The 57500-nt window shown below is 40.4% G+C and overlaps 1 protein-coding gene across 5 annotated transcripts; it reads left to right on the top strand.

Annotated features, from left to right (window-relative positions):
* Positions 1–25117: 25117 nt before the first annotated feature.
* leng8.S (leukocyte receptor cluster (LRC) member 8 S homeolog) lies at positions 25118–50899 on the top strand. Of its 5 annotated transcripts, XM_018228173.2 has the most exons (16): positions 25118–25830; positions 27659–27746; positions 28006–28168; positions 29674–29775; positions 31041–31151; positions 34779–35019; positions 35967–36144; positions 37483–37668; positions 38297–38566; positions 39970–40080; positions 41435–41729; positions 42353–42454; positions 42543–42611; positions 44553–44682; positions 44783–44990; positions 49414–50899. In XM_018228173.2, the coding sequence occupies exons 2-16, from the start codon at positions 27709–27711 to the stop codon at positions 49574–49576; spliced, it is 2367 nt and encodes a 788-aa protein (XP_018083662.1). In that variant the 5' UTR covers positions 25118–25830; positions 27659–27708; the 3' UTR covers positions 49577–50899. The 5 variants fall into 5 exon arrangements, with proteins under 5 accessions (XP_018083662.1, XP_041427536.1, XP_041427535.1 ...); XM_041571602.1 differs by lacking the exon at positions 49414–50899 and having other exon boundaries at positions 25118–25738; positions 44783–45814; XM_041571601.1 differs by lacking the exon at positions 49414–50899 and having other exon boundaries at positions 44783–45814.
* The last annotated feature ends 6601 nt before the right edge of the window (positions 50900–57500 follow it).

The raw sequence follows: 57500 nt of genomic DNA, 5'->3' as shown, positions 1-57500 counted from the left end.
GCCAGTACTCAATATATCATCTTTATTTCCAATGGAAACACCAATGGGAAGTATACCTTTTTGCAGGGATCATTTTTAATACAATAAGTAAGGATATGTATTATCCCTGGCATAAATAAGAAATAGTTCTTCTGTGGCTTGCAGTTTAACATGCCACCATCCATAGGCTGCTATAGCATGGCACCTCCAGTGGTCAATAAAATATAGCAAAGCATTAGTGATCTGTTGGTTGAAAATTTGACCCTATTCCATCAATTTGTCCACCTTTATATATAGACCCGCATACAATCTACTCCATCTCTGATGTAACAAAGGGGGGCAGAGCAGAGTGGGCACAGTCCTATAAATAAATGCTACCAAACTTGGTAGAAGGTCATTGTACAGTGGTGGGCACTGAGGGCTGAAGGAAGAGTTTGTCTCATGTATGTGGCTTAACTACGAGTTTCGGTTGACCCGCACGTTAATTTGCCTCATACTGAACTACTGGTCTACACATTGGAGTGGACACTACTCACTGCAGAGAATTCTGTCCTGTGGGTACAAACGTACACTTTTTCATCAGTTAACACACGCATTGCAGTACTCCTATTATCGGGAATAAACAGAGAGGAAGTTGATGGAAACCATTTTTAAACAAGGCATTTTCCCCTTATATAGGGACTATAGTATAATGCTTGATCATTTATTGCCAGGTACAAAACACACTCCATGTATTACGCCCATGTTTTATACATGTAGATATATTTACATACATATATATATATGCAGTCCATGGAGGAGTTGGCACTCACGTCATAAACTTCGAATATGCCTGGGTGCAGTGTCCAAAAATTAGATACAATATCATACAGAATAAGATCCGCACTCTCAGGACTTAAGGAACTAAAAAATTTTATTCACAAAGGAGACTGACGTTTCGACCTCTACAGAGGCCTTTCTCAAAGTGAGAAAGGCCTCTGTAGAGGTCGAAACGTCAGTCTCCTTTGTGAATAAAATTTTTTAGTTCCTTAAGTCCTGAGAGTGCGGACCTTATTCTGTATGATATTATATATATATATATATATATATATATATATATATATATATATATATATATATATATATATATATATATATATATATATATATATATATATTGCACCTTAAAGGAACAGTAACATCAAAAAATTGAAGTGTTTTAAAGTAATACAAATATGATGCAGTGTTGCCCTACACTGGTAAAACTGGTGTGTTTGCTTCAGAAACACTACTATTGTTTATATAAATAAGCTGATGTTTAACAATGGGGGCAGCCATTCTAAGGAGAAAAGGCTCAGGTTACACAGCAGATAAGCTTTGTAGAACATAATGGTGTTATCTGTTATCCACTATTAAACCTGTGCCATATAGCCTTGTTTCAATTTCCATCATTGCTACACAGCAGCTTGTTTATATGAACTATAGTAGTGTTTCTGAAGCAAACAAATCAATTTTACCAGTGCAGGGCAACACTACATGATATTTTCATTACTTTCATTTTTTGGTGTTACTGTTCCTTTAAAGCAGAAGTAAACCAACTGTTTAAAGGGCAAGGAAAACCACTTTCACTAGAGGGTGCTGATATTTTAGGGACTGGATTCACCAAGTGGTGCCTGTTTTTATCTTTGCCAGTGCTCCTTTTAGGAAGAAAATCGACTGACCTGGGAAAAAAACTAATAGCACCTCACTGCTAATAAAAAGACTAATAGCACTTTAGTGTTATTTTGCATAGCTTTCCCAGGCTTCTGAAGCACTGACTTAGAATTAACTATGTAGAGTAAAATCAAAAGGTTTTATTGTACAGTGTATGCATACCTCCCAACATTTTGGAAACAGAAAGAGGGACAAAAAGATTTGCTGTGCGGCAAAAATCTTTTGATCACACCCATCTCTGTGGCCACACCCCCTAATCGTCATGTTAATTTTACAAAATGTTGCAGGGTAATGAAAGTTTGAATACATTTCTGTGGTTTTTAGTGATGGGCGAATCTATTCACCAAGCGCAAAATTGCCCGTTTTGCCGCAGGCGAAAATATTTGTAAATTTGCCGTGCTGGAAAAATTTTGACGCCGGCGACGGTTCCGACGCCCGCGCCGATATTAACGCCGGCAACAATAAACGGCTGCCCATTGACTTTAATGGGTGCCGGTGAATTGTCGCAGGTGTCAAAATCGATGTTTTGAAAGTTCGTGGCAAAGCGAAACGGGACAAATCCGCCCATCACTGGTGGTTTTACGTGTTATTACAGTTTTGCTAATGAATGGGAATTGCCCTTTAAGTGGCAAGTCACAGTTTCCCCAAGAGACCTGCTTATCTAAAATAGTCACAATTGTTTCTTTGCTTATCTTAAATTGTAACAAATGTATCAAAGTGCACCTGCCACGTAGTCTAGGCTCTCTGCCAAAAGCCAATTACGTTTTAGAAACTTTGTATATTTTTTTTGGCTGTTCAGTGCAGGAGATCAAAGAGAAAGTTGGGGCATTTCAGTAACAATCAGAGACTGCGGGTTGAGCTGTCAAAATCGGGACTGTCCGAGGTATGCGTATGTGGAAGCCCAAGCGATGGAATAGAGTAAGGTGTCTGCGCAACAGTCTGTTCATTTCTTCTCATGGGCCGGTTAATTTTTCTGGAGAGGTGCACTGGCTGGAAGAAAAAATCGAACCATTTGGCACCACCCCCATTAATTCGATTTACTTATCATTAAAATACAGTACAAATACTCCATGGCTCCCAACCACATTAACTATTTCCTGTCCAGCCCAGGCCTCCAGAACTGCAGAGCTGCTCAGTGATGGTGTCAGTGGCCATGTATGGTTGCATCACTGCTTGTTCTGATCAGATAGCTGGCTCCTGAGCACTGGAAACTGACCTGGGATCTTGACTCCTGATTACTGCCCTACGAGACCAAAACTGGGAGTTCGGGTTGCAACCAAAAATGGAGGCAGTTCTGGCAGCTAAGCTGAATTTTCTGTATCTGTCATTGATGTAGTTGGGTAGGGGCCAGTGGGCATGGACACATGGAGGCAGTCTCCCTGTCAACTGCTGGTACCAGATAAATTAATCCCACAGTCCATTGTGCAGTGGAAAATCCATTCAGCTCACTCCAGCATGCTGCAATAGATACACCGCACCTAGAACAAACTAGCAAACATGAAAAACATTCTGTTCAGAAGAGCACTATTTGAGGCAATTGTGGTCCATGGCACAAAAATCCTGCACAACATGTTTCGGCTACACCAGGCTTCATCAGGTGCATGATTGTCTGCAAAATAAAAATGAAAACCTTTTAAAACATAAAGCTGTGCTCTCCGGCTATTTTTCGATTTACTTGGAATTCTTGCATTCTGGCACGGGGACTGCGGCTCGTTGAGAAGCACTTAACACACGGATGATTACTATAAGGACAATCTCATATTTAATCTGTCCAGGGCACAAAAAGCAGTATTGGACTTGTTGCCTCTTGTTTTCCCACAATGAAAACATGGTTTGAAAATACCCCCCTGTTGCTTATAAGATGAGATTTGGTAAGAACCCCCATGATAGGGACTATTCATTTGGGATGGCGGGAGGCAATTTTGGGGGTAAAAAATCCATGGCAGAAAAAACTGCAGGTGCCATAGGATTTAGGGTGTTGAAGCATGGAGCACTATCAAATACTTTTGGGGGAATGTAATAAAAGTCGGTAACGGAAAAAAATATTCGCAATGAGAAAAGTTACGCCTCTTTGTGAACAAATTTTCCTTCGTGCGAATTTAACTGTTTAACAACCACTTCCGACAGTAGAAGAAGGTTTGCGAATTTTATAGTTTGTGCCAGTGCGCAGTGAATGTAATAAAACTTCTTACTGAAAAAGTTGTTACGTTTGCTCCAAAATATCACAACACCTTCAAGCACTTCACAAAAGTGGGCAATGTGCAATGAAAATTCCCAATATAATAACAGTTTAAAGAAGAGCATTACATTGTGAAATGCAAATTTGAATTCTTATTTGTGCAAATTGTTTTGCTCTTTGCGGCTTTTATTACTTTTCCCCATTTGTGTGTAAGTATCGGGAATATTGCTCTGGAATTTATAGACCCTGTCAGTTTGGATTTCACAAATTCTTGCTTTATGGCAGAATGGGCATTCCGTTGGTTTGGAAGGTTCCTGGGCCAGAGTCAGGTTTCTTTACTGCTTGCCCATAAAAATGAAGCGGCTAAAACCGGCCACTCTGGGCTTTAAAGTCTGCTCAGAGCTTCCCATCATGCCTCAAGGTTATGTGATAATTTATAGCAAAGTGAAACATTAAACCATGGGTTCTATATCTACCCTGACAATGTAAAGCATTGGAAGCCTAGAATTATTCACTGAAATGATATCAATAAAAGACTGCAACTGTTTCACATTCTTGGAATCATCTGGGCCTCCCATAGGGTCAAATTCACTAAACTACGAAGCGCCTAACACTAGCATGAATGCGCCAGCGTAGCGCATTTTCGTTAATTCGCCCATTCACTAACGAACGCTGGCGTAAATTCGCTAGTGTTACTTCGCACCCTTACACCTGGCGCATTTGCGCAGTGGATGTAACTACGCAAATTCACTGACGCGCGCATTTTTCTGAACGCTACCTTTTACGCCAGACTTCCTTCGCCACCTCAGACCAGGTGAAGTGCAATAGAGTAGATAGGGATTGCTTCAACGCTGGCGTTTTTTCATTTTTTATGGATGATAGGCTGAAAAAGATCGAAAATGTTTTTGGGGCTACCCTCCTTCCCCCCTACATTTCCTAACTCATGGCAACTTAACTATACAGTGGCCACATGTGTAGGGCAAAATAAAAATATTATTTGCTGTTTTGAAGGTTTCCCAGGCTTGTGTAGTCATTCTACATAAACCTCCATTGTAGCTTGAATTTGGCGCCGTATGCAAATTAACAATCGCTAGCGTAACTTTGCTTTGCTTGGCTAATTAACACTAGCGCAACTTCGCAACCTTACGCTTCCCCTGAGCGCAACTTCGGATTTTAGTGAATTTGCGTAGCACTGGCGAAAATACTGTATGCCTGGCGAAGAGCGGTGAAGCGGACGCTGGCGCAACAATGAATCTTAGTGAATGTCCCACGTAGTCTTTTTCCTTCTCTACTTCTTTTATTCCATAGGGTGTATCATGAACGGGAAACTATAGCTGGGGTGCATGGATATCCTGGAGTAGCATATACTGTATTTTCTAAAAACCCTACAGAACATTAGACATTTCATACTCTTCTTCTAGTTAAGACTGGCAGTGTGAGATGGTACAGGTAGAGGTGGCCCTTCAAAACATTTTTAGTGTACTCCATAGACATCAACGTATGCTATGCAATGTAGGCTTCTAGTTTTGCATATAGGGTTGCCACCTGGCCGGTATTTTACCGGCCTGGCCAGTAAAATTGATGACTGATCCCAATGTTATTAATAGGGAAAAAAGACAAATATATAGGAAGGTCAGTATTTTTTTTTCCAGAAAAGGTGGCAACCCTATTTGCATAAAGAAAATAGAAGAGTAAAAGGAACAGTGTATGGGTCTCATTTACCAAGAGCAGGCGAGGAGCAAACGGCAAACTCCACCACAATTTTTCCCAGAATCCCAGCTTCCCTGCTGCAACTGCAAAATGTTGCATCCTTTGCTAGATGCAAGAAGTGTGCTCAGGGCAGCCATCGGGGGGGACAGGGGGATAGTTGTACGGGGCCCGAGGGTAAGGGGGGCCCAGCCATGCCGCACTTTCTTGATTAGCCGGGCCCCCCTGCTTTCTGAGAACTGCCGACTTCGGTAAGGCAGGGTGGGAGCAAAAGGGGAGGTATCTTCTGACCATTACTTCCCCTTATTGGTCACTGAGTTTAAGTCCCGGTTGAGCTGCTCAGGGATTGAATAGCTGAGGTTTGAACTTCTCCTCCAGCTCATCCAATCACCTTGCAGCTTTACCAGGACTTGAAATTCTGTGACCAATAAGGGAAGAAAATGCTGTAACTGGAAGAAGATGCAGCCACCTGTGCTCCCCTCCTCCCTTCTGTAGTTGGCAGCTCACTGACAGCAGGTGGGCCACACTAATGAAGTAAGTGTAACATTGCAGGGCCCCCCTATAGGTAACCCTTTGTGGTCCCTGTTGTGTGGTGGGGCCCTGGGCACCAATTTTTTTTTTAAACTTCTGGGGGGGGGCAAGTTTTTTTTACATGGACGTTTAAGGGGGGCCCTGGCCACCCATTTTTTTCCCCATGTGGGGTCCTAGCCACCAATATTTTATAATGGGTGGCCCGGACCACAAATGATTTTTTTAATTGGGGGGCCTTGACCACAAATGTTTTTTTCAATGGGGGGGCCCTGACAACCAATATTTTTTTATTAACATGTGGGAACCATAGCCACCAAGGTTTTTTTTTTTTTAGTGTGTGGTGGGGGGTGGACCTGTAGGTGGGGCTTGTGGTGGGCGCAGCCCAGGGGGCCCAGGAAATTTTTTCGTATGGGGCCCTGCGATTTCTGATGGCAGCTCTGAGTGTGCTCATATTGGGCACTTGTTGAACCTTGATAACGCCTGCAAAACCAGCACCTGTGTACTTATAGGCATCGCGTGGGTAGGCAAGTGACCATATTCTGGCTGTACAGTATCCAACCAATGAGTTGACCAAGGTGTGTGGGGTTGGGTGTTTGGTATAGTAGAAGTATGGCAGATCATGGGTGTGACTGTCTATGCAAGGGCATTTTTTCATTGAGGCTTTGTTTTAATTGTTGGCAGGGTTCAGGAGGATAGAATGGTGCCCCATAATTACTGATGGTGACCCTGATTGCACTCGTCTTGTGCCTATTAGTAACCACAAGTGCAAGTGTGTAAATGAATCAAGGACCAGATAAATCATAGGATGCACATTTATCACTGGTTGAATGTTACATGCACAAAGGGACCCAGGGAAGGCTGGATGAAGCGACACTTTCTTTGCTCAGTGGCCTCTTAGGGTAACGCCAGAGAAGCAGCGATTTATCGTTAGCGATTAATCTCCTGGTGTGTCACTGCCCTTATGGTGGATAGAGATTGTATCTATGAAGAAGAGCCGAGCAGTTGCATCTAAACTGGAGAATGGGGAGGAAACAGGAGGTGGAGATAAAGTGAATGATAAACCAAATGGCTTCAAAGGCCCATGACAATGTGTTTGGGGTGCTGGGTCCGTGCCAGATAAGAGTTAAAAGAGAATGTAATGGTTGCGTGCCTGAAGTGTCTGCTAAGGACGTCTGTCAGCACCTTATCATCCACACGTTTTATCATCTCTTCAGTTACTTAGGGAAATGACACAGGGGCGTTTACACACTGATAGGAATGTTTTACATATGGAAATTTGAATAGTCGATGAATTTTGAGCCATTTAAAAAGTATTTTGGTCAATTACCTCTAGTAATTTTTATTTTTTGGAGAAAAAGACTCATTGGTTTAGAATTGTGGAGGGGGTGATGTATTGCCATTTCCTTGTGAGGCAACATCAGAGAGATTTGTCGCTGGGCGAATAATCAATAAACAATATATAATAATATAATAATAAAAAGACTCATTGGTTAGGAATTGTGGAGGGGGGGGTACGACATTGCCATTTCTTTCCCTGCACAGAACAAACATTGTAAGACAGGGCACCACCCAAAGAAAAAGTGTTTCTGGAAGTAGTACCTACCCATAACTTGCCTAATTCAGTTTAATGAAGCTTCCACACAGGTGGGGCTTCTGAATTAATGAAGCAATTACCGCCTTATCATGTTTAGCATCATGCATGGAAATGCTGTGCTGGCCATTTACCCAAACTGTCATTTGTTCAACAAGCCAATGAAAAACAGACTTAACTGGAAATGTATACGTCTGGATATTATAAGTAGATTGCCACACATAAGGGTCTGGCCACACGGGCAGATTTGGGGAGATTAGTCGCCAGGCGACAAACTCCTCCTCTTCACGGCGACTAATCTCCCCTGGGTGGATAGATACATATTGATAGATTACTGATAAGTATTGGATTTTGCAATAGATTATTCCAGTGCTTACGAATACGACGTTGTATAAAATGGGCATCCTTAGCATATACAGTGCTAAAACGAGGTTGGGATTCTTGTTCACACATAAAACGCGTCTGGGTGAACTTTTTTATGTGGTTATATTTAGCGATAGGCGAATAAAGTTGCCTGGCGTTCCAGTGAAAATTCGCCGGCGTCAATTTCCGAATTTCAAGATCGTTCGAATTGCTTGATTTTTTGTGAAAACGTTCGAATTGCATGATTTTTCATGAAAACTTTCAAATTTCAAGATTTTTACGTAAAAACTGTCGAATTTCACGTTTTTTTCCGTGAAATTTCCGGTTTCGAGAATTTTTAGCCGTTTCACAAATTTTGCGGAAATTCATGAATTTTTCGACGAAATTCCCCCATCACTAGTTATATTTCAATAAATCTGATCTGTTCCTAGAAAATGTTCGAATTGCTTGATTTTTAGTGAAAACCTTCGTCAAAAACGGGCGCCGGCGTCAAAAACGAGACGCCGGCGCCGTTTTGCGAATTTTTCGCCATTTCACAAATTTCGCGCGAAACTCGCGAATTTTTCGGCGAAACTATGTAACTATCATGAGATTTTGCACTGAAAATCCTGTGAGATTTCAGATGGAAAAGCGTATGAGCTGATCTGAGTGCCAAGTATTAAATGCTCAGGGCCGGGGATTTTACAGATAACAGATCTTTTTGTAACTTGGATCTTCATACCTTACGTCATTTATCCCTCTACATGTGGACAAAGCAAACAGATATCAAGCTGATTTGGATATTTAGAGAAGCCAATAAGACACCTGATGTAGATCTCTGGCCCATAAATAAGCTTTTCATGTCTCAGTTCCCCCTTTTCTTTTGTTAGACACAGATATATTGTTACAGCTGTAAATGAGAGGTAATTAAAGCCAATTGCCTTCAGCTGTATTTATTCTAAATGCAACCTCAATGTAATAAAATGATATGATTCAACTATATTAAACTGAGCACCGTTCTTATGGGTTGCAACAGATGTTTTCCCCGCTGTTGCCCATTCACAGCATTTCATTTGGATTTATAGAATGCTGAAGGATCTCTAGAATGATGTGTCTCTCCAGCTGATCCTGTACTACAATTCTCAAAGTACTTTCTCCGGTAGATGGAAAAGTTCACCAGTATCTAGAGACAGGCTGGAGATAGCACCCAAAGGCAATGTGGATATTCTTGAATCTTATTTGTCTGTGGTTTCTTTGTCAGTTGCACCTATGTTCCTCTGCAGTGGTAATTGAGCTAACTTGCAATTTGCACACCTCTGTAATCAGGATTCATTGATGACAACAAATCTCTCGGTTCAGGCACCTCTTGTGCACTTTGCAGTGTCAGTGACTAGCCTCTAATTACATCCTTAGCAAAACAAAAAACAAAGTTGTTGTGGATAGGGCTGGCAGTTGCTGGGTTTTCCATTAACTCTAAAAGATGAATGTTGCGAGGCTGCTGCACACCAACACTCTCTTTAAAAGGTCAGCAGCCGGGGCTGTGTGTGGATAAGTAAACACATCTGCATTCTCTCATCCACAGATCAAAGCAGCCCCTTGATGTCAAACCTACAGCACCTGATGAGCCGGAGCTTTTTAAGCCTAAAGCTGGCCACAGACGCAAAGATCCGATCGTATGAATCAACGTACGATCGGACTTCCACATCTCCCGACTTGCCACTAACCATTCAGATCAAATAAAGTACAAAAGAACAGATCAGCCGATGTTCTACCCCTGACAGCAATCGTACGAAAGTTATGTCCGACCAAAGCTAGTGACAGTCTCCCACTGAAAATCGTATGATCGGCAATACATGCAGAGATATTACCCACAGCCTACAGAAATTTTCTAACCTGTCCGATCGACCAAACGACCGATCTCCGCCGGACGAAAAATGTCGGGACTCTCCACACACAAATCCTCGATTTGTATAATCAGATATTTGCAGCTATGGCCAGCTTAAGGAGAACTAAACCCTAAAAATTAATGTGGCTAAAAATGTCATATTTTATATACTGAGCTTATTGCACGAGGCTAAAGTTTCAGCTTGTCAATAGCAGCAATGATCCAGGACTTCAAACTTGTCACAGGGGGTCACCATCTTGGAAAGTGTCTGTGACACTCACATGCTCAGTGGGCTCTGATTGGCTGTTGAGAAGCTAAGCTTAGGGCTCGTCACTAATTATCCAGCAGAAAATGAGGTTCCCCTGTAATATAAGCTGATGCTACAGGGCTGATTATTAAATTCTGATGCTAATTGCACTGGTTTCTGTGCTGCCATGTAGTAATTATCTGTATTAATTACTAATCAGCCTTATATTGTGACATTTCTATTCTATGTGTACTGTATATTGTGAGTGGGTCCCTAAGCTCAGTAAGTGACAGCAGCACAGAGCATGTGCAGTGAATCAGCAGAAAAGAAGATGGGGAGCTACTGGGGCATCTTTGGAGACACAGATCTTTACTGCTGTGGTTGCCTTGGGCTGGTACAGAAGCCCAAAATATAACTATATTCTTTAGTTAAGCTTTGGTTCTCCAAAATAAAGCTTAATAGAGAATGACCATGAAATACAGGAGTTTTCCTGGTATCCCGGTGAGTCAGTCTGACACTGGAGTGGGAATTAGTACAGGGGGTTTTGGCCTAATAATTAGCACTAATGTTTTTGTTAAAAACTGCCAATAGCAGATCCTTATCCAGAATGGGATTTAAAATAGGCCCTGTAATTTTTTTCTGACATGTTGGGCTCAAGTTCAACCATTTGTGATTCCAGATTTGGTAAGACCTTGTGTTACTTTATAAAAAGGTTACAGATTTATGAAAACATTGCTACAAATCCTTGATGTGGCCAGCTATACTCATACTATTGGTTGGACAGACCTGTCAGTGGGCCCATACAAGGCAAATTAGCTACTGACTCGGTTTAGAAGGTCCAAGCCTCACCTTAAGCGTACTGCTTCGGCACATGGGTGAACAAAATTCATTTATGTTTACAGCACATGTATCCCTTAATATCTTGGAATCAAAAAAAAAAAATAAAAAATAATGAATGTACATTGCAAAAGTGCTTAGAATAGCACCCTATCAATCTTACAATCACTTATTTCTAAGGTTTACTTATCCTTTAAATGGTCACAGCAGCTAAAATGCCATTAGCAACTGATGTAAAACACAGATGGTTTGACGTTTAAAGATGATGATCAAAACAACCACAGCTGGAAGTTTGCAGTTCGCCCACTGACTCCCTTATCCAACCCATTGCTTTGGTCTCTACAGAACATCGGCTTCTCATGCCGAAGGAATGTCTGGAACTGCGACTTTGTCTGAGCAACAGAGTATGTTAGAGACAAATGAGAGCTTGAAGTCAGTCTGTGCAGAGTCAGGCCAGGTATTTACACAGCAGGCACAAATTCTCAAATAGGTTTCCAGCCATGAAAAAATAACAAGCAGATCCCAAGTTAACCACAGAAGACTGATATGAATAGCTTGCACATGGAAAAATAGAAGAACCCACCCATTTTGTTGAAAAGTCTATAAAGGAACCCGTTATAGCGATATCCTGCATTCTCTGCTCGGTACAGAGGCCAGGGCAGTTATGGTTGGCTGTAAATGGAAGCCACAAAGCAGCGGGTGGGCATATTTCCTAAATTCCAGCCTCCTAAATATATTAAATGACATAAAGTATAGTTAGAAATAAAGAGATAATATGATTTCATGCAGAAAGCTTACCCGCCAACAGGAAAAGGTTTGCACAGACAAATGCAAACTCTCCACAAATCCAGTATTCCAATACGGCTCACCCGTCTGTTATTCAGATTGACGCTCCTGTGCTCCTGTTGCAGTACTACACTTTATATGCAAGCTTGCAAAATGGGGGGCACCTTAGCAGTGGCGTAACTGAAGAGGAAGCAGGCTCCGGACAAAGGGGTCAGCTTCCTCTATAGTATTAAAATCCCCCAGCCGCTCTTCTCATTTAAATTGACGTGCACTTGTCTTCGCAATCATACGGTGGGGAAGGGGACCAACAGAGTGGTGCAAAGTAATGCGCCAAATTTTTTTATGGCCTTTCTCTTTGATCTCCTGCACTGACGCCAGAAAAAGATACAAAGTTTCTGAAATGTAATTAAAAGAAGTGGCTTTTTGGCAGAGAGCCCAGAACACTGAGCAGCTGCACTTAGATACACTTGTAACAATTTAAGATAAGCAAAGAAACAATTGTAATTATTTAAGATAAGCAGGTCTCTTGGCAGAACCGAGACTCAGCTTAAAGGGCAATTCACTTTCATTAGCAAAGCTGTTATAACTAGGGATGCACCCAGTGGCGTAACTAGATATTACTGGGCCCCACAGCAAATTATTTTTCAGGCCCCCAAAATTTTTAGCAGTTGACTTGTTTTACCAATATTTATTGAAACTGTATATGAATTAGGGCCTCGTGGGGCCCCTATACCTCCTGGGCCCCCCTGCAGCCACAGGGTCTACTTCCTCTAGAGTTACGCCCCTGGATGCACCGAATCCACTATTTTGGATTCGGCCGAACCCCTGAATCCTTCAGCTGATAACCGAATTGAATCCAAATTTGCACATGCAAATTAGGGATGGTAAAACATGTTTTACTTCCTTGTTTTGTGACAAAAAGTCACGCAATTTCCCCCGTCCCTAATTTGCATATGCAAATTAGGATTCGGATTCGGTTCAACAGGCAGAAGGATTCGGTCGAATTTGAATCCTGCTGAAAAAGGCAGAATCCCGGCCGAATCCCAGATTCGGTGCATCGTTAGTTATAACACATAAAACTTGTCCCTAAAACTCCCAGAAATGTGTTCAAACTTTCCAGAACCTGCCAAATTTTGTAAAATGGACATGATAGAGGGTGTAGTCACAAATGGTCGTAGTCAAAATGGTCACTGATGTTTTCACGAGGCTGATGTTTTTGTCCCTCTTTTCATACATTTTTCATATGGGAATTGTCCCATAAGACAAAATACAAAGTAAGGAGAGCACACCTATAAAAAGTAATTTTTTCACACTCTATATTAGAGACATAGAAGTATATTATTGTAGGTGCAGAGAAACATGCTGCTTTTCTTAGGTCAATAACGACCAAAACTGAACAAACTACACATTCGAAAATAGCCCAATGCAAAGCTTAGTAAATGTAGCACACCATGGTGTATGCAAAAGCAAAAAAAAAAACTTTAATATGCTTAAAACATACATACATGTTATATGTTAAAGCAGGCGTGTTGTGCAAAAGGTGAGAATCTGCACAGAGGGGTGATTAAATGTTAGGGCCATTTGTCCAGGGTAACACTTAGGCAGGGGGGAGGAGGGAGGGGGGTCTATGTAGTGTAGTTTTTTTTTTAATAATAGGGTTGCATTCTCTTTTAACTAAAATTACATATTAGTGACGCCGTAAGTCAATTCCCAGCACTGATACATAACTTCAATGTACATTTTTAGAAAATATCTAAAAGTCTCAATGTTTGGACAGGTCCTCACATGGTTTTCTGCCGGGCCCAGTAACTTATACCATTGACAGGATGGTGGAAAGCCACATCAATGGTTTTACCCGACATGTCAGCTCAGATTTCTCAGAAGTCATTCTGATTTAACCCCCCCATAACAGCCCCAGGCAGTCACCTCTTGTCACTTGCACCTGCATAAAAGTTAAAAGGCAAAAATCATGAGCTGACAATTTTTCTCTATGTACAAATATTGGCTTTTTATCGTTTATAGCAGCTGGTCAACTCCAGATTGTGTGTTAGACCGAGCGCTGGCACGGGGTGCTTCTAGTTGCTGGTCAGCGTCACAGCATGGGTTAGACTGAGCACTGGCGATTTCTTTCTGTGTTTCAAGTAACCAAACCAAATTAGCATTTCTGCTCAGGTTGGAGAATAACTTCCTGACTGAAGCAAACAAAACATTTTTGTGCCACCCTACCCACCCCAACATGTGATAACTTTTCCCTTAAAATGCCCTTGCCTTCACTGTTCCACCCTTGCTGGCCCAATACCCACCCCCTTTACATCACCGTCACACCCCCTTACATCACACCCCAATTTTGTTTTTCCAAACATGGTAACCATATAAGGCTGATGGCAGGAGGAGGTGTTTGTCACCTGTGCGAAATTGCACTTTTCCACATAATTAGCCGTCTTTCGCATTTTCATGTGATTACACTGGTTCACTGCATGCAAAATGTTTTACATGTAGTGATTTCAATTCATGGGATGGAAACGTATTTTCAAGCACTTTGTCCTTTGTGACAAAGTACAATTATAATTGTTACAACTAATCAGGGTCGGACTGGGCTGCAGATCTGCAATTTCCAGGCTCTGTCCTGCTGTAGCCGCTAGGAAAAATGCTGATAGGAGCATCAGCCCGGGGTATGAGGAAAGTACAGGTATGGGACCTGTTATTGAGAATGCTCGGGACCTGGGGTTTTCCTTAATACTTTAAATCTACTAGAAAATGATGTAAACATTAAATAAATCCAATAAGCTGGTGTTGGTTCCCATAAGGATTAATTATATCTTATTTTGGATAAGGTACTGGTACAAGGTACTGTTTTATTATTACAAAGAAAAGGGAAGTAATTTTAAACATTTATTATTATTATTTGGATAAAATGGAGTCAATGGGAGATGGCCCTTCCATAATTCAGAGCATTCTGGATAATGGGTTTCTGGATAACAGATCCCATACCTGTTTATACAATCACCTAACTTTAGTAGAGAGTAGAGTGGAAAGCGCCTTTCCTTCTCCTTTAATAATAAAATGAATATAAATGAGGCAATTCCAAAAACCCTTTAGGACACCGGAAATCCGCATGAATGTGCTGCTGCATTCCAGTGACATGGGGCAATTTGTATCCCAAGAATGCAATAAACGGCCGCATATGTTCAGCCATAGAAAGGAAGGTTTCAGAAAAGGAAATTCTTTGGCTGAAAGAGAAAAAAACACAGAGAGAAATATTCACTTTTTTTTCAATTTCCAACCAGCTGTGCACATATTAGGGAACATAATGATATGTATAATAATGTATAAGTAGCACTGAGCCTCGTGATTTTCCATTTGCATGCCAAGAGCATAAATACTATCATTTTCCTTCTTATATTGGGCTATTAAAGGTATGGCATTTTTCCAGCTATTCCCTACTGCCAAGTTTTGTGCCAAAGGAAGATTTAATACAAAGGGCCGCGTGGCAGTTAGATAACCTCTGCAATCCAAACAACCACGGTGGGTCATTTCCAGAAGACACAGAAGGCAATGGAGCAGGTCACTCTGAATTTGAGATTACTTGCCATTGGTTGCCAGGATTTGATGTCTGCCACATGTAGTGGTGAATATAGCCCCTGGGTGCTATACCCATAGCATGACAATAGCCTTTACATCGATCCAGGAGGTTAAAGGAAACAATAGGACATAGAGCATTCTCTGTGCAGCTTGTGTAGACAAGTGGTCCCCAACCAGTGGCTCACAAGCAACATGTTGTTCATCAACCCAATGGATGTTGCTCCCAGTGGCCTGAAGGCAAGTGTGAATTCCAGGCTTAAAGGCAAGCTTTAGTGGCAAAACTCCAAGAGGTTGCCAGTCCACATAGGGCCTTCAAACAGCCAATCATGGCCATTACTTGGCACCCCAGGAACTTTTTTCCTACTTCAGTTGCTCAACAACTCTATTTATATTTGAATGTGGCTCACAGGTAAAAAAAAAGGTTGGTCACCCTTTTGGGGTGGCCTTAACCCTTTTACTATGGATCCCTTAGACTGGTTCATGACTATGGAACCCTGTACCCACCCACCTGCCTTGATCATGTGGTAGAGGTGGCCATACAGAAGCTATGAAAAAGTGCTGATTTGTTCCTTACGGAATGAGTTGGTAGATTATTTGACCATGTATGAGCCCACCAGAAAATGGCCAGATATCAATCAGGTAGGTTTGATCTTCCCAATTGACAAGGGCCACACTGGAGTTTTCATGAGGTCCTCACCCTCTATATGACCCCTCGGGCCAATGATCAGATCAGGCTCAGATGTTTACCAAACAAACAGTGTAGGGCCAGTTTATTATTCTGGAGATTGGCAAATTTGGCGAGGGTCCTGCTAATCTGAACAATTGTCCTATAAAATTGTATATTTTTAAATACAAAAGAAAACCTTCCCCTTTCTGCCCCACAATACATTATATGATAAATATTGAACAATTAAAGTGCTGTGAATAGTGATGAGCAAATCTGTCCCATTTCGCTTCACCAAAAAATTTGCAAAACTGCAAAAAAAAATTCACGAAACATCGTAAATTTCACGAAACACATTGAAGTCAATGGGCGTTTTTTTGCGCGACAATATTTACGAGTGCAACAATTTTTCTCACTCCAAATGCATTTAAGTCATTGGGTGTTTTTCCTTATGGCGGACTTTTGTCAATACATTAAAGTCAATGGGCGTTTTTTCTTATGGGCATTTTTTTCCTCTGCGAATTTTCGCTGCAGTTTCATGAAATTTGGAATTTTGCCACAAATCCATGGCTGCTGTTAATTGTTAATCACTAGCTGTGAATATATAAAAAGCTGTAGTGTAGCAGGGCTCCTAGGTGCAGAAGCGTAACTAGAGGGGGGCGGGCCCTGGCGCAGGACGCGCAGCCGGGCCCCCGCCCCCCTCCGTACACCCGGAAACTGTCCGGGATATGTGCAGCGAAGCGCGGACTGCCGGGGGGGGCCCTGGCCCGCTCGCACCCCCTGCTCCCCCGGTAGTTCGGCCACTGCCTAGGTGGGGCCAGGCATATTGTACAGAATAACTTCCATGACTTAATCTGCCTGTGATTACAACATGCAGGTCATCTAAGAAAAGAACATCTCCCCATAATTATAGTGCTGCAACACAGTTGGCAATGATAAATGATATGTTTGGAAACATCTGTGTAAATGTTATGATTAAATCATGGTTTCTAATTTGAACAGGCAGTTCTAACATGATGATGAGGCACTTCTGTGGGTAGGACCGCTAATGGCAAGGATGCTTGTTTACGCCAGAAGAAAAGAGCAGCTGACTGCAGTCTCAGGAGTGCTTAGCTAGTGAAATCTCCCCAAACATTTAAGGGTGGTGACACACGCTAAGATTCCGGGGAGATCAATCTCTCATCGACAAATCTCCTCTTCTTCAGACGACTAATCTCTCAGAAAAGTCTTCCCGCCAGTAAGAATGTAAATCGCCGGTGGGATGGCACTCTAATCGCTTAGTTTTCCGAAGTCACCTGAAGTTTCCGCTTCGGGCAACTTCGGAAAATGAAGCGATTCGAGTGCCATCCCACCGACGATTTACATTCTAGCCAGCGGGAGGCAATTTGGGGAGATTAGTCGCCCGAAGAAGAGCCGATTTTTCCAAACCTGGTTACATTGTATTATTGCCACTGTATTGCTTAGCTTTAGCATTCCTTTAGATTTTGCAGGGGTGTAACTACAATGTAAGTTGACCCTGAATCTACTGAGTAGACCGAGAAGATACAGAGGCTCAAAGTTTACCAGAAGCTTCTAGTTGTGTCTCTGAGATAAATTGTAACATTATTTATAACCATGAGTGTGTATTACAAGTTTGGGATCAGTTACCAGGAAATCCTTTATCCAGAAAGCTCCAAATTATGGAGAGGTCCTCTCCCATAGACTCCATTTTATCCACATTTTTAAATATAGGTATGAGATCTGTTATCCAGAAACCCATTATCCAGAAAGCTCCATTATAATCAAATAAATCAGATTTTTTTAAATGATTTCCTTTTTCTCTGTAGTAAATAAACTGTACTTTGTACTTGATCCAAACTAAGATATAATTGATCCTTATTGGAAGCAAACCAAGCCTATTGGGTTTAATTAATGTTTAAATTATTTTTTAGTAGATTTAAGGTTTGTAGATCCAAACTACAGAAAGATCCATTATCCGGAAAACCCCAGGTCCCAAGCATTCTGGATAACAGGTACCAACGCTACACTGTTCAGGCGCAAATTCGCTCAGACTACGCTAATTCACTTAAATGCAGTGTTTCGTTGTGGGCACCGAATTCTGGCGACTTTTCCATAGCTTTACTTTGGCAATGCGAACATTTGATGGTGAAGATTCGCTAGCGTTCATTTCTGCCTATCGAAACACATGTCCAGGAAACTTTAATAAAGACAACAGAGTTATACTAATGCCCTACACATGAGCCCACTGTAAAATTAATGTTCCATATGTTTGCAAATGTATGAGGCAAACCGGTTACCCAAAAAAATTTTGTTAGGTCTTTTGCAGGCAATCAAGCTGAAAAAGACGCCAGCGTTTTTTGGACTTTGATGCATTTTTGGCTCACAGAATATAATGTGATCTAGCTACTTTATAGCACTTTTGCCTGGTCTGAGGTGGCGAAGGCAACTCTGGCGAAAGAGGTAAAAAAAAAAAAAAAATCTGCATTTTGGTGAATTTGTGGAGTAACGTCCGTTCGCCAGAGCAAAAAGTCGCCTGGTAATAGAGTGAGAATGACCGCTAGCGTCAGTCTCTTTCGCTAGTGAATTGGCGCCTGTGCCTGTTAGTAAATCGGCGATGTCCATGTGGGTGGCAACGCTGGCGAAAAGTCGCTAGCTTTGCCACTTCGCCCTTTAGTAAATCTGCACCCATGGATTTGGGAAGTCACAATCTTCTGTATGGAAGTCAGTGTCCCACTCAAAGACAAGTCACAAGCGTTACAGCATGCATTACAAGATAATAAATATTTGCAACAAAATTCATTTATGTTTACAGTACCTATATCCCTTAATATCTTAGAATCTAAAAAAAATAAAATAATGAATGTACATTGCAAAAGTGCTTAGAATAGTCCCCTCAACAATTGTACATTCACTTATTTTTAAGGTTTACTTATCCTTTAAAAATAAAAGTGATTCATAGTTCAAGGATGCAGATCCAAATTAAAACAAGGGCAGGGTATTACTAGGCACGTGTCCCTAAATATGAATAACCAAGACAACATTTATGTTCCGTTCTAACAGGTTATGGAAACATTTACTTATAGATCTGCGTGACAATCGCTACATTCCCCTTTCATTAAGTCAAGTTATTTACTTTGCTTAAATATAAATAGTAATGCAGCTAAAGAGATCACGCAGCAGTCCCATCAGGAGTAATGCAATACAGTGTGTCTGGACTGAGATTTCAGACATGCTTTCCGGGATATTTCCTCTGCAGGATTATTCCTTTTAACTGCTTGCAAATGAACTGCAAGAAATATATAACCATCCTTCATAACACAGCCTTAGCCCACTAGCCTGGATCTTTCATAATACAGGAGAGTGTTGCTAACAGGTTATTCTGGGGTCTCCAGTTCCACAGTGGCATTTGCAACCCCTACTTTGCACCTTAAGGAACACAACAATCCCCTAATAACCCTTCTGAAATACCATGTGACTTACCCTTCATGCTATATACGGCTGCAAAATATAACACAATAGGTTATATAAAATGCCAATTTTTCCCATTTCTCACCATGTTGCCACTGTACCAACTGTAAGCAACTTTTCAATTGGCCTTCATTTTTTCTTTGTCATATATTTTGAATTATTTGCTTTCTTCTTGCAACTCTTTCCAGCTTTCAAATGGGGTGGGGTCACTCAACCGATGTAAAAACAAATGCTCTGTAAAGGCAACAAATGTATTGATATTGTTACTCATCTTTCTGTTCAGGTCCTCTCCTATTCATATTTCAGTTTCTTAGTTGAATCAATGCATGGTTGCTAGGGGAATTTGGACCCTAGCAACCACATTGCCAAAACTGCAAACTGGAGAGATGCTATATAAAAAGCTAAATAACAAACCCACAAATAATAAAAAAATTGTCTCATAATATCACTCTCTATATTGTACTAAAAGTTTGTTTAAAGGTGAAACAAACCCATAATACCCCCTGACCCTATATAGACCCCCTCCCTCCCCCCCCCAGCCAAGCTGCCCCCCTCTTCAGGCAAATGCCCCTAACTCTTTACTTACCACTCTGTGCAGATTCTGTCCAGTGGAGTTCAAGGGCGCCATCTTCAGCCGATTCGGTAATCTTCGGAATGAGACCGGCGCTTCCGCAATTTTCGTGAGTTTTGGCGCATGCGCAGTTGTCGCGAAGAAAATAATTGCTCCAACTGCGCATGGTTCAAATACAAGGTTATGTTTAATTATTACAGAGAAAAGGGAAATAAAAAAAAAGTACGAATTTTTCCGATTTTTGGCCAAAAAAGTTGGATTTTAAGGCTAATTCCTGCGCAGACCACAAAAACTTACAAATAGGATAGGGACTTCTCCCATTGATTTATATACAACCTCGGCAAACCTGAGATTGAGTATTTTGGGATTCTGACTTTTTCCATTCTCGGGGTATAATAAGTCTCTAAATATTTGGGGGTTTTTTTCCACTAAAATTTTGGATTTTATAGTAAAAAAAACTTGAATTTTTCTTGTTTTCTGGATTAATAAATAACACCCATAAATTTGTTACTTTAATTGAGTTTAAGGGAGTTTCATAATTAAAATAGTCTGCTGGAAACCTCGTCAGTTAATGTATGCCTGTATTGTTTCATTTATTTTTATTTCTTGAAATGATATAGCATTGGCTGTCTGTGCAAATCATATTAATAGCTTTTGTATAATTTCAGGCTCCTGCTTTCCCGCTGGGCCAGACCATCATCTGACTCCTGCTCTCTAAAGCCATCTCACAGCTCCCTCTGCTGGTAAGATCACTTATCTGTAATTTCTATATCTTTTCTGTAGTATAACCATACCTCCCAAAATGTTGTAAATAAAAAGGGACAAATAAGTTGCTGCGCGCAAAGTGGTGACATTTTTTTGACCATGTCCCTTTTTGTGATCACACCCCCTAATTACCATGTTCAGTTTACAAAATTTGGCAGGTTATAAAAGTTTGAACATATTTCTGTGTTTTTTTCAGTTATTACAGTTTTGCTAATGAAGCTGAATTGCCTTTTAAGCTGTGAGTCTAATTTTTCCCAAGGGACCTGTTATCATATATTGTTACAATTACTTATTTGCTTATCTAGATTGCTTATCTAGATACATTTGAATTGTTACAAATGTAACTTATCTTCTAGTGTGGCTGTTCTGGGCTCTCTGCCGAAAGCCAATTAAGTCAGAAACTTTGTTTCTTTTTCTGGCTGTTAAGTGCAGAGAAAAATGGGACTTTCCAGTACTAATGAGGGACTGCAGGTTGAGCTGTCAAAAGAGGGACTGTCCCTCTAAAAGCAGGACAAGTAAAAGCAAAAACAGCACTGAAAAATTAAGACCTGGTCCATGCCATAGCCCTATTGCCTGACATCACCACGCACCAGACTTCCCTTACCCAAAAGGTGGTAACTGAAAGGTAAACAGAGGACCAATCAGCCCACATAGAGGCCCAAACAGCCCCCACCAGGCCACTAAATACTGACTTTCTATGGCACCTTATAGCAGCCCCTCTGGCATTTGCCAGAACCCACAGATTGCCAGTCCGGGCTTGTCTGCATTGCAGGAGTGTTGCTGAAACAGACTATTCAATAGCTTAACATTCCCAATTATATGTATATAGTTGTAAGCTTTACCACATGGGAAGCCATCTATTGATAGCCTCCATAACACAAGAGATACACTCCCCACTCCTGGCTGACCACTGACTAAAGCTGGCCACAAACACAAAGAACTGATCGTAAGAATCAACGTACGATCGGACTTCCCCATCTCCCCACCTGCCACGGACCATTCCGATCAAATAAAGTACAAAAGAACAGATCAGCCAATGTTCTGCCCCTGACAGCAATCGTACGAAAGTTATGTCCGACCAAAGCTAGTGACAGTCTCCCTCTGAAAATCGTATGATCGACAATACATGCAGAGATATTACCCGCAGCCGAGAGAAATCTTTCAACCTGTCCGATCGAACGGACGAAAAATGTCGGGATTCTACACACACGGTCCGAAAATCATACGAATCCTCGATTCGTACGATCAGATCTTTGCGTCTATGGCCAGCTTTAGGGCACAGACACACAGTCAGATTCGGGGAGATTAGTCGCCCAGCGACAAATCTCTCCAAATCTGAACGTATGACTCTGCCCAAAATGCTAATTCTCTATTCTCTTGATATCTGTAATCACCATTTATCCTGGTTTCCTTTTTACAGTTCTTTTATCTGTTTCACAAACTAAAGGTCCCCATAGACGCAAAGATTTTTCTTGATTTTTTTTTTACCATTAAATCCACATTTTTAGTGGAAAAAAAAAAACTGTATATAAGTTAATGGGAGAAGTCCCGAAGATAGCCTGATCTGCACTGGGTTTAGTGCAATAATCCATGTTTTTAATTCACATCTTTTTACAGTTTTTTCCTGCACAGGAAATTTTTCGGAAAATGTATTGATAAATAAGGGGAAAAAAAATCTGTGCAGATTTGGTTGGATATTTTTACCGAAAATGATCAGAAATGTTTGGATTTTGATAAATAAGGCCCCAAGTCAAAGATTTATGAACGTTCGTAGAACATTCTCTTCTCCGAATCATACATTTTAGCGCAAATGAAAGAGCTTTACGGTATAGCTACTTAATCCACGATTTTGTCTGCAATTAATCAAGTGTAAGGGCAGAGACACATGCTGCTATTTCAGGAGATTAGTCGCCCATCGACAAATCGCTTCTTCTTCGGGCGACTAATCCCCCCGAAAAGCATTCCCACCAGCTAGAATCTAAATTGCCAGCAGGAAGGCAATCTGGTCGCTTCGGCTTTCCAAGGTCACCCGAAGTTTCCTCGTGAGACTTCGGAAAACGAAGTGTCGCGAGTTCCATCCCACTGGCTATTTTCATTCTAGCCGGCAGGAAGGCAGTTCGGGGAAATTAGTCGCCAGATGAAGAAGCAATTTGCTGCTGGGCGACTAATCTTCTGAAATAGCAGCGTGTGTCTCTACCCTAAAGAGTAGACCAGTGGGGTCTGTAGGGGAGTTGTGACAGTCAGGGGAACCAGAGAGGGAAAGGGGGGCCCTGTGGCTGAAGCCCTAAGGGACTCCGACCCTCCATTCCAATGCTGAATGTGCACAATTTCAAAAATAAACGTGCATGATCTGTGCCTTTGTGAGAACTCACCCCAATTTCATATGCAAGCAGTCACATTGCCCATTATCACATATAAAACACACAATATTTTTGTGGCACTGCCCCCATACTCCCTTCAATGTGTGCCATTAAGCAAATGCAACGGCATTCTGAAATGCAGAATCTTAAAACAGCTGTCTGTTATTAAAATGCTCAGCTGTTAACATTTAATACAGAAGAATAATGCTATCAGTGTGATACAGTTGTATTTGTAGTTGCATTCCTCCAGTATTCATAGCTGTAGTTTAGGTTCAGAAATATTTTATATACAGTATATATTTCCTATAGTCAGTGCCAGGCCAAGTCTCGCGCATGCACAGCCCTGTATACAGTACACAAGCTTTCAGCTCCAGGTTATTTATAATACTGACTCCCTTTTGCCACTTTTGCTGGAGCAGTGACATGCCTCATGAGTAGTGGCATAACAGAGACAAAGCTAGTACAGCTGATACATAGTATAAAGAAAGAATAATTCCTTGTCAATATGAACTTTAGAGCACCTCTGCTTCATTAAAAATAGATTCAGGATTAGTAAGGTCAATCACAAACACATTCAATAGGGCACTTTACCATACCACCTACCTAGGGATGCACCGAATCCTTCTGCCTGGCCAAACCGAATCTGAAGCCTAATTTGCATATGCAAATTAGGGATGGGGAAGGAAATTGCATGAATTTTTTCCACAAAACAAGGAAGTCATTTTTTTCTCCTTCCCACCCCTAATTTGCATATGCAAATTAGTGTTCGGATTTGGTTCAGTATACTTCTATTGTGTACACATGGACTTCTGTATCAGACTTCCTGTTTTCAGTTTAAAGGAAAACTATACCCCCCAAACAATGAAGGTCTCTATTAAAAGATACTGATTAAAACAGCTCATGTGTAAAACCCTGCTTCATGTAAATGAACCATTATCATAATAATATACTTTTTTAGTAGTATGTGCCATTGGGTAATCATAAATAGAAAATTGCCATTTTAAAAAATAAGGGCCGCCCCCTGAGATCATAGGATTCACTATGGAATCATAGGAATCATAGGAATTCACTATGGAATCATAGGAATTCACTATGGAATCATAGGAATCGCCTAGCGAGGCAATTTCGAGCGACAGTAGAGAAAAGATCGCCGCGTGTGTTTTTACGCTGGCGATTTTTCGCGATTCCACATAGACGCCAGCGCAAAAGTTTCCCCAGCGATTGCGGCTTAAAAGTCGCGGCGAAAAGTCGCCGCGAGTCAAATCGCGGCGCTATCGCCTAGTGTGGCCTTAGCCTAAACCTTATTATGGGAGTTAGACACGGAGGCGTAATCTGTTTGCTTGCTGTAAAGCTCTTTGCTAACAAAGCAGACAATGAGCAAACAATGTGACACCTAAACTAACATAAGAACTCGACTAGTTTTATTAATCAAATGTCTCTGGATGTGGGGAGGCATTTCTTTGAGATTTACTTTTTTGGATTGTCTGGGTATAAGTCACAAACACTAATGAGTGAAGACAAGAATGAACATTCACAGGGAGATTCAGCTGGAGGCCCATGGATATAGGTTGGCCTTCTGAGACCTCTTTACTTCCTCCATTACACCACCTTGCCTTGTGATTGCACAATACCCTTGGGACCTGCGGGTTCGGGCCAATCACGCGTAAGATGACACCTTGTATACCGGAATAATGTTACATATTTTTTGGACAAATCAGCCTGGAGGAGTGATCTTTGGAAGTGCCTGCTCATTTAGTTTGCCATTGTCCCCTAAGCTGAGGGTTCAGGGCGCTGCACCTGGACCTAGGGTTGCCACCTTTTCTGGAAAAAAATACCGGCCTTCCTATATATTTATCTTTTTTCTCTATTAATAACATTGGGATCAACCATCATTTTTACCGGCCAGGTGGGTTGGTGAGTTGAACAGACACCAGAAAAGAAACCGTTTTTGTGTAACTACTGTTCATTATAGGATCCCTCAGCAAATGTACACGAATGAGGGACAGTTTTGTTTAGGGCCAATTGCTCTGTGTTTATGTTTACGTAATGTGGAACTGGCTCATACAGTTTACACAGCTTCCCGGCCCACTTTGCCTAACGCACCGGTCACAAACCGGAAGTTCCGGGTTTCATGACGTACGACGATTACTGTCGCCCCCTCTGCTCTTCCCGATCAAGCTTTTCGATCGGTTCCAACAAGCTTCTTCGTCTTGGGCAGAGTGTCTGTTTTTTATTATATCAACATTTCTCATACTAAAAAAGGAATCGCTGTTTACGACGACAAACCCCGCCCCTAGTGGAGATTCCAACGCACTTCCGTAGCTTTACACGGATTCGTTCTCCTCAAATAAAAGGCATCGGTTACCGCGGTGCTACAACAATCTCTGCAGATCCATAGGCCTCCCCAAGTTTTCCCCTTTTCAGTGAAACTCCGCACACACCGAGTCACGTGTCGCAGTGACGTCACGCCCTGACGCCCGCAGTTCCATTTTCAGGCCTAGGAAGAGCCGAGACTTCCGGGGTGGAAGGAAAGTAAAATGGATGCCGCGGTGGTAAGGCCAGACCTGTGAGACCGTAGAGCGATATACCGAGTTGTTAGTTCCAAAGGGCAACTTACTTTTTCTCTCCGAGCGACACATAAACGGTAGGTATGTCCGTGCGTCTTTCTGTTGTCTGTGGCCCTAGATTCGTCATATATCTGGTGCCCGTCCTCGTTCTTTCAGGCATAGGGCGGGGTTGTTTTTATACTTACCGTGCAGGCATTATATATAATATTTATACACCTCATAACCTTTGTCTTTTGTCAGTCATTTAGTTTTATAGGCAGCTCACTTTCCCCAAGGGATCCCCTTCATGTTTGGGATTTCAGGAAGATCTAATAGAACAAACTGGCTTTTCCCCCAAATTCCACCTCAGTAGTAATGTGTGAATAAAACGAATTTCACGATTTTTTTTTGTGAAACGTCCGAATTTCACGATTTTTCTGTGAAACGTCTGAATTTCACGATTTTTTTGTGAGACGTCCGAATTTCACGATTTTTTAAATGAAAACGTCCAAATTTCACGATTTTTTTAGTGAAAACGTCCAAATTTCACGTTTTTTTTAGTAAAGTCAGAATTTCACAATTTTTTGTGAAACGTCCGGATTTCATGATTTTTATGTGAAAACGTTGATTTCACGATTTTTTTTTAGTGAAAACGTCTGAATTTCATAATTTTTTTAGTGAAAATGTCCGAATTTCACGATTTTTTTAATGAAAACGATTTTTCAGCATTTGCAATTTTTTTGGGAAAATCAGGAATTTTTCAGCGACGCTAAACAGGAGATGCGCGCCCATCACTACAACTCAGCTTTTACACTTCTTGTGGGTTGCCCAGGTATAGGTCTCTATAAAAAGATAAAAACAGCTCATAAAACCCTGCTTCATGTAAATAAACCATTTCCATAATAATATACATTTTTAGCAGTATGTGCCATTGGGTGATCATAAATAGAAAATTGCCATTTTAAAAAATAAGGGCCGCCCCCTGGGATCGTAGGATTCACGGTGCACACAAACATACCAAACTAACTATATATGTTAGGTCACATGAGTTCTATCTTTTGCTTCCACATTTCTTCCTGTTAGGGTATGGCCACACGAGCAGATTCAGGGGAGATTAGTTGCCCCAGCAACAAATCTCTTATTCGGGGTGACAATCTCCCTAAACTGCCTGCCCTCGGCCGGCTAAAATGAAAATGTCAGATTTCAAAATTAAATAAAAACCTTTGAGAAATGGATATCAGTGTAGAATTCTGCTGGAGCAGCACTATTAAATGATGCATTTTGAAAAAAAAAAAAAAATTCCCATGACAGCATCCCTTTAACCTACAGTTTATATCATATTAAAGAAGCCAAACTGGAATATATATTTAAGTAAAGCATATTGGGGTGGACTTGTGTTTAACTTTTTGTTTCCAGTGCTCCATCTGGCGCAACAATCCTTTCAATAGTTTTTTATTGACCTTTAGGGTAAGGCCACACTAGGCGATAGCGCCGCGATTTGACTCGCGGTGACTTTTCGCCGCGACTTTTAATCCGCAATCGCTGGGGAAACTTTTGCGCTGGCGTCTATGGGGAATCGCGACAAATCGCCAGCGTAAAAACACACGCGGCGATCTTTTTTCTATTGTCGCTCGAAATCGCTGGCGATTTTTCGCAATTCCCCATAGACGCCAGCACAAAAGTTTCCCCAGCGATTGCGGCTTAAAAGTCGCGGCGAAAAGTCGCCGCGAGTCAAATCGCGGCGCTATCGCCTAGTGTGGCCTTAGCCTTAGACTCGTACAGTCGTCTCTATGTGACACGAGTGCTTGATTATAATCTGGAAAGTGAAACATAGATGTTAGACAATCTGCCCAACACTTGCTTTCTTTTAAATAACATTTCATTTCAAACGTGAACTAAATTACAGTATATATTGTATTTTAATAGGAAACTTTTTGTTGGCTTCTTGAATCCAGAGGAGTTTTAGAAGACTTGTCATGGCTACCAATCTTGGGGAGCCACTAAATAACGAGTGGTAAGTTTTAGATTTACATTTTGAGTTCTGCTTTAAATGTGTAATGGGGAAAGCGTTTGTAGATTAGGTTAATGTGTCTGGTTTAGTTGTTACAAGGGGTAATTTTCCCTTTTTATTTTCTATTCTTGACAACTTTTCTTAATTGGTTTTCATTTTTTTCTAAATGGAATATAGAGAAATGTCCTGTATTGTGTACGTTATGTCATACCAGCAGGTATTGTGTTTTCATGAATTAATTTTTTTTGTTGTTTTTTTAAAGGGTTCAGCAGTATAATTCAGGCGTTAACAGAGAAAGTGGGATGGAGGTACCAATGCAAGAGAATCCTGAGTGGGAAAAAGCAAGACAAGCATTAGCTAGCATCAGCAAAGCCAGTGCTACTTCAGCAAATAAAGGACCCGAGAGTGGCCAAGCAAACTCACAGGTAATACTGGAGCAATGCAAATAACATCTGTATAAACATTGCTTTATACTTGTGTTAATGGAGCACACAGGGAATAATGTATTTAAATATAAATAATATTTACATCAGATTGCCACTTGTTAAAGGGCAAGTCAACCCACAAAAATTTTTTGCCTAATATACAGAAAACACAATTCTAAGCAATTTTCCAATATACATTTGTTACACATTTTTAGTGCTTTTAAAGTTATTTGTAAAAACAATTGATGTTGAAAGCAGCATTGGCTTACTTTTTAAACAATTTTGCGAATGTCTTGGTTCCCCAGCAAAGACAGGAATGTTTATTAGCTGCCTTGTCTTACATTGTATCAATTGTCTTAGACGTCAGGGCAGAGAATAGAAAGGGACAGACAAACTCTGCATTCAATAGCAATACATATAATTTAAACACCGTAGGACATTTGTAATGCATGTATATTGCAAAGTTGCTTAGAATAAAGCTTTCTTTTATTAGGAATATTTAGTTATTTTAGGGTTGACTTGCCCTTTAAGGCTTACAGTAAGATGGCCTCTACCACATTGCTACTGTATGCATACAAAGAGGTATGGGACAAGCCTAATATTTGTATTTTTTATCTGTGATATAACCAATTATATCTGCACTTGTAGATTCAATATGAAAACAGTTCCTTCATTGCTTTTTTTTTTTACAGTTACTGTTTTTCTGTGTTCGTTCTGTCCTTCTGGGGGGGGGGTTGCCCCCCCACATACCCACAGGGCAAACAATTCAATTAGGGGCACATTTATCAAGGGTCGAATTTCCAATTCATGTGAGTTTTTTAAAAACTCCCATAAACTCGGAATTCAACCAATCTAAATTTATTTTAAAAATCGAATTTTTTAAACTCGGGTGAATAGGATCAACCCGAAAACTCAATCTAATTTAATTTGAATATTAAAATTTGAAATTCTCTGAAAAAAAACTTGAATGTCAGGAAGGCTGCAAACAACTTCAAATTGATCCCTGAACCTTTCCCATTAACTTAAAAAGCAATTTGGCAGGATTTAGGTGGTCGAATAGTCAAATTTGAGTTCTTTAAGGGCCATTTTATGTTAAATCTCGAAAGGCGAATTAGAAATTTTTTTCAATATTTGAATCGAATTTGAATAATTCCCTAGTCAAATTTGAAAGTTGTGACCAATAAAAAACATGAAAATTCTAATTAGAATTTTCAATTCGACCTTTGATAAATCTGCCCCTTAATGTTTGCGATGCTATGCGGTGTAAACCTAAAATAACTATGTATATAACGTGAGTTTTCATATACTCTTTATACTCTTGAAATGCAACTATTTGATTTAATTATCTTATATGATTGATGATCATGCACAATACATACATTTTATGTTGTGTACACCTGAATACAGATCCTATTTATACTCAGTAAAGCAAATACTGAAAAACAATAAAAAAAAAGGCAGACAGAATGTGCAGTGATTGACATATGTATTTTTTTTTTTGCTAGTTTGTTTCACAACAAGGAGAGGCGATTTTGCAACAGCAGCAATACTACCAGTGGTATTCACAGTACAATTACTCATATCCCTACAACTACTATTATCAAATGGTATGTACTTTTCTTTTTTTCCTTCGTATCTAATAGACACTTACATTAGTGTTAAAGGGATAATTTTTTTTCTTCAAAATGCATCAGTTAATAATGCTGCTCCAGTAGACACTCTCACTGAAATCAGTTTCTCAAAAGAGCAAACATATTTTTTTTATATTTAATTTTGAAATCTGACATGGGGCTAGCCATATTGTCAGTTTCCCAGCTGCCCCAGTCATGTGACTTGTGCTATGGTAAACTTCAGTCACTCTTTACTGCTGAACTGCAAGTTTGTGATATCACCCCCTCCCCCCCAGCAGCCTAACAACAGAACAATGGGAAGGTAACTGGATAGCAGTTCCCTAACACAATATAACAGCTGCCTGGTAGATCTAAGAACAGCACTCAGTAGTAAAATCCAGGTCCCATTGTGACACATTACATTCAGTAGGAGAAACAATAGGCTGTCAGAAAGCAATAGGCTGTCTTTCTGAAAGCACATGACCAGACAAAATGACCTGAGATGCACCTACACACCAATATTTCAACAACAACAAAAAAATACACTTGCTGGTTCAGGAATTAAATTTTACATGGTAGAGTGAATTATTTTGAAGTGTAAACAGTGTAATTTAGAAATAAAACTACACCATAAAAATCAAGACAGAATCCCTTTAATGTAAATAGTGTGTTACAGGGGCAGTATAGCTGTTTGTTCAGCATGAATTTAATGAATAGTGTTTGGACTGAATATAGTTTTTGCCTATTGTTGTAATCACAAAAAATCTGCTAAACAGGGAAATCGAAGCATTACCAGTACACACATCCCCTGCATAATGACCTTCAGCTTATCTGTAAGACTGTCACAAAAAGGGGTGAAGGGAGGGGATTGTTTATACAGAGCTTAAGTATCTACTGAAACAAATTCCTCTGATTAATGGTAATATTGTGTGTGTGTGTGTGTGGAAGTAAAAAAAAATTAAACTCTTGGTTTCTGCTTTATAATAAGCATCACATATAGTTTAGCTTATATGTTTTCTACATTAATATAATAGGCTGAATGTACCTGTTTATTTTGTTCATGTTAAATTTTTTAGGTGCATAGAATGCTAAGGTAAACAAGCATATCCCTTTCTACCCACTATTCATTTATGTGTAAATATTTGTGGAGCTGTATGTGCAGAGCTATGCATTCTTTTGCTTCTCATGTTTAGTAAGGAAAGATTATATTGTGTGACCTTGGGTACTGGCTTGTGCAGTTGAAACTGTCAAGTGTTTTACAGAATATGTTTGGCGGGTATAATACACCCGGTCAGTATGGTATGCCTGGAAATTATCAATCCATGTCATCTCCGCAGTCTCAGTCTGGACAGCATCAAGGAAATCTAACACAGGTACTGTCTCCTTAGAAGCTGTTTTTCCTGTGTGTGTGTTTTCCTGAAAAAAAACGAAATCATTAATGCAGTTAACCTTGTTGAAAAACGTAATGTTTATTTGTATACTGAAGAGAAAACGTAACACATTAAAGTGGACCTGTCACCCAGATACACAAAGCTGTATAATAAAAGTCCATTTCAAATTAAACATGAAATCCAATTTCTATTTTTTATTAAAGCATTCATAGCTGTTGTAAGCTCATTTAAAAATTTCAGCTGTCAATCAAATATTGTGTGCCCCTCCTCTATGCCTTAGGCAGACAATTACTTTCACTTTCCATTCAGCACTTCCTAGATGTCACTGCTCTCCCTACATTCCCCCAGTTCTCTTAACCATCTAATTGTGTAGCCAGGACATGGGAATGGACATCAGGTCCCCCATTCCGGTGCACAAACAAGATTCTGAGATGATACAAGGTTTGTCTTAATAAGTGTCCACAAAATGGCTCCTGCCTGCTTGTTATAATTATGAATTCCCAGACTAAAGGAAACAAGATTCAAATAATTTATACAGTGTAATTAAAGTTCATTTTGCTTGACTAATGTGATAAAATAGGATTTTGAATATTTTTTTTGAGTGACGGGTCCCCTTTAAAGGGTCAACCATTTTTCACAATTATTTGAACTACAGTAGAACCCCATTTTGCATTTTTCAGGGGACCAGAAAAATGGTGTTAAATCCAGGAAAATGTAAAATCAGGTAAATGTATTATGCATAATAAATAGGTGGGACCACAAAACAACAATGTAAAATGAGGGGAAACTTAAAATCAGGGGATGTAAAATGGGGGTTCTGCTGTATTTAAATAAAAATGAAATGGTAACAAATAAGATATAACTAATACCTGTCTTCTAATATTACTACTTAATTCAAAGTGAACTAACATTGTGATACAAGGTCCCTGTCTCCCTCTATATAATAATAATATGCTTTTGGAAATTTTTATTGTTGATGTTAGAAACATGTATTGGTTTAATCTGTAGTCAAAGTTAGCAAATATTAAAGGGCTGGTTCACCTTGTAAACACTTTTTTTTTTCTGTTCAGTTGTTTTCAGATTGTTTACCATAAACAGACGTATTGATTTCCGTCATTTTTTTTTACTGTTCTCCCAAAATGTATGCTAAAGGGGAACTCTGGCTTCCAAAACAAAATTTGATAAAGAGGCCACATAACACATAAACCTCCAATATACCCATCACAGTTACCGGTTTCTTCAAAAAGTATGAATAAATGCCATTTTCTATGCTGAAATACAGCTGTTTTAACAGTTCTTCTCTTTTTGCATCATTTGAAATCCTGGCAGGGAAGGAGGGACTAAACACTGATGGTACAAATTGTAACAACTTTTCCACAGGATGCAGGAACTAAACCCACAATGGATTGCACTGTGATGTTCTGTTCCTTATTGAAATCACGTGTGCATGGAATTGTGGGGTTTGGAGGATTCAGGCTGAGGACAGCTGGCTGTTGATACAAAGTAACAGTAGTCGGCCAGCTCCGCAAAGTAGTCAGACAGATCAGCAGGAGAGCAGGGGGCTAGGCTTAGGGAACTGTCAGAAATCATTAAAAATCATGAAAAGTCTGCATATTTCTTAATTGATGTATATTGGAAAGTTGCTTGAAATTGTGTTTACTTTCAAAAAGCTTATGTTTTTGTGGAGTTCCCCTTTCTGTTTCTAGTGTTTGTCTGGCAGCTCAGTGACCCAGGAGCATCTGAAATATACAATTTGCTACAGTTGGTTGCTACAGTTGTTAGTTAGTTGATACATTTGTCAGCAGCATCAGTGGAAGATTAGCAACTATTGTATCAATTCTAACAGCTGCCATTAAAGGGCATGTAAAGGCAAAAATATAAAATCCCATTTTTACTTTCTTTAATGAAAAAGAAATCTATCTCCAGTATACTTTAATTAAAAGATGTCTACAGTTTTTATCAAAAACCTGACTGTATGCAGTGCAATTCCCCCTTCTTTTACTGCTGTGGATAGGAATTGTCAGATGGTCCCCAACTGCTGTGCAGGTAAACGATCATACTTTCAAAAACGATCATACTTTCAAATGGCAGGGGGAGCCCCCCCACCTTACTTCCCAGAACTCGAGCAGCATTGTTGGATTCCCTGTAGAGATTTGTATCCAGAGACGCAGTGCAGTCTCTATATTATGATTATTAATCAGCCTTGCTGTATTGGCTTCTATGGCAGATATTATTTGACTTGTGCTGTTTTGATAATTTATTTATGATCCCTAAGCTTAACCTCCCAACTGAAGCCCAGACCACACTGAGCATGTGCGAGTCTTGATATTGCAGAAATGTCTAACAAAGTTACAAGATGACAGCCCCTTGCGCCAACTTTGAAAGCATAAATCATTTGTCTTATTAGGCTGCTGGTGCAGTAAGTTCATGTTTATATTTAGTATACATAATACAGCATTTATAACATTATTCTATTTTAGACTTTAGTTGCCCTTTAATGAAACTCAGAGTCTGCTCAGCAGGGACAAAGATAAGAAATGTATCAACTAAATGTATTAATTTAGAGCAGTTAACGAGTCATCGACCCCCCTCCCAGAACAACACTTGAAAAAGAGCCAAGTAGCTCGAAATATGTCGTGTGAATAAATCTTGCAGCACAGCTTCTGCAGTTTTTGAAGCCTGTTTATTTCCACAACTCTTTTCTATATTCATTGGCATGAGCTTCAGTTGGGACAGAAGCAAGTGGAACAGGCATCAGGGTCTTGCGACTGGTAAAAACCCCTTATTTGGTCCCCACCCAGAGCTGTTTTTAGGTGAAAAATGAAACTTCAAAATTAGAAAAATTTCACAAAAAGTCTTGGAAAAAGTATTTTTGGTGAACAATCTGTAACCAATTCAACTGGAAAAAAGTTTTGAAGGTGAACAACCCCTTTAATCTGCTGCATTTCTGACAAAATACCAGAAGACCTGGTAGATCAGTAGATCTCAAGACACTGTCCACAAACAGCCTGTCTAAATCGTCCTCCTATTTCCTGCTTTTCGCTCAAATATTTATTATGTTAAGGCTACAAAAGAAATAGTTGTTTGTTAAATATAGAATGTGAACAATGCTTTTATGGATGTAGATCATAATGGGACAACATTGCTAAAAGTATACCTCACATTAGTAAAGTAGGGCACTCCTGCCAGAGTTTCCTAGGTTTCCTATTGTTTGTGCACGATTGCAGTGGCTGCCTACTGAGAATTCCTCAGCTGATGCAAGGAATATGGCAACTTCTTCTATGTCAAAAGGGAGCCTAAAAAAAGGCTAATTTACTAACTGGAAGGCAGTGTGCAAATAAAAATGTCCTCAACAGTTACAGGCTTGTGTCTTGGTACATGCCCAACATCTGCGGGCTTTTCTCATTAAAATCATTCCTCTGTAAGCGATAATATGAATAAGAAACCATTTATTTAGTGCTCGGCTACTAGCACAATTGTTCATTCTTTAGCACACCTTTCTTTGCTTAGTTAAGTTAGTTGGTAGATTACAGGCTGCAAAATATTTTTGTTTCAATATATTTATATGGGGAGTTAAATATCATTTCTACTTTATCCCCCCCCCCCCAGCCTCCTGTTCCAGGACTTGAAGACAACAGCATGTCATACTCTAATGTTCATTCATCGAATTCCCAAACATCTCATCAGCATGTAAACCACAGTATGACAAAGGCATGTATTCAAGGTGGAAATCCAGTCAACCAATCTAATCAGCATCATTCATCCTCAAACCAACCCAGTTACAATCAGCAATCTTTTAATGAAGGACCAAAACCAAAAAAGGGCCAACAGTTGTGGAATCGCATGAAACGTGAGTTGTTTTTTCTTATTTTTTTGTATGATATCTTAGGAAATAGTTGAGGAATAAACCTTGGCTTAGATCGGTTTTATAAGGGAGGGAAGGGAAGGCTATTTAAAAGGAAAACTGTTGAATGCCGTCTGGAAAAAAAAAATCTGTACTTGCATACAATTTTCTCTGACTTTCATGGATTAAATGTGAATGTGGGGAAGATACCAAAGCCATACCTTGTTCCTAGTAAGGATTCCATTGATACTTTCTGTATCAGTCAATATTTGTTTCTGTGTGTTTGATCCTTACACTAAAAATGTTCTTAAGGGTAAGGGCACAGGGAGGCGACTTCAAAAAACCAAGCGCTATGACTGCCATACCGCTGGCGATTTTTCATTATAGCCGGCTGGAAGGTTGGGGAAGGCAGTTTAAAGAGATTGTCGCCCCAAAGAAGAGACGATATGTCGCTGCAGAAACTTCTCTTTTTAAAAATAAGCAGCTGATTAGTTACAAATGTTAATATATAGATGTTTTGTAATGGTACAAGAAACACCAGTTCTGTCACATCTGAATTGGATTACTTGCTTCAATCAGTAATCTTTTTAGATTATTCGTTTGTTTTGAATTTGTGCCATTCCAAAAATGTCTCTTGCATGGCTAAAATAATTAGTAAGTTAAAAGTCTACAGACTGCTTTTGCTGTTATAATATATCACAACTGTTCATTTATATTTCTGATCTGCACATTTAAGATGTTGGAAATAACTTGTGTTCTGGCAAACAGCCATTGTAACACACCGAAGTATGGTGGCCATGCATATTTGCCAATTTATCAGAGAAATAGTAGTTCATTGTTGAGATGCAAAATACAGCAAGTAGCAGAATTCAGTAAAATAAATGGAACATGTATTAGTTGTTAATGCAGGAAGTTATGCAATTTAATTATATATTTTCTTCCTCTAATTGCAGAGGCTCCTGGTTCTGCCGGATTTAAGTTTAACATTCAAAAACGACCACTGGTAATGAGTAACCAGAATTTTGCTTCATCTGAACATCATGGTAACAGTGCAGGACAGCAGCACGCAACTCACATGCATCATCCTTTACAGCAACAGCAACCAAAACTAGAGAAAATCACAGAACATGGGTATGTTACTTTAATCCTGACTTAAACTGGCTCATCTTTGGTAGATGTATGATAATTTCCGGTGCATATGATGATGTTTCCAGCCAATCATTGTATCTTTTAAATGAAAAGTGGAGATATTTAAGGATTGTGACCTTCAGGTAGCGAAAACCATAGCCACAGCACAGAAAATGAAGACTGACACCACCTTTCAGAGGTCAAATGCAGTTTGGCTGGCTTTTATTTGGAACAAAACAATGCTTCAGCACACTTGCTTCACATAAGCATTTGCAGTCCAACTTTTTCTAGCACTTGCAGGCGTGGACATACACAACTCCCAGAATCCTCTCTGGGGCTCACTCTAGACACTTGTCTCCTTGGAGGGGGTTCTCTTCCACTCTCCAGTCTTTTTGGAGCTCTTTAACTTAGTGGGAATCACATTCTATTTCCCAGCTGCAAACAACTCTCCTTCCTCCACTGAAGGAGCTCTCGCAGCCCCTCACTCTCCTCCACTCCAGGAGGTCTCAAGGGGGAAGCACTGAGGTGTAGTCTCACACACCTTAACTACAGCTCATCTGCAGCCAAATTACTTAGCTGCCTTTACCTGGGCAGCTGAACACACTTAATGGCACATTGAATGGAAGCCCACCCTGCTCTTTTCCGCTCACTCCAGGGACCCATTATCCAGCTTTTCCTAAGTCGTTACACAAATACAGCCACTCTTGCTGCAACAACACAAATATCCCTTGGAGTTTTATATTCACTAGTCTAACACTGGTGAAATACACACAAGATTGTGCCCTTTTTACACACATATCTTACAGGATGTATGGGTGACTCTTTCCCTAACGCCATTCTTGCGCAGGCCTCTCCAAAATGCATTTGGCTTTTCAATAAATTAATAATAATCTCTTTCAGTTGGACTTAATAAGAAAAGGTGCATAAACACTATCTGAAATAAATATAAACTATTTTCCACAAATCATTAGGGAATTATTAATCTGTCTCTTACTCCTATGATCTTTCTCAGCCCCCTTAGGCTTAGAGCCATGCTAACATTCTCTCACCTTATTCCATGTTGAAGTGGTAGATTTTGTTATTTGAAGTCATCTACTTTCAGAGAATTCATGCACCACCTACTATGGAAAGTGAGGGACTCCAAGTAGTCATCACTTGGTTCATAAAGTCAGAGAGAGACTATCTTGGTTTCCTCTCAATTGTTATGTCAAGTATGTAAATTCAGGTAATGTTTATGCCTCTTTTGATATAGGCCCAACTGATTAAACTCATACCAAAAAGAGATTTTCTCCCTTTAAAAAAGATTGCCTTTTTAGTAACAATTATTTTCTATTAATCTAGCAATAATTCGTCAAAGCCTGAAGACTGGCCACAAGCCATGAAAGAGTATGTGCAACGCTGCTTTACAGCATGTGAAACAGAAGAGGATAAGGACAGAACAGAGAAACTTCTTAAAGAAGTTTTACAAGACAGATTACAAGATGGATCTGCCTATACCATAGACTGGAGTAGAGAGCCGCTACCAGGGTAAAATTATTATTATCGCTGTTGTTTCTCTAATCCTTAAAACAAAATTCATTTTTTATTAGAGGAAGTAAATGATATTTTTGTAGCAGAAGGCTCACAATGAAAATTTCCCAGAATATGTTGGAGGACATATACCTTACCTTGTAATTCAATATAAAATTCCTAAGGATGCTTGTATGAGCCCTTGCAGTTTAATGTTTATCCTGTGTGTAAGGGCTGGGCAGAACCACAAAAAACATGTTTATTATTTTTTTATTAAATACATGTTTATTTATTAAATTCTCATGATGCTACCATGCTTTGTTCTATCACACAGTATGACAGAAGAGATCAGAAGAGTACTTTGAGCAATGTTTATGTTATGCATGGGCCGTATGTCCCTTTTAAATGATATGTAAAGCCTACATTTTCCTGCCATGTATATGAGTTGGGCATAACTTCCCTACCCAAGCCACATCATTTTTACTGCATATACCCCCTCCATTTGCCAGTGCCATCACATTTTCCTAAAACAAATAGCAGCTTTAATTATGAAATCTTAAATGAACTTTTAATAAAATCAGTTTTATAATTATGAAATGATTATTTGAAACAACTTCACTGGTAACAGATTTGTTTTCTTATATAGGAAAGATAGTGTGAAAGAGAGCCCCAAAAAGAAGCGATGGGAACAAACTACTCTTCAGTCTCCTCGTGGCAGCAGCATTACCATTACCCAGTCTCCAAGAGGGGGCGGGAACAGCACCAGTGCTGGAACCCTTAGAGGCTGTGGCAGCTTTATTACAAAGTTTGGAAACAGAAACATCTTCATGAAAGAATCCTGCTCCTCCTCAAGCACAGGCTCTAGATCCCGATCCAGATCCTCCTCCCATTCTCCCCACAGGCGATACAAACGCAGGTAAGGAGACCTAACATCAGTTTGAGCATAAGTCCTCCAACCAATGCTGAAGTCTCACCACTGGTATATGTTTATATATGCCCTCTTGGCTCCGTTATGTTTGTTAATGGGACTGTATTTTTGATACAGGACAACAGAAAAATAATGATGCAGCAAGCACTTATCCCACACCTAGGTGTACTTAAAGGACCAGTAACATCAAAAATTTTTACACAAAAATTCGTTAGAATACAACGAAATAAAACACCAAGACAAAATAAAATTTCAAATAGAAAAGCCTTTATTAAGAAATAACTTACAGAAACTCCACTTCCTGTCCTCTACAGAAAAGGCGACACAGCGACCATCCATCCTGCTGGGCTCGATTTCTCCTTCCTAGATATTCACTGACAGCGTGTAGATCTCCTCTTCTTCATCCCTCTCCCAGGATCAGCAGTAGGCGATGTTCGGCGAGCTCCCCCTCCCTCAGTGTGGGGAAGAAGCTTTCAGCAACTTCATATTCTAGTACCGTCACCAGCACTGCTGCCTTTCAATCATCAATCGCTTCAGTTCTTGTTCGGCAAGGGGAGATCAGATGCGCAGAAACACTTGGCTGCACAATCCCTCTCATATCTTCGCTTGTGTAACGTCCTGCCGTGGGTCCCGTGCGCCAACCCCCAGACAGTCACGCTCCCCGAACGTAATGCATTCGCGTTATAGCGCAAGTGAATGCGCACTCTGAAACATATTCATAGATCTCTGCAGCGTTTTCCGTCTCCCCTTCTGCTCCATAACTTTGTTTGGAAAGTTAGAATGCCCCTGTAATTTGACCGATGCTGATCCTCTTGGCCAGTTGTCAATCACAGGGACCTATTCACCCCGCCCCCAGCAGAGCCGTCCCTCCCTCCCTCCGCTACCTACTAGGCTGCCTGCAGTGGGGCCCTAACAAAGGGGCCTGGGTATGGGGCAACCATGGGATGGGGACACGGAGGGGGAGCCCGCCGAACATCGCCTACTGCTGATCCTGGGAGAGGGATGAAGAAGAGGAGATCTACACGCTGTCAGTGAATATCCAGGAAGGAGAAATCGAGCCCAGCAGGATGGATGGTCGCCGTGTCGCCTTTTCTGTAGAGGACAGGAAGTGGAATTTCTGTAAGTTATTTCTTAATAAAGGCTTTTCTATTTGAAATTTTAATTTGTCTTGGTGTTTTATTTTGTTGTATTCTAACGAATTTTTGTGTAAAATTTTTTGATGTTACTGGTCCTTTAAAGAAAAGTGAACGTTTTATTTTTTTTTTTTAAAAAAACTTTTTTTTACAATTATACCAAAACATTTTTGCAGTTTCACATTTAATGCTGCTTCCTTCCTGTGGTCTTTTTCTTTTTTTTCTTTCTCCCTTTAAACGGTCCATTTTCTTTCACAGTGATTCAGACTCAGATAGCTCATGTTCTGGTAATGAAACTGGACGCAAAAACACCCAAAAAGGCCGTGGTCGAGGAGGACGAGGGAGAGGGAGACTGCAAAGAGGCAAAAGGTATGTAGGTTTTTTTTTCCAAATGGGTTTTTGCCACAGTTAACTTAGTGGAAATTCTGTCGTTGACATTCAACTTGTACACTACTCACCATTAGTCCCAATAACACAAAGTAAATGTATTGGTATGTGTTAAATATGCAATTGCCAAAAGGGAAGGTATACCCCCGTATTTGACATTCCAGTGCATTTATGTACAAAAGCTGCATCCATACCATCAGAACTGGCAAAAATAAACACTTGATAAATAGGATTGCAACCTCTTCCTTATTTTCCAATGTGAAATTATGGGATATGGGGCCTTGCGTCCCTTTGCTTTACAGAGATTATGTACCCACCCGCTATGGAAAACAGAGGGGCTTCAAGTAGGGATGCACCGAATCCACTATTTTGTATTCGGCCGAACCCCCTAATCCTTTGCAAAAGATTCAGTCGAATATCGAACCAAATCCGTATACTAATTTGCGTTTGCAAATTAGGGGTGGGAAGGGGAAAACATTTTTTACTTCTTGTTTTGTTACAAGTCATCCCTCCCCACCCCTAATTTGCATATGTAAATTAGAATTAGTTTGGCCAGGCAGAAGGATTCGGCCATATCCGAATCCTGGATTTAGTGCATCCCTACCTTCAAGTGCTATAATCTAACAGGGTGATGGAGGGTTTGGAGGAAACTACTCAAAGCAAATATCATGAATACCAATTCTTTTTTTTCTTTTTTTTTTTTACTGACGTTTTATTTATTTTCATTACAAATTATATTGCTTGTCCGCTTGTTGCGGTACCCTGGTATTAATAGTAACATAGTAATGTAAGAGTAATAAAAAAAAATTTTTTTTTAAATGAATAAGAAATATATGTGACTAACATATTTAAAATAACAATAACTGTATGGCGGCGGGGGCTAAAATACCTATTCTTAAAAAAAAAAAAAAAGATGTACCTCTTCATATATCTAGAACATACCTCTTCCATAAAAATATAAATCCTCTTCAAATGGCATCTAAAACCAGAGACAAACAAATGTAAATTTACTCTGCGTTCTTCCCTCTGCACTTTTGCAGTTTACATAAATTTTTAATTTTTTTTATAGACGTTTCATACATTTGACTCTAATAGTGGGCTTTAGACTAGGCTTGGAGTCTGCAACACAGGCCTTTAAAGAGAGCTGTTGTACTTGAAGAATTGATAGCGTATAGAACTGTATCAAACCATTTTTTTTTAAATTGTTAATTGCAAAATTGCTTAGGCGCCATTCTGCGTACACATACATTTTTATTTTTAGATTCCCTTAGTTATTGATGCCATTCAATACTGTTGGATTTATAATAGTCCTTTTATGTCTATCTGTGTCTGTTAGAAGCGACCAAGCTTTCAACAAGAAAAACCGAAAGAAGAATCCTGTGGCCATGGTACTGGAAGACCCAGAAAAAGATTTTAAGAAGGAAAAGCGCGCAGCTCGTTTCCAACATGGTCATGGACCGAAGAAGCTGCGTATAGAACCTCTTGTCTTGCAGATCAATAACATGGATCATAGTACAGCTGACAACGTAGACTGGGAAGAGATAAAAATTGTCGGCACCTCTCAAGATATTACTAAAAATTACTTGCGTTTAACTTGTGCTCCTCATCCAACCACTGTGCGACCAGTACCAGTAAGCTTTAAAGTCTTGCTTGTGTTTATAGAAATCTAAATAGACCTAAGTAGTGTAGAAGAACTAAAGCTTAACTAAAAAGGTAGTCTAGAAATGTTGTACATTATGTTTTGTGCTTCTGTACCAGCCCAAGGCAACCACAGCCCTTTAGCAGTAAAGATCTGTGTCTCCAAAGATGCCCCAGTAGCTCCCCATCTTCTTTTCTGCTGATTCACTGCACATGCTCTGTGCTGCTGTCACTTACTGAGCTTAGGGACCCACTCACAATATACAGTACACATAGAATAGAAATGTCACAATATAAGGCTGATTAGTAATTAATACAGATAATTACTACATGACAGCACAGAAACCCATGCAATTAGCATCAGCATTTAATAATTAGCCTTGTAGCATCAGCTTATATTACAGGCCAACCTCATTTTCTGCTTGTTAATTTGTGACGACCCCTAAGCTTCTCAGCAGCTGCTCAGAGCCCATTGAGCATGTGAGTGTTGCAGACACTTTTCAAGATGGTTCTATTTGGGTTTCTCCGGTTAGGAATCTCACTTTAAATTTTGGCAGTGCAATTTTGTGTTCACACTCCACTTTAAGGTCCAATATTGTGTTCTTTGTGTTTCCAGGTATTGAAAAAGTCACTAACAATGGTGAAAGCACACTTTAAGAACAAGCAGGACTATGTGTATGCATGTGAACAAATGAAGTCAATACGGCAGGATTTAACGGTATTGTGTTTTAATCTGGAAGGCCAATAAAATCTATTTTTTTTATTACCAATAGCTTTTCTGAACTGTTCAACTTCTTTTTCCTTAGGTCCAAGGAATTCGTACAGAGTTTACTGTGGAAGTCTATGAATCTCATGCAAGGATAGCACTTGAAAAGGTATGCTAATAATCCATTGCAGTCATCCACGTCACAGTATTAAAGGGGTAATTTGCCATTAAAATTATATTTTTATAGAAATTCCTATTAGAAACTTTTCGATTGGTCATTTATTATAGTTTAATAGTCTCCTTTTTTGGTATTCAAATAGACTTCTTTTAAAGGGGAACTATCAAATGAAAATTTAATCTTACTGAAATAAGAAACTTTCTAAATACAATCAATTAAAAAAATCTGTACTGTTTCTGAAATTATCAAGTTTATCTTCACTCTCCCTCTCAACATCTGTTTCTCCTCATTCTGTCTTTATGCAGGAGAATCAGATGTTGAGATAGGAATAGCGAATATAAACTTGATTGTTTCAGAAAACATGCAGAATTTTTAATTGGTTGTATTTAGAAAGTTTCTTCAGTATGAGGAAGTGTGTTTTCATCTCAGGGGGACACGGGGAGTCTTGGGTTAAGCTCCACCATCCAGGAGGTAAGATGGCACCTGGAACACACAGGGAAGCGGTGCGTTCCAGCCGACGCGCGAGTCAGCAAAATGGCGGCCGTGAATGTAGAACAGACCCCCTTTCCGTGCGAGAAGGCGATGTGCATGATGAGAGACCACTTGGGCAGAGGGATCCCGTGGGAGGGAGGGGTGGCACGGGAGCTGGCTAGGGGAGAGCAACCCTGGGAATAACAGAGAGTAAGGACTTAAAGGAGAAGGAAACCCCCTGGGTGCAAATTCCCTCCCCCCTCCCCTGTGTTGCCCCCCCCTCCTCCCCCCTGGGCAAATGCCCCTAACTTGTTACTCACCCCTCTGTGCAGGTCCTGTCCACGGAGTTCACAGGCGCCATCTTCTCCTACGCTGTCTTCCTGCTTTGACCGGCGTCTACTGGCGCATGCTCAGTAGGAACATTTACAGGTACGGATCTACTGCGCATGCGCCGAATGTCACAAAGTTTTCTGATTTCGTGACATTCGGCGCATGCGCAGTATATCCGTACCTGTAAATGTTTCTACTGTGGATGCGCCAGAAGACGCCGGTCAAAGCAGGAAGAAGACCGCGTGGGAGAAGATGGCGCCAGTGAACTCCATGGACAGGACCTGCGCAGAGGGGTAACAAGTTAGGGGCATTTGCCCAGGGGGACAGGTAGGCCAGGAGGGGTGGGGGCAACACAGGGGAAGGGGAGGGGTTTTGCGAACCAGGGAGTTTCCTTCTCCTTTAACTCCTACTCATGTTTTGTTGTGCCCGGTCAGACCATCTGATTCCCTGTGTGGGCTGCAGGAATCGTCTGTCAAGGTCGGTTTTAGCCTGCACTGGCCATGTTATGACCCCTGTGGAATTCTCTCGAAGGGGGTTTTACCTAGAAGGGTACAGGTAGCCTTGCCCCTGGTGTACACCATGTTGTTTGGTGTCTTTATCTTCTTGTCTCAGGGGGACTAGGGAGACCATCCTCCTGGTAGCAGGACACTTAAAAAACTGAGGGATTATAGCAGTGTGGGGTTAAGACGGAGTTCCCGGATACGCCCCCTTTTTTTATTCTATCTAAGTGTCCTGCCTCCTGGAGGGTGGAGCTTGACCCAAGAGTCCCTGTGTCTCCCTATCGACTACAAAGAATAGGATTTAACAGTGTTATTTAATTTTAACAATAAATTCGCCTTTAATTTCACAGATTCTGATATTCAGTTTGCTCATGCCCTTCTGTTTTTCCTTTTAAATACCACACTAAGCAACAGAATCCTGCCTATGCATTTGCCTTTGTAGGTAAAGGAAACAAACAGAAAATGAGTTGTGTTTTTTTTTTTTTAATGTTTAAATTCCTGAGTAGTGTCCTCCCTGTCCTGAGGTGATCTAGTTTTTGTTATTTGAAACATGAAATAGGTATGAATAATAGTAACTGTTAACTAAGTAAGTAATGGGTCTTGCATTTTTCCCCTATTCCTTGTGCTTTAGGGAGACCATGAGGAATTTAACCAGTGCCAAGCGCAATTGAAATCTCTCTATGCGGAGAATCTCACTGGGAATGTTGGAGAGTTTACAGCTTACAGAATCTTGTATTATATCTTCACAAAAAACTCTGGGGGTAAGCATTCTCACTGTGTTGTGCAATCAGATTTATCCGCAGCATAGAATATAACTATACTTTTTAACTATACTATAACCTTTTTTTACTTTGCCTTTAGATCTAACAACAGAGTTGGCGCACCTGACTAAAGAACTGAAGGCAGACGCTTGTGTTGCACATGCACTTTCACTTAGAGAAGCGTGGGCTCTTTCAAATTATCATCGGTTTTTCAAGCTCTACAGAGAATCTCCACGAATGTCTGGGTATCTCATCGATAAGTTTGCTGAGAGGGAGAGAAAAGCTGCCCTTAAGGCCATGATTAAAACGTATGTGAAGGCAAACATGTTGGGGAAGCTTATCAAAACCTTTTTTAGTGTTTGTTTTTTATGTAGTGCATTAATATGTTTTTATGGATCCAGTGTAGCCTTTTTGTCCACTGGTTTTAGGAAGATTGATGATAGAGAGAGGTACATACAGTTCAAGGCAGGAGTTTTAAAGTCTAGACCACACAACAGAAAGTTTTTTGGAGGGCAGGTGAGGTAATTGCTACATTCCTAAGGGTGGTATGTATATCTGAAAAATACCTTACATCTGTCCTATAGTATATACATTTAAAAGGGACCTAACATCACCCATATATCTGCTCAAGGGATATGCAGGGGTAGTGTGTGTGTATCCCTTTTAAAGGAGAATTCAACCCGTAATAAAATAACACCCTCCCCCCCGCCACGGGCAAATGCCCCTAATTTTTTACTCGCCACTACATGCAGATTCTGGTCTTGGAGTTCACGGCAGCCATCTTCTGTCTTTTTCGGCGCATGTGCAGTTGGAGTAAATTTCCAGTTCCCGAACCACTGCGCATGCGGCGAAAGTTCAGAAATCATAATTTTTGTAACTTTAGTTGCATATGTGAAATCAGAATTTTCGGTAATGCACCAAAAGTAACGAAAATGTAAGTTTTCGGAACTTTTGGTAATGTTCGTGACTTTCGGCGTATGCGCAGTTGTTCGGGAACAGAAACTTCAACTGCCATGCGCCGAAAATGCAGTCAATACACGAAGATTACCGGAGAAGAAGAAGATGGCTGCCGAGAACTCCGAGGCCAGAATCTGCACGGAGGGGTGAGTAGAAAATTAGGGGCATTTGCCTGTGGGGGGGCAGGTAGGCTGGGGGTGAGGAGAGACGGGGGTTCTACCCAGGGTAGGGGGGAGGGTTTTTTTTTTTATTATGGGTTGAATTGTCCTTTAAATGGGTATCTCCTTTCATAAAACTGCGGTCCGTGAGGATGCTCACGTAGAAGGGTTAGATCTTTGCTTAGAACCTGCACCCTTTTAGATATGCTTGCCAGGCTTTGCTGTCATTGCTTCTGTTGTGAATATAACCTGCAGTGGTCCAACCAATCAGCAATTACATTAACAGGCCCCTATAATTACAAAATGAAGCAAAGCACTTAACCAGGCAAAGCATTTATGAACAACCTGTAAATATCTTGCTGCTTTTGCAAACTGGGGACTTAATATCTTAAAGGGGATACAGAGTCTGCATTATAAAGAAAACTAAAGAACATTAGCCACATTAATTCTTTAACTGTTAATTTAAATAGTTTTGTAGCAGGGCCATGTCGTTGTTCTGGTGTTGTAACTACTGTCCGGCCACATATTCTACAATAGCTTCAGCCAGTGTTAATCACTTTAGATCTGACCACGGCAGTGGCTGGACTAAAGGGGTGGCTCTTCAGGTAGCATCATGGCCCCGGATTTTTTAGTTTTTTTTTTTAAATGTGGCTAATATTCTTCAAATTAATTTTACATTGTTAAATTTTTGTTATATATAAAGGAAAACATCAAATGTAAAAAAAACACTTGTGCAGGGGAATCTCCCAGTAGACCTTTAGCTTGTGATCAGTAGATCTCAGGATACTTGTCAATTTACAGCTTGTCTAAATCATCTTCCCGTTTCATGCTTTCCCTTCAGATTGATTACTTTAAGGTTGCATAAGTTTAAATATAACAATACACATTTTCACATAAATCAATGTAACACTAAAAAAATTTTATTAAAAAATCCATTATACGCTGCACTAATAATAGATCTAACCTGCATGAAGTTTAGTATTAGCAATGCTTTCTTAAAAAAATACTATGAGAACACACTGCTTCCTGTCTACTGAAAAAAAAGACAATCGGGCGACTCACTCTGCAGGATCTGTGCTCCACGTCTCCTATTTACCAGACTTCTGCCAAAACCAAAAGTTAAGTAATACGGTTGTACAGTGGATTTTTCAGCTGCCTTGTAATGTAAATCAGTCTTCATGTACTGTAGTTTATGTACTGGGAGTGGGAGCTTGTGGGCAGCATCTACTTCTGTGTAAATTATGTCTGTAGGTGCTGTGAGCAGTGAAGAGCAGTTCTGGCTTTATGGGGAGTTCTGTAGTCCTACGATTTATGGCTTATCAGCGTGGTATCCTTACTGCTCACAGTACATACAGAAATAAGTCTGCCGCATAATGTAAAATCCTCCGTACAGCCGGTGGTTTTGGCAGAAGTCGGGTTAGCAGTAGATTTGGAGCAGGATAGATCTATGATTAGTGTAGGGTAGAATGGATTTTTTTAAAGGGATCCTGTCATCGGAAAACATGTTTTTTTAAAAATGCATCCGTTAATAGTGCTACTCCAGCAGAATTCTGCACTGAAATCCATTTCTCAAAAGAGCAAACAGATTTTTTTATATTCAATTTTAAAATCTGACATGGGGCTAGACATTTTGTCAATTTCCCAGCTGCCCCTGGTCATGTGACTTGTGCCTGCACTTTAGGAGAGAAATGCTTTCTGGCAGGCTGCTGTTTTTCTTTCTCAATGTAACTGAATGTGTGGGTTTTTACTATTGAGTGTTGTTCTTAGATCTACCAGGCAGCTGTTATCTTGTGTTACGGAGCTGTTATCTGGTTACCTTCCCATTGTTCTTTTGTTTGGCTGCCTGGGGGGGGGGGAAAGGGAGGGGGGTGATATCACTCCAACTTGCAGTACAGCAGTAAAGAGTGATTGAAGTTTATCAGAGCACAAGTCACATGACTTGGGGCAGCTGGGAAATTGACAAAATGTCTAGCCCCATGTCAGAATTCAAAACTGAATATAAAAAAATCTGTTTGCTCTTTTGAGAAATGGATTTCAGTGCAGAAGTCTGCTGGAGCAGCACTATTAACTGATTCATTTTGAAAAAAAGAATTTTCCCATGACAGTATCCCTTTAATTAAAAAAAATGTTACTGTTATTTTAAGTAATGTTTTTCATGGAACATAATGCTAACAATGTTTTTATGGATGCAGATCATAATGGGACATCCCTAAAAGTAGACTCTGTATTAGTAGTGCAGGCACTCCTGCTTTAGTGGCATGTTTAGCTGTAATGTTATTTTCCTTACATGTATACATACTACCATTTCTCCACCCTTGGTAAGTATATAACTTCATATATAGTGTATTTGCCAAAACACTACAACAATGGCAATCTGTACATATACAATATTATTAATGGTACACTTTACTTTAACTCTTTCCTTTATTCCAGGTACTCTGTTTACTTGACCTTTCTGACTATTGACAAAATATTAGTTAATCTTCCACAGCAATGTGTCTGCTGATATACATGCTAAATCTAGACATGGGGACCGACTGTCCTTAATTCTTCAGTTGTTTTCCTTTGAAATATGGTTATGTATTGGTGACTGTACAATGGGGTACAGCATTCAGTCTATGGCCTATAAATATGAAAACACCCTGCACGATAGACATTAACTGTGTAAAAGAAAACATAAGTGTGCAAGAATGGGTTAGACACCTAAAGCATCCAAACTATTTGAATTCTAAATTTTAAATGTTATAAAGTCAAAGGGGTTGTTCGCCTTTGAGTTAACTTTTAGTATGATGTAGATTAGAGAGTGATATTTTGACACAATTTGCCATAGATTTTAATCTTTTATTTAAGGTTTTTGAGTCTGGTAGTTGGGGTCCAAATTACCCTAGCAACCATGCACTGATTTGAATAAGAGCCTGGAATATAAATAGGAGAGGACCTTAGTGGAAAGATGAGAAATAAAAGGTAGCAGTGGTGTAGCCTTACAGAGCATTTGCTTTTAGATGGGGGTCAGCGACGCCCATCTGAAAGCTGGAAAGAGTCAGAAGAAAAATGCAAATAATAACAAAACTAAAAAAAAAATTAGGGATGCACCGAATCCACTATTTTGGATTCGGCGATTCCGCTCAATACTGAACCGAATCCTAATTTGCATATGCAAATTAGAGGTGGGAAGGGGAAAACATTTTTTACTTGATATTGTGACCAAAATGTCACGTGATTTCCTTCCTCATCCCCAATTTGCATATGTAAATGTGGTTTTGCCGGGCCGAAGGATACGGTTGAATCCGAATCCTGGCTGAATCGCAAACCGAATCCTGGATTCGGTGCATCCCTAAAAAAAATATAATTAGTTTTGGCCATTCTATTACATACTAAAAGTTTTCTTAAAGCTGTACCACCCCTTTAATATGTTTTTTCATTAGACCTCTGTTCTCCTAGTCACTTGTGTATAGTTTAGTTGGCCGTCTTGAAAAGGTGGGTATGGGTTGCAAATAGTGAAAGGGTATCGCTGAATTAACCATTGATTGTAATTGTTTCTCAACAGCAGATTGTTTTACTCATGAATGTTCTAACATGTCTTTACTCCTTTTCCCTTTATTACTTCATCGTTTAGTTTTCGGCCGCTGCTCCCAGTTTCCTTCGTCCAGTCAGAACTGGCCTTCGCGAATGAGGAAGAGTGCCAGAGTTTCCTGGCTTCTCTATCTCTGGTGTACACAGGGAACGACGGCAGCAAGATCGATTGCAAGCTGAGCTTAGCGGTCTTACCAAACTTCTAAATCGGGCCCTTTTTTATAAGTCACGTGGCGTAGAACACGTTTCATGCTCACACCAAGTGTGTAATATGATTCAGATATGGTCCCTGTTAACAACGCCTTCCTCTGGATCAGAGGATGGAATGGTGTGGCCAATGCCTGGGAATCTCTTCTGGATGGCCATATTTGCTTGTCAGAACAATAGATTTCAAACTTCCATAAATCTGTGATTTCCTGCTTTAACTTGGCAAGAATACTATATTTTACTCTTTGTGTATATATAAATATATATATTTAATTGTATATACTGGTATCACCCTAAATAAGGCACATTAATAAGAAACATGGGATTTTATTTAGTATTAAGTTCCAGTGATTCTAAAGCAGTACAATCTGAATTGAAGGAAACCATAAAGGACTCTGTATATGACTTATCATTCCTCAAACAGCAGGACTCGTTAGTCTGCCCTTCAGAATACTTGCGCAGAGACAGGGCCGAGGTTTCTCCAGTCGGTAATGGAATAGAATAGTTTGAAATCCCTGTAGATATCAATGAAAAACTCGCACTACCTTCATTATAGACGTCTCCTACGTCCCCGTAATTAAGGATTTGTGGATCAAAGGGGTTTTCTTTTTTTTTTATGGTGAATCGATTGTTATTGACGTTTCATGTATAGAAACTAACAATGTCTCAGTTTCTTCTCTTTACCTCACCGGTACAAGCATCTGTCCTCGTGCCGCTCCAAAGTGTCTGAAAATGGCTCTGGAGAGAAGGCAAATCAACTCAGAGATGGGGAGGAGTAAAATGAGCTTCACTTGCTGCACGGCTGAAAGAAAGACTTATGCTTAAAATGAACTTTCAAAGCCCGGAAAGTCAGCATTTGAAGACAGAAGTTAGACCAACAAGCCACACATGAGCACAGTACCAGCCTTAAAGATATCTGGAACCAATTGCTGCTGGAGCCCTCGCCGCCTGTCAAATCAGATTTACCATTGTTAATTTTGCACCCTTTTATTTGAGTTTTTCTTTGCTTTTCCCTTTTGGCCGCTACTAACGTGTTAACGTTTTTCAGCAGGTAACTATTAAGTTTGTCCCCACCTTCACATTCCTCCTCCTCTTCACCTCTCACTGATGTTTCTGTATTTGTTTTCAACTCCTCCCTTCGCACCACAGTTTTTTTTTTTTTCCTTTATCCTCTCCCCCTTTTCCTAAAATTTTTTTTTTTTTCTTTTGGACATGTGATGGCATGGTAATGTGCAATAACGAGCAGTTGCTGGTCAAACACTCCTTTTTTTGCAGATATCTGTTTTAAATTTCTCCCTCCCTATAATAAATTGAGTTGGATATATGGTGTTTTGTTTATTACAATCAGGTTTGTGGCAGGAAATTTGCAATTAGTTGTATTTTTTTTTTCAATTGTGAACTTTTTATTCAGTAGTTTTCCACTTTGAAATTTCAGCAGTCTGGTTGCTAGGGTCAAGATAACCCTAGCGACATTTATTAAATTGCATAAGAGACTAAAAGAAGGCCTGAATAAAATAGCAATAGTCATATATTTGTAGCCTTACAGAGCATTTGATTTTTAATTTGAAGCTAGAAAGAGTCAGAAGAAGGCAAATACTGTATATCCTCGAGTATAAGCCGACCCAAGTATAAGCAGAGGTACCTAATTTAGAAAAAAAAGTATAATAACCAGGAAAATGTATTGACTAGAGTATAAAAAAAAAAAAATCAAGCCACGATGCTTAAAAAAAAACATTAATTCATCCTACAATGATAAAAAAAACCTCTGGTAGGTTAAATAGACATATTAAGAAGACAGCTGCCTTACCGGAAAATTTGCTCCAACGGGAGGGGAGAGCCAGGAAGCTACTCCCTGTAGTAGGCGCCGAGCGCCTTCAAAGATTTTTCGCCGGTGGGGCCGGGCTGCCCAGAGTTGTTAGTGGGTGGGAGGGGAAGCTGCTGTCTGCTGCTGGACCCCTTCAAAGATTATTCGATTAGCTGGGGTAGGGGCAGCCCAGAGATGCTGGCAGGCAGAAGGGGAGATACTGCTGTCTGCAGCAAGCACCTGGCCCCTTCAAGATTTTTTGTCAAGGGCGGCCCTGAGTTACTGGTGGGCAGGAGGGGAGAGCTGGGGATACTGCTTCCTGCAGCCGGCACCGGTCCCCTTCAAGATTTTTTTGTGGGGGCCCGGAGTTGTTACTGTACGTCGCTGAGATGATGACGTCGGCGTGCGCACCACCCGCACTTCAGCCGGCAGGGCGCCTCACACTCCTTGTGAAAAGTTCTGCGCTGCTGCTCCTCCTTCGTGGTGGATAAGCGGCATTGTTTCTGGCTGGGAGGGGGGTGTTCCCTGTAACTGTCCTGATCATTAAGCCTAAGAAAAGCAAAATAAAGGCTTTTTAAGCAGATATTCCTGTTGGTGCTGTCTGCTACAGTGTGTGGGGGGTTGTTCCCTGTTGGCTCCTTAGGATCGGGGCCCCATGGATGGGTTGCGGGCCCCATCCAGGGTGCAGGCACAGCTACAGATCATGTGGGATACATGTTCTCTGCAAAATTTACCGGTAAGGCAGCTGTCTTCTTATCTGTTTCATCTACCAGAGTTTTTTTTTTATTTACTGACTCGAGTATTAGCCGAGGTAGGATTTTCTAGCACATTTTGGGTGCTGAAAACCTCGGCTTATACTCGAGTATATACGGTAATTAAAAAATATACAAAAAATAAATAATGAAGACCAATTGAAAAGTTGCTTAGAATTGTTCATTCTATAACATACTAAAAGTTAAACTGAAGGTGAACCCACCCTTTAAGTCTGCTAGAGCTTCCGTTCTGTTTATTTTGCCCTTAAAGTCTCATACTGCACTACAGCTGCGGGGTTACCCGATGGGGCCAATGTCGGACTGTCCCACCGGGATACCAGGAAAACCCCCTGTGGACCCTCATGCTGTTAAACATTTGGCCTATTTCATGGCCATTCCATATTTCTATGAGCACAAAGAGGCTGAATAGATGGAATAATAGATTTTCGTTAGTTGGCCCTCCTGTTAGTGCAGACGTATGGATTATGTGAAGGTTCACCTCTGGAGGCAGGACTGAAGAATTGATCTCTTGGCCCCTCCCTCTGTATATATGTATATAGATAGATATATAGGGAATAAAATATCCCCTCTTGTAAAATATAAGGATATTATAAGTTACCGAGGCATTTCATGACCATATAAAAACACGAGGCTGCAACAGGGGATGCTTTATTATAATACACCAGTTTCAGTGAGTCATGTGACAGAAATGACATCAGAACTCACCGTTTATAAGGATATAATTTACAATATTCATGGATTTCGTGTATTATATAGATAGATATATATATATTTATATAGAGGCTGGCTCCGCCTCTATTTCCCAGTTCTTTTGTCCTGACTTGGAGGTGAAGGTCAGAAATCACTTCTATCTTCCTTTTTGTTATGTTGTTTTTATTACAGTTTACTACAGAATATATAGAGGCATGTAGAGCTGTCTCCCAATGTTTTATGCTACTCCCTCTTTGCTGGCAGATTGCAGTAAATGGAGTAGAAGAATCCTGCACCCCTGACAGTAACTGTCCCAAGACTGGAGTATATGGGCCAGGTATGCAGAGCTACCTATATGCCCAGCATTGGATGGCACTCATAGACCTCCCTACATTGGGTATGCAAAGCAACCTATATATAAATGACAGGGATGGCATAATGTAGTCTGTAGGTATACAGATCTACCTATACCAGTGATCATTTAATTTGGTGCTTAATCTGCTCATATGTATGCTGTGCTACATATTAGCCTTACTTAGTGCAAAGTTTGGTCATGCTGTGCTGCCAAAAAGACTGAGAGACCGGATGAAAGACACCGGATCATTCCTGGGCGGATTTAGCAATCCGCAGCTATGGAGAGGTCTGACTCTCTAAGGCAGTGATCCCCAACCAGTTACTCATGAGCAACATGTTGCTCTCCTACCCTTTTATGTTGCTCCTAGTGGCCTCAAAGCAGGTGCTTCATTTTGAATTCCTGGTCTGGAGGCAAGTTTTGGTTGCATAAAAACCAGGTTTGCAGCCAGTCACCTGGAGGCTGCCTGTCCACTTAAGGGCTATGAATAGCCAATCATATCCCATATGGAACTTTTTGCAGGATAATATATGTTTCTTTATAGGTCCCTGTTGAGGCCTCATCTGGAGTATGGGGGCAGTTTTGGACTCCAGTCCTTAAGAGGGATATAAATGAGCTGGAGAGAGTGCAGAGACTAAGTGCAACTAAACTGGTTAGAGGGACGGAAGACTTTAATTATGAGGGTAGACTGTCAAGGTTGGGGTTGTTTTCTCTGGAAAAAAGGCGCTTGCGAGGGGACATGATTACACTTTACAAGTACATTAGAGGACATTATAGACAAATAGCAGGGGACCTTTTTACCCATAAAGTGGATCACCGTACCAGAGGCCTCCCCTTCAGACTAGAAGAAAAGAACTTTCATTTGAAGCAACGTAGGGGGTTCTTCACAGTCAGGACAGTGAGGTTGTGGAATGCACTGCCGGGTGATGTTGTGATGCTGATTCAGTTAATGACTATAAGAGGGACTTGGATGATTTCTTGGACAGACATAATATCAAAGGCTATTGTGATACTAAATTCTATAGTTAGTATAGATTTGGGTACATATAATTTAGGGATGCATCGAATCTAGGATTCGGTTAGGGATTCGGCCTTTTTCAACAGGATTCGGCCGAATCCTTCTGCCGATCCGAATCCTAATTTGCATATGCAAATTAGGGGCGGGGAGGGAGATTGCGTGACTCTGTCACAAAACAAAGAAGTTAAAAAAATTTCCCCTTCCCACCCCTTATTTGCATATGCAAATTAAGATTTTCATTTGGAGGGGTTGAACTTGATGGACTTTGTCTTTTTTCAACCCAATTTAACTATGTAACTATGTAACTATGTAACTGTTGGTCTCCAACTTTTTTTTGCATTTAAATGTGGCTCACGGATAAAGAAGGTTGGGGACCCCTGCTTTAAAGGAATTGTTCAGTGTAAAAATAAAAACTGGGTAAATATATAGGCTGTGCAAAATAAAAAATGTTTCTAATATAGTTAGTTAGCCAAAAATGTAATGTATAAAGGCTGGAGTGATTTGATGTATAACATGTCAGTCATAATACTACTTCCTGCTTTTCAGCTCTCTTGGTTTCCACTGATTGGTTACCAGGCAGTAACCAATCAGAGACTTGAGGGGGGGCCACATGGGTCATATCTGTTGCTTTTGAATCTGAGCTGAATGCTGAGGATCAATTGGAAAATCACTGAACAGAAATGTACCATGTGGCCCCCCTTCAACGCTGACTAACTCAGAGTTAGAGAGCTGAAAAGCAGGAAGTTGGATTCTGGCTGTTTTATTAGACATTCAGTCACTCCAGCCTTTATACATTATATTTTTGGCTAACTAACTACATTAGAAACATTTTTTATTTTGCACAGCCTATCTATTGACCCAGTTTTTATTTCCACACTGAACTATTCCTTTAAGGGCTAGTCCACACGGGGAGATAGCCATGCGTTTGCGGTCGCGGCGACAAAGCGCCGCGCCAGTCGCCGCGACCGGCGCAGGCGACAGTTTTGTATGGGCGCCTATGTAAAAACGCCTGTGCTAACCACACGAGGCGATGCGCTTTTCAACAGTCGCCTGAAAAAGCCTGGCGAGGCATTTTCAGGCGACTGTTGAAAAGCGCATCGCCTCGTGTGGTTAGCACAGGCGTTTTTACATAGGCGCCCATACAAAACTGTCGCCTGCGCCGGTCGCGGCGACTGGCGCGGCGCTTTGTCGCCGCGACCGCAAACGCGTGGCTATCTCCCCGTGTGGAATAGCCCTAAGGGATTTGAAGGAAGGTATTCAAGCTGCCAAATCTGTAAGGAAGTTAGCAAAGAAACCCGAGAAAGTGGTTAAATGCAGAAAGTTTAACCCTGAGAAATTCTACATATTGCTCTGACTATAAACCTACTGACCCACCAACTCTTTCCCTTCAGTATATCATAGGGGAAAACAAGAGCCATTTTAGAATTACATTAGGAATCCCAATATCAGGAGGCCCTAGTTACTCCTACACGTAGTTATGGGAGAATAAATTTGCAAATTTACAGCAAAAAATTTGCGAAATGCATTGCAATTTTTATATGCGCGACTATTTGGTCCAAATGCATTAAAGTCAATGGGCGTCCGAATAAATTTGACTCGCGGCAATTTTTATGTGTGCGACAATTTTGACTAGCATCACATTTTTTTTGAAGTGCTGGATTTTACTCTGGCGAATTGTTACTGCAGTTTCGCGAATTAATTTGCTTGCAGCGAAACAAGGAAATTGGCCGCAAATTAGTGTCTGGCGAATTTATTCTCCCATCACTACACACAAGAGTCAATACAGCAGAAAAGATTTGTACACCACAACTCCCCCAGCTCCTCAGAGCAATCATCTACTGCTTTTTCATTCTTCAATGGCTCTGGGCCGACGCATTCACTGTAGCGAGAAATAGTCAGCTATTTGCTTAATAGTTGGCTATGGGGGAAAAAAACTTTTTTGGGGAAAAAGATGTCGCTTTGCATCTTAAAAAATAATTTTCCCCACTGCACCTTGTAAGTAAAGACTCTTATGGCAGAGACACACGCGAATATTCGGGGAGATTAGTCGCCCAGTGTCTAGAATGTAAATCGCCGATGGGATGGCACTCAAATCGATTCGGCTTTCCGAAGTCGCCCAAAGTTTTCTCGTGAGGCAACTTCAGGCAACTTACATTCAGGCAACTTCAGGCGATTTACATTCTAGCCAGCAGGAAGGCAGTTTGGGGAGATTTGTCTCCCCTAATCTTCGCTTGTGTCTCTGCCCTTATAAGATATGTCTCAATCTTTTTAAGGGAAAATTAGCAAGGAATTTGTCCAGTTCTGATTTTTTAGCAGAACAAGCACATCACCATTGTAAAAGTGAATCTGGCTTGAAAATGAAGGTTGAAGGTTAAGATCCAGTTTGAATCTCATTAAATACTTGTAAAATCTATACAATCTATCATCCGCTATATGAGTCTGGACTGCTGATCCCCTGTCTGCTTTTAGATGCCAAGCCACAAAGCATCACTGCACTGCTGTGTTTCCATTAAAGAAGCAGAGAAGGTCACATGATTTTCAAGTACAGGTATGGGTTAGGGTTAGGGAACCCGTTATCCAGAAAGTTCCAAATTACGGAATGAACATCTCCCATGGACTCCATTATAATCAAATGATCCAAATTCTTAAAAATGATTCCCCTTTTCTCTGTAATAATAAAACAGTAGCTTGTACTTGATCCCAACTAAGATATAATTAATCCTTATTGGAAGTGAAACCAGCCTATTGGGTTTATTCAATGTTTACATGACTTTCTAGTAGACTTAAGGTATGAAGATCCAAATTATGTAATTTGGAAAACCCCAGGTCCTCAGCATTTTGGTTAACAGGTCTCGTACCTGTAATGTATTCCAATGTGCAAGCACAAAGAAAGCAACTTTCAGCATATATTTTTTACTAAAACCTGACGTATCCCTACAATCATTAACTAAAATCATCCAGTGCAAGATAACATTTGTTTTTCTCACCTACCAACACAGAAAGGTTTTACCTGTTTGAGCGTAATTACAGAGGAAGCAGACCCTGCGGCTGTAAGGGGGGCCCAGGAGGTAGAGGGGGACCACGAGGCCCTAATTAATGAGCAATTTCAATATATATTGGTAAAACAGGACAATCACTGGATATGTTGGGGCCCTGAAATTAATTTGCTGTGGTGCTCAGTAACATTTATTTACACCACTGCTGTTTGATCTAACTTGCATTGTAAATACATAAAGGCTTCAGCCTTGAACATTTCTGTCTGATTTTTATATCTGATCCTAATTTA

This window comes from Xenopus laevis, chromosome 7S (genome assembly GCF_017654675.1).
Source record: "Xenopus laevis strain J_2021 chromosome 7S, Xenopus_laevis_v10.1, whole genome shotgun sequence".
NCBI classification, from domain to species: Eukaryota; Metazoa; Chordata; class Amphibia; order Anura; family Pipidae; genus Xenopus; species Xenopus laevis.
Note: the sequence above shows the minus strand (reverse complement) of the source record. Positions and strands in the feature narration are given on the sequence as shown.

Coding starts and splice junctions, on each gene's coding strand:
- leng8.S (XM_041571602.1), top strand. CDS start 27,709: ATGGCTACCAATCTTGGGGAGCCACTAAATAACGAGTG. Junction 31,152..34,778: donor ATCAAGGAAATCTAACACAG/GTACTGTCTCCT, acceptor CCCCCCCCCCAG/CCTCCTGTTCCAGGACTTGA. Junction 41,730..42,352: donor CCACTGTGCGACCAGTACCA/GTAAGCTTTAAA, acceptor TTGTGTTTCCAG/GTATTGAAAAAGTCACTAAC.